We start from the raw sequence: 69837 nt of genomic DNA on the forward strand, positions 1-69837 counted from the left end.
GATATTCTCTGATACACCCAAATTACCCAGCAGTAACTGATGATTACTCAGACGTATCCATAAATAAATATATACATAGATTATCCAGCAGTTGATGATGTTTACTAATAAACCTAAAATGAAACTAATATATAGTCATGATCTAATCTATTAAAAATGATCCAGAAGCAGCTGTTAAAAAGAAATCTGCAAGGCATAAATAATAACTTTCCTCACTTTCCTTGCTTGCTAACTAAAATTAGCTACATACCTTTCTAACTATATAATTCCCATTAGTGTCATCAAGCTAAATCAGACTAACAAAGGGGATTATTTCAGAGCACCTAATTTTTTTTTCTTTTTCAGTTTTGGTGAAATACAACTACTTGTCAGATGTTGGCTAAGGCGTTAGCTAGTTAGCTTAACACGTTACTCAGAAAATATTGACATTTATTGAGTTCTCAGGCAGAATTTTAAGAGTGTCCGGCAGATGGCAGCAGAATCCAAACATCCAACAACTGGCTCATAATTAGCTAGTAATTACATACTGTATGTGATTTCTCAAAAAATTGCCCCCTCCTATGTTCTGCTTCTCTCAACACGAGCCTGAGGCATTTGTCATTTAAATGATTGACATATTAAAGCATTACTTTTTAGAATTAAAACTTCCTCAATGTGCCATACACAGTTTTTTGTTTTAACTCGGTACACTGGAAAGTACAGTATGTAATTGCCTTGAGGTTAACAACAGGGTTAACTACTGTATCACACACACACACACCCACACACACACACACAAACACACAGACACTCCACCCTCCATATGAGTCACAAAAAAGAAATGTAATGCATCAGGGTAACTACATCTTAATAGCAGCATGTTACCTGATTGAAAAAAACAACTGAACTTAAGTGGCACATGATTTACATTCATACCCCGAGGTATAAAACATATTTTTAGATATCAGCAAGGTGCAGTAATAAGTCCAACACCACTGTCACTGTGACAATAAATGTATGTTTTGGTCTGGAAGTATGCTCAAAAATATGAAATGACATTTAAGCTCAATATTAAATTTTCTTGAAGTCATCCATCCATTTTCTGTAGTGGACACCTTGGATATTATCTATATACATATATGATATATATACATATATGATAAATATATATATATATATCGATAAACCCGATAAAGATATATATATATATATATATATATATATATATATATACATATATATAATTTGTATGGATATAGCTAGGAATAGCTAGTTTAACATGAATCACAAGCAATCAAGCTTATCCTTTAAACCGTGGACACACTTTGTTGTGTCAGGGAAGTGATTTGAATTAAGAAAAAAAGCATTATTTTATTAATTTGGCAAAACAAATTTAATTTACAGGAATTTAATTTACAATTTCGTGACTTTGATTTAGTATCGTTTGGCTTCATTGAGATTTGTGAAGTCACACTGTCAGCCTGTGATGGAAATAAAATGTTAAATGCAAAGTAACAATGTGTATTAGTTTATTAGTATTGGTGTTTTTATTTTAAGTTGTATTTTCTCGTGTTACATTTGACATCAAAGAGCTTACAGTAAGTTTATTTTTTCAACTCCTGATTTCTTTTGGGTTTAAATCTTATGTTTAAAGGCAGCGGTATAGATGTCATAAAAACTGTCTAATAATTGAGAAAAATTGGTCAACCTCAGAGGCATAAACTACACACAGGTAATTTGTGTTCTTTAAATGCTGCCCCTGGATATCCCACATATGCAGTTGTGCAACTCATTTCTGACTATGTTTAAAGTTCCTCAGATAAATTCTGACATAGCTGTTGGAATTTTGTCAAATGTAATAGGCAGACTATTAAGGCAGACTTGACCTAAGGGAATAATGGTTGGAAAGAAGAGGTGCAAGAACAGAGCCCTGAGGGGGGAATGAGTCACTAATACCTACCACATTCCCATGTACAGTACATGCTCCACTAAACACCTCATTCACACTCATGTCTCAGTCTTATATACTGTATATCTGTAACATGCAGCAAATTTAATGTTAGGATGTGTTTGCTGATATTATTAGAGTCAAATCATTTAGTTTTAATAAACTACACATAACATGGTGCGTTAAAAAGTTGACGTTAATAAGACAAAAAAAAGCTGTTTAGATAAACCTCACAGTACTTTCATCATACATAGTGCTGTTTATTGTGTACAATGGAAAATGAATGATTAATAAAGCCAGTACTATCCTGTGTCAGGTGATGACTCCTTTTGTCGTCCAAGGAATTTTTTTGTGAATTTCCATGTCACTGTCACCTGTGGTTTGTTTTAAAATGTGTTATTTTAAGCCATTTTAACAATAAGGACTCAACAACTCACAAGAATAGACATATACATAACTCTACATGTATAGATTTCTGTACAGATTAACTGTATGAGAAATATTACAGATTACTTGGCAGGTTTAAATATGTGTGTTGTGGTAAACAGTTGTGTAACAAAAAATGTTGTGCAATATGGGAATTCAAAATCAGTAGATTTTGCACATCATCTACAACGTTTCCTGACATTGCTGTCGACTTATTCAATGTAGATGTCATTGTCAGGAATCAGTGGGCAAAAATGACTTCCTGTATCTTCTTCTGTTTGATCAGTTACATAGTTTAGTCTCAGTTCCATTCCGGTGAATCTCTTTGAACTTTTTCTTTTAAGTTAAAGAAATGAGAAATGTTACATACTTAAAAATGTAACATTTTCTTTTCCTGTTTAACCCTAACCTAATAAATAGCCTAACCTAGCCTTAACCGAATAAACGTGACCCAGATTATGAAGTGAGTTGTACCAAAGTATACACTTTGTATAGAAGTCCAGCTTTTATTTCCTGATATTTGCATCTAGACTTGTTAAGAAAAACATTGAACATTGCACCTTTTGTTCGAACCCAACTGTTTTCAAAAGATCAAAACATAACTGACAAGTGTCTCTCATTGCCCAATTATGTTGTTTTAGATTATTTATTTAATCAATCCTAGAAAATGTATTCTTGGTTTCTGCTCTGGGTTTCACCTGTGAATGCTAGATTTGTTGTTAAAATCAATAAACCAACATGAAGACCAGAAAGCTGCTAATGGGAGAAAAGCAAGCCACTCTATTGTCTCATATTCATCTTCTTGATCTCCTTTCTGTTAAACTTTATTAAATTGCTATACCAAGGAAGCATTGAAACACTACATCATACATTTATATGTGTTTTTGTGTGGGTGTGTTGTGTTGTGTGGTGCGATGTTACATGTCTCCTTAGTATTCTTCTTTATCTTTAACAAAGAACATAAAAAAAAACATTAGATTAAATATAATGTTAAATATCTCCTGATGTTTTAATATTATAAACAATGCACCTGTACACTACCTCACAGAGCTCTTGTTATATGATTCTACCTGATTAGGATTTGTCAGCAAAACAAATAGTAAACAAATTCATAGTAAATGATTTAAAGGAGTGGAAATGATATATAAAATGTCGGCGGTGTATATATAGTATTTTGCCCTTAAACTGCGGCTCTACAGCTTAGTTGATCATAATGGATGAGTCATAGGATATGAAAGAAGATATGTGCATGTTTTGCCATGTCATTCTGACAAAACCAGCTAAACATGCCTCATAAGTCAACACAGCTTAATAAAGGTTTCATGTGGAAAAACCCAGTGTTTCTCATCGGATTAGCAAGAAATGTACTCTTAGAAAACAGGTTTGAAATTCTGTGTGCTTGAAATATTTTTGTAAGCATTTTAGGAGCTTAGAAAACTAACACAAAAGGTGTATGTGTAGGTGTTAAATCCACTGACATTAAATTTGTTGGTTTTAAAGAGAACATAAAACAAGGTAATGTGATTCTTTGAATCAGTGAAACATAAGAATTGAATAGTAACCCATGCGACCTGTTTAATTTCCTTTTACTTTAAAACAATGAGTTTTCCAATGATGATGATGATGAAAAAGAAGAAGAAGAAGAAGATGATGATGATGGTGATGATGATGATGATGATGATGATGATGATGATGATACGTGCCTTTTATTCTTTGGGAGTGGGTTTCTTTTCCCCCCTTTTTTTTTTTTTTTTTTTGGTAGGGAGTCCCACTGTATTTTTCTTTTTTTTTTTCTTTTAGGTAAGAATAGTTACTTAACTATTAGACCCGTTTGTTTATTATTTTGGCTATTATTATGTTTTTTCTCTCAGTCATGTTAGGCAATATTATTTCTTCAAACATCTTAATTAAATAATTAACAAAAATCTTGTTAATTATTCATTATATGATAAACAGCTAGAGATGTTCACTCCATGAGGATTCGGGCATTTAAAGAGAAGATGCCAACTCCATGTGGTTTTTGAAGACAACAACCTCTTAATCAATACACAATTGTCAGACTGTATACGACTGTACAAAGGAATCATTTATAAAAAACAAACTCCGGTGATGATAACAATTTATAATCACACCCTCCAGTGTCACCAAAATAAGGATGAGGTTCCCTTTTGAGTCTTTTTTCTTCCTCACCACCTTCGCCTCTACAGGTTTCTTCCTCTTCTTTCTAAGGGAGTTTTTCCTCACCAGAGTCCCCTCAGTAACCTCAGGCTTGTTCAGTGGATATAAATACAAACACATTTAAATATAAGCCTAATATTTATCTTGACATTTTGTATAATATTAATCTTTGCATAATAATTATGTTCTGTAAAGCTGTTTTGAGACAATGACCATTATTAAAAGCGCTATTCAAATAAAATTGAATTGAATTGAATTAAAGAAAGAAAAGAAACTACTTAGACATATAATTAACATAATTACAACACATGATCTGGAAATAATAACAATGAGCACAATACTGTGTCAGTTAAATATATGTATGTATTTATAGGTGGGGAAGTAGTACAGTGTACAGGCTTAGTGTCCCTGGTTTGATCCCGTTAGTATGTTGATCCAGTAACATACTGTATGTTTTTGTTAATTGTCCTCCTCATGCTTTTGCAGGCTTCTTAGTTTCCTCACACCTCAGACTTTCCAGTAGCTGAACTGCCATGTGCCCAAATTTCCTGTAATGGTTTCTATAGATATGAATATGTCTGTGATGATGATAATGATGATTTATAGTGTTAAAAGGCATCTCATATTTATTCTCAGATATAAAAATAAATTAAAATGTCACGGTATGCAAAAGCAAACAAACAAGAAGAAGGCATTAAACAGAGCACAGCTTTCATCTTGGAATGGTACAGGACTGTATTTATACTCTCACTCACTCACTCATTTTCTACCGCTTATCCGAGCTACCTCAGGTCACGGGGAGCCTGTGCCTATCTCAGGCGTCATTGGGCATCAAGGCAGGATACACCCTGGACAGAGTGCCAACCCATCACAGGGCACACACACTCTCATTCACTCACGCAATCACACACTACGGACAATTTTCCAGAGATGCCAATCAACCTACCATGCATGTCTTTGGACCGGGGGAGGAAACCGGAGTACCCGGAGGAAACCCCCAAGGCACGGGGAGAACATGCAAACTCCACACACACACAAGGCGGAGGCGGGAATCGAACCCCCAACCCTGGAGGTGTGAGGCGAATGTGCTAACCACTAAGCCACCATGCCTCGCTCTGTATTTATACAGTATATATTATTTTCTGTTTTCTACATAAGAATTTTCTGCATCAACATCTAATCAATAATTGCAACGTAGACCCACACACACGACCAGCAAAACCACCACCACCACACCTATGTTCTTCCGATTATATGTCATAGCTCTTCAGGGTTGCCTGGCCAATTATAACAATATTTCTAATGATTTTCTTGTTTTGGAGTTTAAACTCCAACACATTTAACCACAAGAGAATCAACCTTTTGCATGCTATACGTACATGTCCAAACACACCCTTTTTGGATGGAATGTTATGTCAAACTGACAAGATTTAACTTCTTCAGAGCGTCTCGACGAGTCTAATACAATAAGCAAAGTGTTATTGGCTGTAAGGATATTACAGTTTGGAGGAAGAAGGCTTTGATTCAGTGATGTATAATCACGTCACTCTGGTCACGCTGGAGTTTGAGTTTCCATTTAAAGACCCCAGTGGAGAAAGAAAACATTTCTCTGTGTCTCCTGTAAAACCTGTCAGTGCTGCCCTACCAGTCCATCTGCAGTTAAGGAAAATTCTCAGATAGTTTCATGATGTTGTATTATCACATGGCCGGTAGGGTGTGCATGTACATTTTGTTCTCCTTGAGCTTCCTTTAAAAAAAGAAAAAAGTGCCATTAAATAAACCTAATTATTATTCTTATTATTCTTATTCTTCTTATTATTATTATTATCTAATGTTTTTTTTTGCATTAGATCGGCCAAGCAAGACTTCATTATTGCAGCTGAACTTTCATGTTTTAAAAATAAAAGATTTAAATCTATCTGTTGTCTGTAAGTCTACAAACCAAATGTTTTACCTTGTTGGATTTTTATTCAATATTGGTGAAAAGATAGAAATGACAGTAAATGTGTCTGAAACTCTTTTTTTTCTCAACTCATTTGAACAATGTTATTCTACTTTTAAATTCTTTGCATTTCATTTAGTAAAAATGAAGAATAATTATGCAATGTATGGATATAACATGACAGCAACCAGTGCAAGCCATCATTATTGCTGTTCATTAAATAAAATTAAGTCAAATTAGTCATTGGAATAGATGAGTTTCTTTAACAGATCAGAGTGCATTAACTGCACTGTTTTATATGTAACATACATAATAATAAAAAAAATCCACACGTTGATTTGCAGGAATTTGTAAATGGCCCCTTTTAAAAAAAATAAATAAATAAAAATTCATCAAAAAAGAGCTCTTTTACGTGAAAACTATTTCCGAAACGTTACCAAAGTCACCACTCAACATATATGTATCACATTCATAGATACAATCTTAGAGTTAGGAGCTAGGAATGAAGAGCAGCTTGTTTTAAAAGAATCCTGGTCAGAAGTCATCTGAGACTTACAGTAAGGTTGCTTTGTCATGAAAGAATGAAGTATGTGTTTTAATCCAGATTATCTTCCTTAATTATCTGTGTTTGTGTTTTTCAGTCTGACAGCCAGATTGTTGTAGATGTTTTTCAATTTACATCATTTCAATCTATAATAAATTCAGAAATGATGCTTATGCTTATACTTATAAGTTGCTCCAAAGCAATTCCACTTCACTATATACAACTGTAGAAAGAAAATGATTTATAAGCTCACTCTGGAGTCATCCAGATAAGGATGAGGTTCCCTTTTGATTCTGGTTTCTTCCTCAGCACCTTCGCCTCTGGCTGAACTGATAAATATAAATTTAAATATAAAACTTGTTTATTTGTTTTCTGAATTTTTATATTCCTGTAAAGATGTTCTTTGTTAAAAGCGATATACAAATATTGTATGTATAAACAACCAATTTATGGATAAATAGACTTTATCCCTCAGGCTTTTATTTATAAGGTTGGGTGAGCAGTCAGGTGGCAGACTGTGTGTGTGTGTGTGTGTGTGTGTGTGTGTGTGTGTGGGGGTGGGTGTGTGTGTGTTGACTGAGCGTGAAAGAGAGTTTTGACAGAAACAATATGAGAGGTGTGGCTTATGAGCTAGTCAGAAAGACAGGTACAGATGGTACAAATGTACTGATGGAATGATTTACAAAGTAATTGGCTTGAGAGTATCTGTCAGTGATGATGTTCAAAACGTTGTGTGTGCTGTTTCTAGTCCTTGCCAAAGGTAAGTTCCTTACTGCTTTTGCATTAACTTCCTCCATACTCTGCAGTTCTTGACTTCTCTGAGAACTGAGACCAAAACTAACCCAGCCTGTTTAAGTGCTTTTATTTTGAATCTGTGCTGAATCCTGTACTGATTTCTACCTATTGGTGTTCTTAAACTCTGCATTAATTTGTACACATAGAATACACATGCAGAACTGTACAAAGATGTCAAAACTGGGTAAAAGATGTGAGTTTAGTAAAAATGAGTATATAATATAATATAATATAATATAATACACAAATCCAACACATAACACATACTATAGTCCTGGCGCTCTACTCTCTACTTATTGCTTAGTTCATTACAAACTACCAAATGATTCCCATTCACTCCTGCTTTGTATATTTAGTCCTGAGTTAATAAACCGTATTGTAAATGGTTAGCAAATATAGACATAAGGATATATGTATGGATATGACATTGGAGCTTTACTGACAATAGAAGCCAGTGTGTATGGTAATATTGAAAGGTTAAAAAAAACTAAGATAGGTGATTAAAACAGGACCAAGAAAAAGAAAAAATATCTATATACTGCAAAAGAATGATTATGTTAAAGTTAAAGGGATTACAAAAATTATTTCTGAGTTTAAATATGCTGAAATTATTACCTTTATTTACTTTTTTGTTTGGGTTACATTGGTGGACATTTTAACCTAGCATTATGAATGGTACGTTTATTATCGAGATGTACTATTTTTAATTTAGCAAGTTAAATATAATGCCTATACTGTATATGCCTATAGATGCCTATAGGCCCTAAATTGTTCTGGTTTACATTTCAGGAATAGAAAGTTTCATGGCTCCAGACAAAACATGTCTGGTTACAGAAATGGGGTTTATATCGATTTCCCCTTCCCTTTTAAATTCAATTCAATTCTATTTCAATTCAAGTTTATTTGTATAGCGCTTTTTACAGTTGACATTGTCTCAAAGTGGCTTTACAGAAAATAAACATAGAACAAAGGTTAATATAAAGAATAATATAAAGATTACTCACTCACTCTCTCTCATTTTCTACCGCTTATCCGAACTACCTCGGGTCACGGGGAGCCTGTGCCTATCTCAGGCGTCATCGGGCATCAAGGCAGGATACACCCTGGACGGAGTGCCAACCCATCGCAGGGCGCACACACTCTCATTCACTCACACAATCACACACTACGGACAATTTTCCAGAGATGCCAATCAACCTACCATGCATGTCTTTGGACCAAGGGGAGGAAACCGGAGTACCCGGAGGAAACCCCCGAGGCACGGGGAGAACATGCAAACTCCACACACACAAGGCGGAGGCGGGTGTGAGGCGAACGTGCTAACCACTAAGCCACCGTGCCCCCCCAATATAAAGATTAATAGAATACAAAATTCAAGATTAATATTAGATAGATTTAAATGGGTATGTATTTATCCCCAATAACCAAGTCTGAGGTGACTCAGTCAGCAGTGGCAAGGAAAAACTCCCTAGAATGGAAGGAAGGAACCAAAAGGTGAACCCATCCTCATATGGGTGACATTGAAAGCCATCTTTAAAATTAGAATGATTTACCAGGCAAGTTTTCTAACTGTAATACACATGGAATACTTCACATCAAATATATTTCTTCAAAATTACATCCATATGCTTTCATTTACTTCATAAACTTCCTTATAATCATCCAGCAAAGATGATAAAAACAGAACAGTAAAAACATAAAAAAAAAAATATTATATTTTCACTCAGATATAGAAGAAACTGTCAGTAAAAAACAACACTTTACTCTAATAAGCATTATACGAATATTTAAAATATTGATACGGTAACAGCCAATAGATAGTGACATTTGGAACATCCATTAAATGATAATGTCCTGTAAGTGATCTTTATTATTAAGGATCATTTACATTGTCTAGACATTACAGACTCAAATGTATGTACTCTCCGATCATTTTAGCCTAGAACTTTTAATCACAGTTCCACAACACCCACAACACCCAGGCTACAGCAGTTGCTGAGGATGAATTAATTAGAGAAAAAAAAATAATTAAAAAATTATGTTGCTGAGCGTGAGTGCAGTCTTTTTACATTGCTGGCATGGGTGGAGGCAAGTTACAGTATATATTAGACACAGCCACACATTTGACACACTGAGCTCAAACAAATAAATAAAACAGAGTCTTAAGGAAACAAGATAAACTGGAAGCCTGCTAGGAACAATACTAGAAAGAGAAGAGGAAAAATAGAAAATATCAAAAGATTACACACTGTTTTGTTGGAAACTATATTTAGAGCAGCGTGAATGTCATAAGCATAATGTACTTCAGGGATAACGTAATATATTACATGTTTACTTTACATCATCAAAGAAGGACTGGGCAAACACATGAGTTGAACACCCTGTTTGTCTTTGTTACATTTTCTTTCTTAAAGAAGATAAATATAAGCATTCAAAAGAGTTCTGTGGCTTGTGCCTCTTGATGAACTTTAAGCCTACAATAGACTTTCAAGTAAAACTGCTTTAGAAAGCTAAGCCTAGCTTAGCCTAGCTGACACGTTACACTTCACAACGTATTCTTGAGGAATCTTTTTACTTAAATAAATCGGATTCCCTGCACTTTAGTAGTCAAGTCTGGTGTGCGTCCATTACTCATTTTAAACATTTTAAACATTTTAATTTGTTAGGAACAAATACCAGGGATGCATCATTGCTAATTCTTCTCTGCATTTAAATACGATAATTAGACCAAAGAGATTAATTTAGACCAGTACTAAGCAAACCTTTGCTACTTTTGACATGCTATTTAGTAGAGCTAACAGTACATTTTTGCCTAACTAATGATTAATGTAATTTTCCTTTGTTTTCCAGGCTGCCGTTCACAGCTGAATGGTAAGTTTTTATATGAAATCTTGAGAATACTAGCGTAGTATCATCGCTAACAAAAGGCAGCATCATTGCAAAGAAATATACAGAATGAAATCGATCTATTCGTAAAATAAAGATATTATAAGTCTAATCAATGTAGCAGAAACATTGTTTTTCTGTTTTTATCAGTCTGTGGCATAGCTTCTCTGAACACCAGGATCGTAGGAGGACAGAATGCTGTTCAGGGGTCTTGGCCTTGGCAAGTCAGCTTGCAGGTGTCCAGCCATTTCTGTGGTGGATCCCTTATCAATAATGGCTGGGTCCTTTCGGCAGCTCACTGCTTTAACAGGTGTAATTGAGGATAAAAAAAGCACACGCGGCTTTGGCATATAGTATAATAGTGATGAGGTGATAATGACTTTAATGGTTATCTACTTTTTCCAGTATAAGTTACACCAGCGTGACTGTGAAACTCGGGATGTATGCTCTGGCTGGAAGCAACCCAAACAGTGTGTCAAGATCCATCGCTGCGGCCTACATACATCCCAACTACAGCGATTCTACTAGTGACAATGACCTCTCCCTTCTGCAGCTGTCTTCTCCTGTAACTTTCACAACTTATATCACTCCAGTCTGCCTGGCTGCAGCAGGGAGCACTTTATTCACTAACCTGCAGACATGGATCACTGGCTGGGGAAATATCAACACTGGAGGTGAGAAATTTTATTTTTGCTGTTATCACTTTACAGAAATCTAGTGGAGTTGTAAATGTACAAAAAATGTTTAGCTTGTCCAGAACTTTTTTTTAACTCAAATTTCAATTCTTAAAATTATCAGAGAGTCTAGGTTAAGTGATTGAGGAATGAAGACGTTTTAATGCGGTTCATGTGTTTCTGCAGTCAGTTTACCCTCTCCTGGGATACTACAGGAAGTTCAAGTCCCAATTATTGGAAACAGGCAGTGTAACTGTTTATATAGAGTTGGATCTATCACTGACAACATGGTGTGTGCTGGGTTACTGCAAGGGGGCAAGGACTCATGTCAGGTATTATCATAAAGTTTTACTTCTTGTATTCTGACCATTTCCATATGAAGGTTTGTTAATTAGAAGACATAAATGAATGCCTGCCTGCACTGCACAGGGTGACTCCGGAGGTCCGTTGGTCATCAAACAGGGCTCTCAGTGGGTCCAGGCTGGCATTGTGAGCTTTGGTAATCAATGCGCTTTACCAAAATTTCCGGGTGTGTATACGAGAGTTTCTCAGTATCAGGGTTGGATCAATCAAATAATCACCACCAATGAGCCTGGCTTTCTGACATTTACATCCAGTGGCACTAACAGTGATCTCCAGGTGTCCTGCACTGGCCTGCCACCTGTTACCACGACAGCTCCCACAACAGTAGCACGTATGTTTATCTGCATTTAGTCTAAACTGTTCCTGATGAGGTTACTAGAAGCATATCAGCATATGGCATTGTGCTAAAATAAGCATTTTTTATCTCCTTTCTCTTCAGCTGTGGTATGTGGAAGTGCTAATCTCAATAATATTCCCAGCACAAACAGTCCTTTGGCATCAGCCGGTGCATGGCCATGGATGGCCAGCCTGCAGCTTAACGGTAGTCATGTTTGTGGCGGAACGCTGATAGCCCAGCAGTTTGTCATGAGCTCAGCTGATTGCTTCTCTAGGTAAAAAATAAATAAATAAAAGAATAACTGAGTTGCTGATCACTTTTATCCAGATATTAAATCACATATGTACCTTTCTGCCAGGTCGAGCCAACCCTCTGACTGGACCGTGAAACTGGGTCGGCTCAATCAGAATGGCTCCAACCCCAACGAAGTAAATGTCTCCGTGGCTAATATCACATTCAGCAATGGTAGCAGCAATAACATCGCAGTGCTCATGTTGTCTACCACACCTACCCTTTCCAACTTCATCCAGCCTATATGTGTGGACCTAGGGAACAGCAACTTTAGCATTGGCACTCAGTGCTGGGCAGCTGGCTGGGGCTCAGGAGGAGGAGGTACAGGTTTTTATTGAGTGTGTAAAATAAAACAGTGTATCATTCCATATCAAAACAGTTAATGCCAGCATTTTATAAGCTCTTACTGATCCTTTCCACCTCTTCTTTGTTATCTGTCTTCTATAGTTCAACAAACACTTCAGCAGTTCAACACGACTATAGTGAGCTGTGGAAATACATCTTCATCAAACAGCATCTGCATCAACGCCATACAGTTAGAACAGGTCTCTGAGTCTTTTTACTTACATTTCATTTCCACAGTTAGCCAACGCACAATAAGGAAAACTGATTGACATGTGGTCTTTGTTTCTCTATTTCTCTTCATTAGACTCATACCGGAGGTCCTCTAATGTGCAGGAGTGGGCAATCTTGGGTGCAGATTGCAGTTTTAACCCTCACCAACAATAACTTGAACAGCACCACTAATTCTACCACCAGCTCCAACAGCACCACTAATTCTACCACCAGCTCCAACAGCACCACCAATTCTACCACCAGCTCCAACAGCACCACTAATTCTACCACCAGCTCCAACAGCACCACCAATTCTACCACCAGCTCCAACAGCACCACCAATTCTACCACCAGCTCCAACAGCACCACCAATTCTACCACCAGCTCCAACAGCACCACAAATTCTACCACCAGCTCCAACAGCACCACTAATTCTACCAACAGCTCCAACAGCACTACTGGCTCCACAAAATCATTGTCACCACGTGCCTCAGGAATACAAACCTTCACTAAGCTATCCTCTTTTTCATCTTTCTTGAACGCTATAGTGAAATCCTTCCCTCCATCCTCGGTATCCAGCAACTTACCAGGCAACTTACCTTCTGGCTCTAAATCTCTGCCATGTCTTCCAATTACCTCAGTCCTTCTACTGTCCCTTATTGCACTCATCCAAACCTTTGGTTTGGAATAAGTGTCTCTAATAAGCTAATATACACGAAATTAAAAAATGGCACCATTTATAAGGAGAAAAGTACATGATATCTCTATTGATTCATCTTTCACGTTTACAATTTATTTGTTGTTGTTGTTGCACTTTTTACCTGACTAGGAGGTTACCATACAGATCTGGAATACAGATAGCTCATGATCTTGGGTAAATATCCCATTCTTTATAACTTTCTTGTTATACACAAGCATTTTGATTATGTAGACTAAATTCTATTTAAAACAAAGCAGCATGTCAACCTACAAGAAAACAAAACTAGTTTTATGGTTATGATTTGTTGAATAGTAAGGAGTTGAAGACTAGATAATAAATCAAAACTAGTTCTATTCCATATACACATGAGCGTAGGCCTCTGTGTGCTCGTGTGTATATGGAAAAGAACAGATAATACTCTACTCCAAGCATGTTTAGCTTTCCTACACATTGTGTAGGGCAAAATGCTAGTTTACTATTTTACATTATTTTGCTAAATTCTGTTGGACAGTTAAAGTTGTGCATTGCTTTAGATTAAAATGCCAGACAATGCTGTACAGTGTTGGAGAGAATTCAATACAATTGGGAAATTTCAGATCTTTCTATCACCAAACTGCCTAAAGTCTAATTTTTAACCCTTAGATGATCAGCTGTATGTCACTTTGAAATAAGTAATCAGGTAAATGTATCAGATTATATTTTTATTTAAAATTTATTTTCTGTATGTTACTGGAAACATAAAGTGATGTCAAATAAAGTACAGTAAAGATACAGTACAATATAGTAAATATGTATTACAATTATTTAATGTGAAATTTATAGTGCTGCAAGTACAGGCCAGTAAATTACTGTACATGTTTATTTATTTATTTTTTTAATGATCTGTCAGTGGAATAGACCATAATGAGTAGTCGGGTATAAACTGGCAGGGATTAAACTGAGGGAAATCTCGGTCAAAAAACAAATAAATAAATCAGTGAAGTAAAAGAAAAAACTAGGCAGCATAGTTAAAGTATTTAAAGTTTAGTTGATCAAAATCTTTTTTTACTTTAATATTTCATACAATTAGGAGACATATACTCATCTAAATGAGATAAGCACAGGCTCCCCATGACCCGAGGTAGTTCGCATCAGCGGGAGAAAATGAGTAAGTGAGTGAGTGAGTGAGTGAGTGAGTGAGAGAGTGAGTGAGAAAAGAAAAGAAAGCTTCAGCTTCAGAGTTGATGAATAGTAGAGTTGAAGATTAAAAATTTCAGAAACTTTATCTCTAATGGGAAAAGAGACAGAGATAGTATCAAAATTTAAAGTTCCAAAAGTTCCCTAATGTGATATATCAATAGTGCAGAATCAATAGCAAGCTGCGTTATAAGATTTTAAGTCAGGGTTGTTGTTGTTTTTTTTTTTAGTAATTCCTGAGCTTTACTCATATTCTGCAAGCATTATTGTTTCATTTATTATTTTGTACAAGTTGAGTACATGTTGAATGTAACTATGAAACTGTAACAATTTTGCTACTATAGGTTTAATAGTTTTGCTCTTACTTTGGAATGTTTCCTATAATACATGGTACATACATGCTTTTCCAAAAAAAAAAAGGTTTGGTGGGTTTTGTGTCATTTTATAAGTTTCCTTTAAAGTTTTATTTATTTTTTTACAGAAGGAAAAATCAGTGCACAGAAAGGATTTTTGTATTGTAATGTACAGAAATTGAGCATGAGGATAAATAAAAAATGCCCTTCAGGCACTGTTATTAATTACTGTTTATTTACATGTCTTATGAGTCATTATTTCATGCCACCACTTGTCAGTCCTTCATACAGTATGTGCGATTCTTTCTCCTTTCTTCAGCTGAGTCAGGATGGGTCAACATGAATCACACTTGTGGTTTTATAAATAGACTTTTAATCATAATCTTAACAATGGAATAATTGTGCTGTTTTATAAAGCACTTTGTGTCAACATCACACAGGCTTTATCGTAATACAACACATGCGATGATGATAAACTAGCTTTTTTCTGTTAGGGTTCGCCACTGCGAATCATTAGTTTCCACCTAACTCTATCCTTGGCATCCTCTACTCTCACACCAATTACCTTCATGTCCTCTTTTAACACATCCATATATCTCCTCTATAGCCTTCCTCTTAACCTCTTACCATGGCAGATCCATCTCCAACACCCTTCTAACAATATAACTATCTCCCTATTCTGTACATGTACAAACCATCTCAATCTAGCCTCTCTGACCTTGTCCCCAAAACAGCCAACCTGAGCTGTCCCACTGATGTGCTCGTTCCTAATCCTGTCCATCCTCATTTCTCCTAAAGAGAACCTCAACATCCTCATCTCTGCTACATCCATCTCTGCCTTATGTCTTTTCCTCACTGCTACAGTCTTTAACCCATATAGCAGAGCTGGACTCACAACTGTTCTGTACACCTTTCCTTTAATTCTTGCTGACACTCTACTGTCACACGACACCCCTGACACTTTTCTCCTCCCACTACAACCCGCCTGCACTCACCTCATTACCTCTTTTCCTCACTCCCCATCACACTAGATGGTTGGCCACAAATACTTAAACTCCTGCACCTTCTTGACCTCAGGCCCTTGTAACCTTACTGTACTTTTTCTTCTTTCAGAACACCTGCTTCCTACTCTCACTTCAAATCACAATGTCATCCTCAAACATCATTGTCCATAGCGATTCCCATTTGACTTCATCTGTCAACCTGTCTATCACCATAGCAAACAAGAATGGACTCATAGCCCCACCTGGCACATTTCCCTGCAGTCATACCCCTTTCATACAGATCCTGAACTACACTGACGTACTTCTCTGCCACTCCTGACATCGTCATACAGTACCATAGCTCCTCTCTCGTCACCCTGTCATACGCTTTCTCTAAATCCACAAAGATGCACTGCAGCTCCTTTTGACCATATCTGTAGTTCTCCATTAACATTCTCAGAGAAAAATTGCATCGGTATTGCTCTTTCTGAGAATGAAGCCATACTGCTGCTCACAAATGTCCACTTCATTTCTTAGCCTAGCTTCCACTGCTTTTTCCCATAGCTTCATTGTGTGGCTCAACAACTTTATGCCTCTGTAGTTGCTACAACTCTGCATTCGTCAGGCATCTTTTCACTTTCTAAAATCCTGTTAAACAATCTAGATAGAAACTCCACTGCTGTCACTCTTATACACTTTCATACCTCCACAGGTATGTCACCTGTACATCCTTCCTCTCTCTATCTCTCTGTCTTGCTAAGCCCTTCTCGCCTCCCATCATGTCTAACCTGGCATTACACTCATTGTATGCTTTCTGTTTGGCCTTTGCCACGTCCCTCTTCACTCTGCGCTGTGATTCCTTGTAATCCTGTCTACTTTCTTCAGTCCTTTCTATGTCCCACTTCTTTTTAGCTAGCCTCTTCCTCTGAATGCTGTCCTGAACTTCCTCAATCCACCACCATGTTTCCTTATCTTCTTTTCTACTTCCAGATGACACACATAGCAGCCATTTTCCTGTCTTGCTGATCACTTCTGCTGTAGTTTCCCAGCCATCTGGAAGCTCTTTCTGACCACCCAAAGCCTTTCTCAGCTTCTGTCTAAATTGACATTATTCCTTTTTCAACTTCCACCACCTGGTTTTCTTTTCTTTCTTTCCTCTCCTTTTCTTCCTCACCACAAGAGACATCCTACACATCACCATTCAATGCTCTCTGGCTACACTCTCTCCTACCACCACTTTGCAGTCACTAATCTCTCTCAGATTGCCTTGTCTACATAGAATGTATTCTACCTGCATACTCCTACCTCCACTCTTATAAGTACCTCTATGTTCCTTGCTCTTCTGGAAATAAGTGTTAACTACAGCCATTTCCATCTGCTTAGCAAAGTCCACCACCATCTTTCCTTCAAGGTTTCTTTCTTTAACACCAAACCTGCCCATCACTTGCTCATTTCCTCTGTTTCCCTCACCAGCATGCCCATGGAACTCCAATCACTACTCTCTCCCATCTGGGAATACTTTCCATCACCTCATCTAACTCACTCCAGAATCTCTCCTTCTCTTCTATCTCACAGCCTACCTGTGGAGCATAACCACTGACCACATTCAATATCACCCCTTCAATTTCTAACTTCAAACTGAATGCCTTTTCTGGCACTCTTTCCAACTCTAAAGAACTACTTATTCAGGAAACACTTCAACTAGCACTTCTTTCCCTGTCTTTTGCATTTAAAAAAAAAAAAAACTTTGACACTTTTTCATTGTAACTCTGAACAAATGTTTTAAACTCATGTTATCTTAAGTATGTAACCTAGAGAGCCAGCATTAATGTATTCAATGCTAGAGGTTTAAGCCCTTATGTACGTCGCTCTGGATAAGGGCGTCTGCCAAATGCTGTAAATGTAAATGTAAATGTAAATGTAAAACATTCCTCACAAACTCATCCTTCAGGATCACTTCTACCCCATTTCTCTTCCTATCCACACCATAATAAAACAGTTTGTACCCCCTCCAATAATACATACTTTTCTCCCCTTCCACCTGGCCTCCTGCACAAACAATTTATCTACCTTCCTTCTCTCTATCATGCCCACCAGCTCTCTACCTTTCCCTGTCACTGTACCAATGTTAAGAGTCCCTATTCTCAGGCCTATACTCCTGCTTATCCTTCTCTCTCTGCCTATGAACCCTTCTACCTCCTCTCCTTCCTCCTCTCCAACCTGTAGGTCGACAGTGACGGAGGCTATAGTTGTTAACCAGGGCCTCGACAAATCCGGTATGGAATTCACAGTGAAGACTCGCATGTTTAATTTTGTTTTTCCCCGGATGCCCTTTCTGACACAACCCTCTATATTTAACCAGGCTTGGGACCAGCAAAGAAATCACTGGCTTGAAACCCCTGTGGCTAGATTTACAAATATTATAGATACAAACCTGTAAATTCAGGCCATGTTTAACATGTTTTGTTAGATATTTTTCAGTATGCTTACAAATTGCATATTAAACCTAATGATAAATATAATTAGATATTTCCATAAATAATTTAATTAACTTTTTACATTTTTTTGAAAGCTTTTATAACGAATATATATAGATATATATATAGAAATATATACAGAAATAAGTGAAAAGAACATTTACAAGGAACCAGACTCAAACTTACACTCCTTATCCTCATAACTACTTCTTTTCAGTTTCACTGTATTTGCTGAACAGTTTTTAGTATATAACTAATAGTATATAACTAGGTTATGGTTTAAGATTTTTGTGTCCTGATTGGTTTGGATTCATATCTGGTTGTTGGTTGTTGGTGTGTTTTGCTGTGTTCAAACTTATTGATTATAATACATGTCTCCCTGAGATAGACTGCTGTCCCATCCTGCTGGCCGATGTTCCCAGGATATTTTCTAAATCCACATCGAAACTAACCAAGATAAAACATTTAAAGCAGATAAAGCTGATAAATAATAAATTAATTGAGGTTAATCAGAAATAGGAACCAACTCATTTGTGTTGTGAAACTAATTAAACCATCATCAACAAAAGTCTAATTTAAACAAAGCTTAAGCAATACAAAAGTACACTGAATTAACTGACAAGCTCAGCAAAGGTATATATCAGTAAATATATCTTTCAACATTGAATAAAAGAGAAGTTTTTTTTTCATAGTTATTTTATGGTTAATTTCAAGTCAAGTCTAATTTGTAATTTGTACTGTATATAATGATACTGTATACAGCATGTACATTGAAATGCTTACAGAATATAAAATATTCGTTATTTTGTTCAATGATTCATCTTTAATAAATGTTTTAACTGTGTCAGGATTGCAGAGCATAATCTGGGAACGTGCCACACAAGAGCTGAAAAAATATTAAAAATAGAAAAATTAGTACAATAAGAATAAGAATATGAACAAAAGACAAAGAACTAAACACATAATTCGGCAAAGGGAGAGTGAAAATTGTTGTTTTGCACTGTGCTGAAGTGGGAAAACTAAACTGACCACATGGCAATATGTCAAAAATTCTGTGACTCTGTGACCCTGTGAATAAGCTGTAATTTTTACTGATAGAGGTTTAAAGAATTATGTGATTTTATCAGGTTTTTCAAAGCTTTCCCTATAGTAGTGAGAAGCTCCACCATCGAGCACTACAGCAGGTGTCAGTGTTGCACCATCAAGCTGATTTTCCGGTCAGTATTAAAACAAGGAAGAAGAAACGAAAACTATAGTTACCTAGTTGCCAGGACAACGTTGTTACGTTTAGTTACGTTTAGCTAAAATTGTGTTTATGGAACGCTAAATTTATTTATTGTATCGTTTTTTCCACGATTTACAACGCCGAGATGATGTACTTAAAGCGATGAATATAAAGACGGAGGAATACACGAGTACATGTGATAATGACGGTGTGTATGAACATTAGCATCGTTAGCAACGTTAGCTTTTGTATCTTTCTGAATGTTCATTTATATTTGACCGTATAATAAATAAATAAAGTGTGATAGCTCTCTTACTAGGAACCTGAATAAGAAGGAAGTTTTCCTTTCAGTCGTTTAGCTAGTTAAGCTAAGATAAATAGCGTTTATGCTAGCAGACAAATTTAATGTTTATCGTTAACGCTAAAGAAAATCTTTAGACCTTGCCTTGTTTTAGGTTAAAGGAAAAATAACATTAGATAACATGCTGTAAAAGAATTATTAATGCTGTATAATAATTATCCTTTAATATACATGCTGTATAATAACTATCAATGATAGAAATCAGCAATGAGGTTGATTATTTTACTGTAAAATCTGACAACCTTAAAGACATTTTATTTTCGAGATAAAAAATGTTCTTCTTCGACATTTCTTTTATAGAAAATAAAATCTCCTTTATGTATATATATATATTTTATATAATATAATATATTATATTAGTTTAATATATTAGTAATATATATATATGTGTGTGTGTGTGTGTGTGTGTGTGTGTGTGTATACGTATATGTATATATGTGGCTTGACCATAAGCTGCCATTAGTCAGAGCTCTTATTTTAGAAAATGAATCAACACGTTCTGACCAATCACAATCGAGAATTCAACGGAGTTACGGTGTAAAGCATAATTAACTTGAAAATTGTTTATTCCTTAGACTGTCCCCTTGTGGGCTCTCTCCCTTCCACTCCCTGCCATAATCCTGGTCTCCGTTGGACTCTATATGCTGTTTCTTGCCGGGGTCTTATGGTGCCATCACTGTCTCAAGGTTTGGCAGGACTGAGACATTGTGCTTTTCATCAATTGGCTATGTGGCTGTATTTAGTTACTCATTAGTTAAAGGTTCTTTATTTGACATATACATTTTAAATATACGTGATGTAGTGAAATATTTTTAATGGTTTTTTTTTTTGTCCAACAAAACAAAAACAAACTAATCAGTACCTCCTAAACCTCTAGGATTTTACGATTTTGCAATCACATACATTAACACAAAACCAGGCAAACTCTGATAACAGACAGTAACACAAAAAAGCACAAAAACTGCAAGGTACATTGCAGATTATTCTTTTGTATCAAGTATTCAAGTAAAATCAAGTATTTCTTGCTGCAACAATCACAAAAGAATAGACACATAATGGTGTCTCTTATATACACATAAAGGTGTAAATAAATGGAATGTGAATTAAATAGTTTCTATACAGAAGCTACACCAACTGCATAAAACTTTGATTGATAATGACTGATCTTCTTTCACAGACCCAGTGTGATCCTCAGTGTACAGACTGTTGCCCGAGCATGTCTCCTTTTGAGTACTGTCACATGTGTGCTCAGTCATGTGACTGCCGCCCGCCATCTCTCCACATGTGCCTTGACCAATCCTGTCCTTCTTCTAATGTAAGAACTACCACATTTTTGAGATAGTGAATTGTGAACAGTCAAAACAATCTGCACTTCATATTGCATTGTAACCCAGTAAAAATATTTTTAATGTCACATATCAGATAATTCACATTTACTCTTACACTGGGGGAAAACACTTGATAAAAACAATCTGATATGATGTAATGCTTGGTGGTGTTCATTACTGCCCTATCGAAGAGGCGACAAGGGAATAGCTAACGTCATTGAAGGTAACATGAGGAATTAACAAAGAGAAGAGAGTGTAGTTCATACAGGCAGTTCAGTTCAGCAGCACTGTTCGCAAGTAAGACTTTACTTGCAATTCAAAGTGCAAGTCGCCCAGTGTTTAAAGTGCAGGACTACTGAACAGAAGGTTCTAAGTTCAAATCCCAGTACCACCAATTTGCCATTGATGGGCTCCTGAGCAAGGCCCTCAACTGAGATAAATGTAGGTTGCTCTAGATAAGGGCATCTACCAAATAATTCTAAATGTACTCAGTCTGAAAAGGTTTTATTGTCTGCAGCCTCATTATAACTCTCAAAGGTGATGTCTAACATTTTACATTTAGATTTTGTTTGTTGTTAATATCATAACACTCTGTTTTAATGTCCTGACTTGAAGGCGTATGCTTGATCCAAAATTAATTTCTGTTGCTGTATGGTGCTCTGTTCATATTCTGATCTTGTGTGTTACAGTGTGCCATGTGGGACTGCACATGCAACCCTCAGCCACCTCAGTGTGACTCCATCAACTGCTTATGCTGTGAGATCAAGTTCAAATAGAGACAGATTTGTAACACCATGTGAGTCCAGAACATCCAAAAGGTTTCCATATAAGAGTCTAGAGCTGCGAGTGTGCTCACGTGTTCAGAAGTGCATTTAATTTTTTTAATTTTTCTCCATATTAATTTCACATTTAGTTAAACACATTTCTTGAATGCCTTTATGTTTTATGTTTACTGTTTACTTCCGCTGCTAACGTGCAAAGTACATGCTTTCTGAAGATCATAAACCTAGCAAAGCCATTTTTCAATGTTTACCAATAGCTAATAAATGTGATCTGTTACTAAATTTCCAACTGTTTATACCAGCATTAAATAAAAACTGGCATCATGGTCTTTCTTTTCTGTAATCTTTTAAAAATTTGTCCATGTGATTGAGAAATAATAAGCACGTATTGTGTTTGCTATAATTATAATGCACATACTGTGTACTGTGCAATATATAATATCAGTTTTATAGAACTGTTTTTAATAGATATTTAGTTTATTTTTGTATTTGTGTAGAAAAATGCTGTATAGACTTCAAATAAGAAAATAAATTTTCATTTGTGGAAATGTGTAGATTTGTGTTCTTTCTTACTGTGACAATTCCGTTAGAGATTGATTTACATTTACAGCATTTAGCAGACGCCCTTATCCAGAGCGACTTACATTTTATCTCATTTTTATACAACTTAGCAATTGAGGGTTAAGGGCCTTGCTCAGGGGCCCAGCAGTGGCACGTAAGAATCGAACGCACAACCTTCCGATTGGTAAGCCAACACCTAGGCTACCACATGCCCCACCACACTGATGGCATCAATGTACACGGATTGTATAATGCGGAACACTTTCCCTTTTATTCTGCATTAATAGGGAAGTATTTTTGTGTTGCACTTATCGTTTGCCCTACCTATAATCACGCCTCCTGCGCAATGATTGGTTAACGGTTCATAAAGTCCAGTCTGATTGGTGCAGTTTTCTATGAGTACGAGGTTTTATCCAATCAAAGTATAGGAGGCGGGCATTGTCAGAATATCGGTGTTGTCAAAACATGAAACGTTGATATGGCTGAAAACCTGAAACTTTTTTATGGAACTGAAAGAAAGAGGTTTGTTTTCGTTGTGGGTTTGCTGACAACTCAAAACTGAGTTTTATCTCATTTAAACCCACCTGCGAAGTTAAAGATTGTGTGATTTTGTCTTCACCATGGATCAGAGAGACAGTGTTAATGCTGATCCTGATGTATTGACTGGATCACAAGGTACGTAGCTAAACAAATTTTGTGCAAACTTCACTTAGTTTGTCTTATTGTTTATTATGCGTTTTGTCTTTAGGTCGCTGTCAGCGATTGAGGAATCAAAGCGGGTTTTGGTGAGTCCTATCAGCCAGTACACAATATAATACACTACAGAAATACTATATTAGATATGGTATGTTTATATATTAGTTATAGTTCACTACATACTATCTTAAATATCCATAAAATATACTACTGCCTGTATATTAAACTGCTGACCCTAATATTAATACACTACAGATCCGAATAGCATGTCATATGACCATATGCTACTAGACTACAGACCAATATAATATAATTCAGATATAAATAATGTACCACAGACCCACATAACACACTACAGACTCAGATAATAATGGACTGCAGGCTTCCATAGGGTCTGAACCCTGTAGGATTTAATTATCATGCCAGATATTCTGTAGTACTGTTTCAGTCATAGCTGAGAAAAATGATCAGAATCAGAATCAGATCAGAAAGAGCTTTATTGCCAGGCATGTTTTCATATGCGAGGAATTTGTTATAGTGACAAGCTCCACAGTATAGCAGAATGACATATACAATATAGACAAATTGTATGCACAAATGTACAAGTGTGAAATGTTTAATTGAAATATACATAGTATATGTTTTAAGTAAATAGTGTGTGAGATTAGTGTGTGTTCCGTGTATTTTAAGTTTTCATCAGATGGATTGCCTGAGGGAAGAAACTGTTCATATGTCTGGTCGTTCTGGTGCTCAAGGCTCTGTTGCAATAATAATAATAATACACAATATGATGAGCGTTATGTTGTTTCGTTGACATAATCGTTGACTTGTCTGACACACGTGTCTGTCATCATCAGAGACGGGTGACCTCGGTTTACATGATTGATTACATCTGTATGTAAACCCATATCTGCAACAAACATTTAATGGTCGATAAAATATCCAGCATTTCTGGGCTCAGTGCAAATGTGGTATCTTGTGGTTTTCTTTCCTGTATCTTGCTTTTTACTTCTGGCCCTTCACCGCTTCTCTTTTCCGAGGTAATCAGTGGACTATTTATGCCACAATCATGATTGGAGCATATTACCAATATGATATCATTATGAAAATCTAATACCTGGAATAAGTTAACCCTCTTTATTCTTACTACACTTCATGAAACAATTCAAGGGTTAATACATATGTAATGCAATGTATAATTAATATTATATATTTATAAATATTTATCAATGTATAATTAATATCATGTACTTTTCATAGTTGGACATAGTTAGACAGAAGCTTCAAGGTTCACTGTCCCTTTTTTTTTTAATGATTATTAATCTAGGTTGCTTGGTTTGTGCAATAACTTTGCCTATGTGGTGATGCTGAGTGCCGCCCATGACATCTTAAAACAACAGGAGTCTCAGAATGTGACGGTGCCTGTAAGTGTTGATTTCTTTATTAATTTATTTTTATGTTTGTTGTCTATACATGACTCGAGCTGTCATGAATTTTAATGTGTTAAGTTAGAGGTTAATCTAATTCGTAAGATTACATTTGAAAGTACTTCCAGCTGAAGAAAATTACATCATTTGTCCCTCTATGTATTTTATATTCTCCAAGACTCCAGGACTCTTACATTCACACAGTGGAAACAACAGCAGCAGCAGCAGCCGCTATGACTGCAACCCTGTGTCTACTGCAGTAAGTCTTTAACACTCATATTCCTGCACTTTCGTTTCTCTCAATCCGGTAGGAAACTTTAAGCAAACAATTTTATGTAAGATTAATGTGACTTTTGTTTTTGGTTTGGTTCTGGTACTTCTACTTGTCTGTGACTGGTACAACAGAAAACAGTTTATTTTTTGGCACCAGTCCTCTGCAAAATTTCACCTCTATTGTGTTATTGTTTTATAGCTTCATATTACAATGAATTAATATGAATTTATTTCTGTTTTCAGGCAGTCCTTCTGGCTGACATCTTACCCACTCTACTGATCAAACTAACAGCACCATTTCTCATACACAAAATGCCTTATGGGTAATTCCCCCCCCTCTTGCTGGCCATTGGTATGCAATGGCTTTTGTTACTGGCTTTGTTTTGTTTGCTTGATAACCTTTCATTACATTGTAATTGACCTTTTGGGCACCTAGGAACTCTTTAAAAAAAATACAAACTACTCTACTGCATTAAGAATTTAGTGATTAATAAATGAATTAATGTTTCTAGTATAAAGGAGCAGTTTACTACAAATGAATGCAAGACAGAAGGCTTTGCATGCTATCACAAGGTTGTGTGGTATCTGCTTCACATTATTGCTGTGTCTTGATCTCCATGTACTTTGATTGGCAGTTTCCGTATTCTGGCGTGTGTCGCCACAGCAATGATTAGCTTCTTGGTGGTGTCATTTTCTTCAACCGTGTGGATGAGCATATTAGGTAATGTGTGTGTTTCTATATGTGAGTGTGTGTTTCTCTTATTTCGTCACTGTGCTGACCGTTGTGTTACTGGTTTTGTCTGTAGGTGTGATCTTTGCCAGTGTGAGTTCAGGACTAGGCGAGCTCTCCTTCCTTTCCCTCACAGTGTATTTCAGCAGGTAAGACTTGTTTAACATGGGTAACAAGTTAAGAAGCCTTTATTATAATTTTTAACCATATACAGCTGGTAGAGTACACTGTAATAATGAAACGATGTTCCTCCAGGACCATGCTGCTATATATAAAAAAAGTAAATAACAATAAATCAACAATAAATCCAAAAATTTCAAATAACTAAATAAAATAAAAAACTGTAGGATTTTGCTGTGTATGTGTGTATATGTATGGAAATAGTTCCCCTAGGTCACTGTAAACTCTGGGTGAACCTAATCCTACATAATTTCTGACTTAACATTCTTATTTGCATATTTGTTTGTGTGCCACGCTTTAAATAAAGGTATGTCTCTCACCTTTGCATCAGTGTGAATAACAGGCTTGACACTTGGCTATCACTGTAACTGAGCCCTGCATTATAGCATGATTAAGTCATTTTAGAATCGATTCTGAATCATGAAGGAGTCATTTTTTGAATCCGTTCTTCATGCTTTGATAGAACCTCTTCAAACTCATCTGATTCAGCTTCGTGTGTCAGCTATGCAGCATTAGTGTTAATGGCACAAGAATTTTAAAGGAAAAGTTGTTATGATGTATTAGGAGTTGCTTTATCTTTAAAATGAAAGGTGAATGAAGGAAAGCTTTTGTCAGATACACATGGATATTTAGTCTAGATGCTTGTGGTGTAGATTAGAGGTGGATGAAACTCTATTGGAAAAACGAGTCGGATATTCGATTCATTGAACAGACTGTACAAAGGAGTCGACTCCTTTGAACAGACTGTTCAAAGGAGTCGACTCACTCAATTGAATCCTAAACTTCAAAGATTTTACAGTGGTGCTGATGAAATGTGATGGTGTATATTTAACTGATCAGCAATGAAACAACCCTGAGTTATTTCCTTATTTCTCCGCATTTCCTGTTTGTATGTGTTCATATTAATTCCTAAATGGTTAGCTTGTGTATTGTGCATGTATGTGTTTTAAATATTTTTCTGTCTGTCTGTCAGTAATGTGCTGAGTGGATGGGGATCAGGTACAGGAGGAGCAGGAGTCACCGGCGCTGTTCTTTATTCTGCTTTCACTCAGGCTGGGCTTTCACCTCGGGTTACTCTGCTCATAATGCTGATCATCCCTGCCGTTATGATGATCAGGTCAGAGCTGCTTTTTCAACATTCTCTGAAGGCTGATTTAGCATCACCACCAGCATATTAATGTACATTAAGCATCAGTTATCAGGTTCCTGCTTCTTCACATTCTTCACTTTCTTTTCAGTTACTTTTTCCTGCTAGATTTCCCTCCTCCATTTACACACTGGAGGTCCGGGTCTGGTTTGTCCTCTGAGGGAGATTTTCAGGAACAGAGACCCTTAATAGTGGATGATAACAACGAAGACTGTGTTCCAGATGAGAAAGGGAGGAGAGGTGAGATGTACTACATTTGTTTGCTGGAATAACGTTTGTGTGTATAAGTTTGTTGTTTGTGTAATGTGACTTCAAATCATTTAGATAACAGGAATGCTTTCTACCTCCTGACAGAGGACCAACACACCAGACCCCTGACCTTCTCAGACAAACTACACATCCTAAAAGTGAGCCGTGTGTGTGTATATCCGCAGATATGTGTGTATGCATGTGTGTGTGGATGCACATGAGCTGCATATGGGTGTGTTTGCATGCACACCTGTGTGTGCACACATGGCAGATATTACTTCTTATGTTTGCCTGTGTCTCCATTAGCATTTGTAATCATTTGTATTTGCATTTGTATTTGTATGTAATGTGATTAATGTAATGTGTAATGTGATGTAATGTGTTTAATCTATCAAATTACTTCTCAGATGTTTGGTGCCAGATATTTCTGTGTATCTCCAGCTCAATCAAATGGAGTCAAATGGACACTTCACCAAAAAAAGAGTGGTAACACCTACAGACTATTAACTGTGTGTGTGTGTGTTTTACCATTTCAGGGTCTGCTAAAATTCACTGTTCCTCTATGCGTGGTCTACTTTGCAGAATATTTCATTAACCAGGGACTAGTAAGTGTAACACATGAGGGTTAGAAATTCAACTATATTTCCCTTTTAGTTCCATTAGAAGGCTTGATATTAAGAGAGAAATATTATTTTCTCCTTTCTCTGTTCTCTTTTTCACTCTGCAGCTGGAGTTGCTCTACTTCCCTGATTCCAGTTTGTCTCATGCAGAGCAATATCGTTGGTAGGATTCAGTCCAAACGTCTGAATGAAACAGAAACACCAAAAAACAACCCAGAATATTTTTTTATTTATTAATTCTTTTTGTATGACTGATCAGTGTGTTTGTTTCAGGTATCAGACTCTGTACCAGATTGGCGTGTTCATATCCCGCACCTCACTCTACTGCTTTAAGTTCAGGAGAGTCTGGGTGCTTTCTCTGCTGCAGGTGTGTAAAAAGATTGTAAATATATTTTCTCATACAACAAAGGAATATAAGGGTAAAAGACATTAAGGGCAAACACAAGAGAAGAAGCACAGAAGATTAATAGAGACTGCAAACATTTCGACTCCTAGGTCCAGAAAGCATACAGAGTTTTAGCATTGAGCATGATCTCTGGTGTGGATTTCTTTTTCCTTTGGCAACCAGTATTTCTTTAGTGTTGTAGATGAATCCCTGGAATATTTTTTTACAGGATCTGTATAAACCCTGATAGATCCACATAATTCCATACAGACACCAGGCGTTGGTTAGGTTCGTTTCACATAAAAGTAGAATTGAATGAATAAATAAATATGGAAAGTAACATTTAACTTTTTATTGAATTTAGATGAGGAGTCTTAGATGAGAGACACAGTTAAGCCTGAAATCAAATTATGGGTCACTTTTATCGACCTAGATTAGATCAATCAAAATGTACTCTAAAAATGAAAACACAACAGGATATTCCTAGAACATTCAAGGGAAAAAGAGAATTTCATTTGAAGTGTGTTAAGTGTTTCGTGACAGGACCAAAGAGCATCCCAGGATGAATTTCCTTTAAAAGTCTAAAAGGTGCTTTCACACCTAGTAGCTCATGGTGCAACATGGAAGTCAATGCATTTGGGTCGTTAGCATCTTGGTTTGGTTTAGTGTCACTCTGCATGTGATTCATTCTCTGAAAACAGACTAATTTATTGATGAGAAACACAGTGATGGAAAAAGAGTTAAACTTTTACCAAGTACATGTAGAAATCCCAGAATTCACCCAAGCTTGGAAAACATAAAGACAGAGCTTCATAGATTAAAAGATAATTCTATATGTAAATTGAATACACTTAAAAACTAACCTCTTCTTTGTCTTTCAGTGTGTGAACGCAGTTGTGCTGCTTATTTCGGTGTATTACCAGTTCTGGCCAAGTGTTTGGGTTGTATTTGCAGTAGTTCTGTATGAAGGTTTGCTTGGAGGAGCCGCCTACGTTAACGTCTTCTACTTAATCAGAGTTGAGGTGCGTTCACTTTAATGGTTTTTAGCTTGCATACAGCAAATCACTGTGTACTGACTGTTTTGTGTTTCAGACTGGGGAGCATGAGAGGGAATTTGCGATGGCTGCAGCGAGTGTAGGAGACAGTATTGGCATCGCTCTCTCTGTAGCACCGGCCATCCCAATCCACAACTACTTCTGTTCTCTGTGAGGAAGACAGACGTTAGTGGTCTTAATGTTGTGGACAACTGTGAGGAGCAGCAGTCTTCTTCCTGTAGTCGTATAAGTTGTAAGAACACAAGTCAACAAGCAATAACTACAGGTGTTTGTCAACTTGTAACTCGCATATGTCGTCCCCACGTTTTAACATGGTGGTATATTTCAAAAAATGGACGTAAATGTGTTTTCCTAGAACATTCCTGCCTAGCGTGAACAGACTGCATAACACTGTAGTGTTGGCAGGTCACTCTTGCCACAGACAGACCCGATACAAACCTTTGTTTGTTTTATTTTAATCAGAATTGCTGCTTATGCTACCTTACAGGGAACGCGGTGAGGAACGTATTAATCACATTTTCACGTAGGAAGGCTTACAGAGGCCAATGATTCTTTAGCAGAGATGGGGGACTCAAGTCATATGACTTGACTCGAGTCAGACTTAAGTCGCAAATTTGAGACTTGAGACTTGCTTGACAAATATTAAAAAAAGACTCGACTTGACTTTGACTTGACATTCATGACTTGAGACTTACTTGTGACTTGCACATGTGTGACTTACTCCCACCTCTTTTCTTTAGTGTCACTGTGATTGACTTGGAAGAAAACCAATAATCTCCCGGTGAAACAGCAAACGATTTTCTGTTGCCTTTGCGTTTTTATCACCTTGTTAAAATATATTGTAGTGCGTTTTGCAATAATATCCACTTGAAATGTCAATGTATAGAGCCTGAAAAAGGAATATTTTATTTTTTTGCTCTTTTTAAGTTGCTTTTTAAGCAGGTCTGGCAACCACATCAAACTGAAATTCATATATAATAAATTTCAAAAACAATTGAGTGTAAATCTAGGCACAAATGCTTCAGACAGAAGCATCAATTGGTTCATATAAGTAAACCGACATACGAAATATGTCCCAAATTTTTTTTATTTTCCTTTAGCCTTTCCTGACTTAGAAGTGCAGTAATTATGACTGTGATTTAAACATTCCTATTTCACTATATATACTGAATATTATTTATTGTGAAATTACGTGTGCTTGTGAGACAGTTCCACATTAACCTGTTTCTGTCTCGGGTCATGCCGACTGTGAGCCTGTTTAATTATTAATAATAATGACTTCCTGAATGCTGTTCTAAATTAAAGTGATTAAATATATAGACTTGGGAAATGATTTCTCAGCTTGACAGGTGACAAGCCAAATAAAACAGTCATTAAAAAAAAAAAAAGATAGTTACTAGGTCTTATAGTGAGAATAATAAGCCTTATTAAATGTACTTATACAATTAATCTTTTAGAAAGTTTCAACAAATAAGAGCAGTCTAAACATAAATACATGAATAGGAAAGAGGTTAAAATGGTCACAAAGATGCGTATTCAAAGTGCAATTATATGCATGACACCAGATGTGAGAGAGATGAATGTGTGTGCATTACAGAATAGGAATCTTGTAGCAGATGTTTTGTGAATAAAGTTTAAATTTTGCTTTTAAAAAAAAAATCTTTCCGTTTTGGGACACTCTGTAGTCCTTGCTCAATGTTTCTATAATTATTATTTGGAAAAGAAATTTTATATTAAAAATTATGTATTTATTTCTCTTCTGCACTCATGTAACATGTACTGTACAGTTCATCAGTGGAAATATAAAAGAGCCACAAGACCTAATTAAAACAAATTAATGAAACAGAGCAAAGTAGTTTATTAGTTAGTAAAGATAAAGGGATAAAACAGAGACTATGATTTTAAGTAATAGAGAGACTTCAAGGTGTATTTATTATAAGTGTCACAATACAGTGGTTACTTGTAGTCTTCTTTTATTCAATCCTAAATGTCTTTAAAATTTACCTTCATTTCCCAACCTCTAAAATGTCTTTAGGTTGCACACATACAGTTTAGAATACGTACTAGACGACATGACCATCTGATCCTTCCATGTACATGCAAGTGGTTACTGGGGTGTGTTCTGGCTTTTTTCCCCACAGCAAGTATATACTGTAAAATAAACTCAGACTGAAACTGCTGTCAGAGTCAGTTGTACTGATGATGATGATCTTTAGAGAAACAGGTTTAAGTACTTAATTTTAGACTGTATGGTCTACAAAAGAACACAATCAAAAGCCAGGCCACAGTCTGCAACTTCTGTCTCAATGTAGACATTCGGTTATTTATGACTAATGTCACACGATACAAGGGTAACATTATTGTGCACAAATGTTATTTCTTTTGACAGTATCTTCACAGGCACTAGTCATTTCCCTATTTTACCAGTGGGCTTGTTTTTCCTCCGCTACTGACTGGAGGAATTGTGAGTGACTGGCATACAGGGGCTGTGTAGAATCGACGTCGCACCAGCTCACCTGTCCCGCATCGTCGCCTGCTTGCAGAGGCAGCTCGCTTACACTGTCACCTGAGTCACAAGGAGAAACAAGAGTTTAGAAATTATTTAAAGCTGTTATATCACATGTTGTTTTCTTTAGGGGTTAGGTTAACTCTCAGTGAACAATCTCAGTATACAGACCAAAATGGTCAGTGATGTTAACTAGCTAACATTTAATATTATAAAATTGAGCTCATTAGTTTACATCTTTCAGAATCTCAAATCAAAAAAAAAATTAAGATTTAATACCAACCCTGAATAATCTTTTTCACAAAATGGATGTTTATATATAGGCCACAAGACACAATAACCGACAAATGAAGCAGTTCAAAATTTTACACATGCTTGAGTTTTAAGACTGTGTTGCTACCTGAACGATCAGAGACTGTTTTTATGTTTTGTGGGAGCTGTTCACAAGTGTCTTGTTAGTCTTAAGCAGTTAAACTTCCCACAGTTCCTCAGAAAAATCCTCCAGCTTATTTGCATTCCCTGCATCTGCATATACACTATATACTTTTACAAAAGCTGCAAATATTCACTGAGGTTCAACACCATACACTGTGTCGGGGGTGTAAACTTTTGAACAGACTGGTTGGTGGAACTTTTTAAGCTTCTGAAGCTACATAACTTGTATATAAAAATGTATATGTGGAATTTATACATTTCTGTAAAGCCATACAAATAAAAATATATTTAAATTTCCAGTCAAACAGCCGTTAAGTTCAATATTAAATAAAATATTTACAAACTTTATACTGTTGAGGACCTTTGCATGACGTAAATGATATGAAATGAAACAATAAATGATGGGAAAATGTATTTAACAGAAACAGATATCAAACCCAGGTTTTACATACTGTACAGTCACCTTATGACCTTAAATTTATTATGTATAACGTGGATTATTTCATTTGTGTGGTCGGTTACCCATTTCGTCATGAAAATTAACTGCAACTGTTTCCATCCAGGAATTGTCTGTGTTTCTCGGGTCATCCACATAACCTTTGTAAACCTAAAGAAGTAAAAGCATGACTGTATCAAGGTGCAAGAGAATTATTTCTTCTGTAGTTTTACTTTATTACAGAGATCATTTCTGAACCTGAAAACTAGGTGTGCTGAAGAGTTTTGAGATCCGTGCATGGAGGTCTTTGCGCTCTTGTGGAGAAGCTTGAAGAGAATTCAAAGCTTCCTCTGTGAATTCTCGCTGCAGAGTCAGAGACACCATCTCTCCTGGGTCCACCATACCCTAAACACATAGGTACAGATTAGAAAACACCAGAATGCATATGGAACTCATAAATGTATGTAATGTATACACACTGACCCCAGGGATGGCCCATTCTCCACAGTCATTTCTCTTGATGGACACAAACTGCAACACAGGTCGTTTAGTGACATCATGAGACACGCGCTTGCCTGCAGAATCCCGCTTCCACCTGGGACGGAGAAGAAGAGGGATGGTTACAGATGATCCTATGCATGAAAAACAAAAGACCAAATGCTATCTAATGCTATGTTCAGACATAAAACGACCAAAGTTCATTGCGGAGCGTTGGTGATTAGATGTGGACGTGGAAAAGTTGAAATATTTTTACGTTTATTCAAATATGGAGCAGTACTTTGCTTCTCCTTCATCTAGTATGATATATAATGCATATACACATTGCTGAATTTTATATATGATACTATATATGAGCCTCAAATATCCCTTCAAAAGGTTTCATTTTAGTGGCAAGAAAACAGATTTGAAATGCTTTGTGCTCCACCCACCAATAACCGTATCACTATGGCAACCAGTAGTAAGAATCGTTGTATGCGTGACATAGCTTAACTATCTCATCACAGAAAAAGTCACAATCGCAAAAATCGTGTATGTTGCGCGTTCATCGTAAAAACAATATCCAAGGTATCCAGGCATCTTATGCAATAATTCTAGTTTAACACTCACATGCTCCATTTTGCTGGATTTTCTTAATGCTATATACAAATTCTAAAATTCTTTACTGTTCACATACATGATCATAGACAGTATGACGTGCTGTAAAAGCTTTTTTTAACTGAAAAATATGGAAAGTATAATACATTAATACAGATAGAACTGACATGAATATGTTTATATGAATACACTATGACTATAAATAAAGTGCAAATGCCTGCAATTATGTGCCATTTTTATATTAAAATCTGTATCATTGTACAAGCTGTTCTTTTGCATGCGGTCCAAACCCTTGCAGGAGGAAATGGTGGGAAGAAAATCAATAAGCCCAAAAGAGCATGTGGAGTTAGTGTGATAATGGAGTAATAATACTTTTAACTTCCTAAAAGCATTCAGAGTGCTTATTGATCTCAGGACAGATCAATATTTATGCTTTGATAATCCATTCAGTCAATATAAGATATTTCTCTCTATAGACTGTAGAAAATACACTTGGCTCATCAGCAATGCTGTTAATTAGCTTTTAAAAATGAAACATTCCTGAATGCTTTGGTTTTGGTAATGCTTTGGTTATTCTGAGTGCAGACGTAATTGCAAAAATCTTGTGATGAGCCACTAATGTGACATTTCTCCCAAACTGCATGTGGTGCTACAGTCAGGGGGAGAAAACAGTACTAAACTATCTTTAAGTCACTGGAGGGTTACCATTAAAGGAAGATCACATACTGTATGTAGTGAATCTTACTGCTTGAGTATATGTTCTAGTGCTCTAGCTACTGCAAGACAAACATGGATCTTCATTAAAATAAATAAATAAAAATAATCCAAGTGATGTGAAAAGCAGAGTGATAAAGTGGTGGCTCACAATCTTAAAAATACTACTTTAAACTCATTTCAAACTATGCCAGTTCAAAAAGATTTATTTTACTAATAATAAATAAATAAATAAATAAATAAATAAATAAAAAAAACTTCTTTCTTTAATCTAATCAGAATTTAGAGATATTTATAGGGAATTTGTAGTAAACAAACAAAAATATAAATGTTTAATTAAATCATTTTCTTCAAAATAAAAAAAATACATTTTATCTAATTAATCTGTTTTTCATTTCCACAAATGGAAGTTTAATTTTTTCCAAAAGTAAAAGGCTTGAAAAGGCTTAAAAGGCCCAATAGTTCTAAAAAATACATCACTCTAATTTTCCAAAAAGTGTACGTTCTTACTGCAGTATGATTTTAAACTGCACAAGTGTGTAGCTGAAATTAATGTTTATTTAAAGAATAGCAGTGTACTGAAAATACATCTCATGCAGGGACACCGTACCTGGTAACTATAGGATCTGCAGCATGGTTAGGACCCCACCTGCCAAGAAGGCCCCGACCAGTCAGACCAGTTCTTCCCCTAGGGTTACTGAAAGAGGTTAAAATGGAAACTGTGTGTGAAATGCCTGTGACGGAAAGTGAGTTTGTGTAAATGCACAGGATAATGACTTAGTGCTTGTCTTACAGTGGATGACCATCCTGTATGCTATAATCTCCCTCATGGCTCCGCCTATCCACAGACCCATCAAGCACGTTAAACCGGGGACAGAAAGAACTGAACAAGAAATAGAGCCATTAGTGGCTGAAATGCCAATTGCATTACCATAGGTACAGCACACTTAGTCAAGCTAGAAATGTACAGTAAAGACAAGAACACACCCAATGTCTGGATCAGCCCAGGCAGGGTTCTGCAGCACAGGAGGTGCGGTGTAGTTTACCGGACTGTAATCTGGCCACACAGTCGCCCAGCTCACTTTATCGTCTGGAACAGGGAAGCGATGTTTGTCTGAGCCAGGGTACACTGTACATCGGGCCTTGATATGTGTTGCAGATGACATTGAGACAGAACTTAAAGTACACACACTTGATACTCTGGTGTTGATGGATTTACTGTGCACAGACAGAGACACAAAACAGTCGAGATTAGAGCAAGCAAAGAATGAATGAAATCCATTGATCCACATCTAAGTGAAAGATTCGTACGTTCTGTACAGAAAGTTTAGCCTAAAAAATAATGTTCTTTTATACCACAGTTCTGTTAAGATTGGTCAGGAAGTGGTAATTATTGTTCTTTAACAGGAACTCTGTAAATTATTTCAGCTGCAATGTGTAGGAACCATATGCACCAATAACGCCACAGCTTTCTGAAAGGAGACCTTTCTTTGTCTTGAATGGAAGAAGTCTCTATTGTACATCTTTTTTTGATAAGATCATTTTCAAAGATTTGGGATTTCTTGATAACAAGACAAGCTTTGTTTTGCTTTGTTTGGTTAAGAGAAAAACTCAAAGCTGCTGCATAGTGATAAGAGGAAATAACTTGTTTAGTGAACAGTGAAAACAGATTAAAATGACATGCTATTCATTCAATAATTAGTAAAAGAAAATCATAATTGTTGATAGGTAAATTGCTGTATTAGCCTCCTAACCACATTAGACCTGTCTGTCATTGGTTATTTACCTATAGACAGTATAAATCAATATAGGTTTTAATTTCTAGAATTCTAAGAAGTAAACAACATTCATTTCAATAAACGTACCAGAATCCACGAACAGTGAACGGTAATGTCACAAGTGTAAGAGCGATATGCACCGAGCCTGTCCAGTTTCTTAACACTTGTTTCATTACAGAAAAAAACCGGCAGTATCCAGGAAGTGAACATTAGAGATTAAATCATTGACTGTTTATTCACACTGCGCATGCGCACCATTTATTACGCCCGACCGCGCCTCATGATCGGTACTGCGCATGCGTGTCATTTTTTTTTTTACGCTATTAGCGTATGTTTGTAAACAAACCGACTCCAGCAGAACGTCTACGGAGCAGAGGTTACTTTCTACTGAAATATGTACCTGTTTTTGTTTCGTCAACAAACCACTATTTTCACGTCTGTCGTATTTGTTAATTTATGTGATTTTACAGAAACGCAAACCTAATTTTTATCAGAAAACGTCATATTGGAACTGGGCGTTATCTAACTTACTCGGTGGCGACACCTACCGGTGAAGAGATATTGTGCAAATAGTCAAGTCAAGTCAAAAAGATTTTATGGTCATGCTGTTGCAGTATGAGACAACGTTTCTCCAGGACCAGGGTGCTATATAGAACAAAGACAGAGATATAAGGACTTAGTAAGTTAGTCCTAGATACATAAAGTACATCTGTGCAACCTGGTGCCGGCAGTGCAGGACAAGACAAACAAGACAGAAAGACAGTGCAAACAAATAATACAAGACAAAACACAAAAGACAATAAACAGAAACAGCGCCGACCAGTGTAAATACTTTATGTTCAAACAATACTGCGTGTGCAAAAAAACTGGAACGAACACATTAGTATTGTAGCAGCAATTACCTGAAATATTGTAAAGGATTGTGCAAAACAGCAAAAGACTGAAATGTGAGACAGCATGTGCAAAGAGCAAAAAATCATTCTGCAAATAGCATGTAAACAGTTTGATGGATATATATTGGAAGTGTGTGTATTTGTTGTAGGTCTGTGCAGTCCATACACTTGGCACCCCTTGCTCAAGGACCCAACATTGATGTCTCAGCAGCTTGTGGGCTGATCAGTAACCCAAAGCCTTAACCACATCATGTTCATCTTCCAGCCTTTTGTGAACTTTGTGGTTATTGATTCATCACATTTGTTTCAGAAATTAAGTAAAAGTACAAGTTTTTGTGATACTTTAGCCAGAATTCAGAATATATTTGTTATTATGGCTTGACTAATGCAGAAATCTAGACAATTACAAAGGATTTCAAAACTTTATATGTGAATAGTGAGAACACTGGTGAGCTTGATGGACTCAGTACCAATGACACACATTCAAACTCCTTTTTATTGCATCTTTTTAATCAACATTTCCAACATTTCCAACATAAATAGAGACAGAGATGCCCGGGTATTAGGCAAAAAAAAACAAACATTTATACACATACAAAGAAACCCATACATACATAAATATTATGATGTGTTGTACCTCAGAATACTTATGAACATCATTACAATCAAAGATATAAAGTCCAGACCTGATGGAAAGCTTTAGTAGATGAGTGAGTGACACATTTTATAAATTCTAAAGGTTTTATTTCTCTAACAATCTTATGCCATCCCTTCAAAGAAGGGGATTTTTTTGCTGATCCAGCTTAACAGTATATTTTTCCTAGCAGCAAAGGCTAGGATATCAAATAACCGTCTAGTGGATTTTTTTTTTTAGCAAACAGCTCATTGGAAGACCTAAAACCAAAGATCCAAACATCCTCCTCATATATCGTACAACTTTTGACCAATGAGTCTGGATAACAGAACAATTCTAAATGCAATGAGTATATTCTACCACTTCCACTTTACATTTAAGGCATAAAGAAGAGTTATTCGGATCAAATTTACTTTGGAGGAATGGTGTAATGTGTCATCTATGCACAATCCTCAGCTGAATAACTCTGACCCTGTTACAGACAGAGATCCTGTTTGCCTGACGCCAGACAAAATCCCAATCCTTTTCAGTTATGATCAGATGAAACTCCCTTTCCCATAGTCTTCTAAGCTCTTGTGTGTTTGCTGCTTCATATAAGCAAAGTACTTTATAAAACTAGGAAATGCATCTGTTTATGCATCAGAGACTTTAGGAGGATCTCCTCAATAGGTGACATGGAGCGGTTAATGTTCAAATTAGTTTTGAAGGTATAATCTCTAATTTGGAGAAATCCAGATTTGGAGAAATGAACAGATCATTTGGTCTGCTTAAAAGCACACCAGATTTTAAATCCAGGATCTGAGAGACTTGCCTTAAACTCTGGGTTGTTATAAATGGTTGCTCTAGCCCTCCCCTCTATCCTACGTATAATGGTCCAAGCCTTTCACGTGTTAAGCACAATTGTGTTGTCGCATAATGCCTTAACATCTTTAGGACTTTTAACAAAAAGCTAATTTTGTAAAGCACAATTATTGTGAGCCCTCAAAATAAAGCCAAACGGATTTTGGATCTTCTCTGAATCTGCAATAAATCTGAGCTGAGAGCCCAATTGGTATTTTCTGCTGTATTTTCTAAGCCTCCCAAAGAGCAAGAGAGCTGCAACATTGCAAATTTTAGTCTAAGTTAGCCAGCTATTAAATTCTCTTGTTTAGCCATAAGATTGGTGTCATTTTAATGGATAAAGTAGCCTGAACATTATACACATTTTAACTGCAGCAATTCTACCAAGCCAGGAAAGTGGGAGATCCGACCATCATCAGGAATGATATGTTCATATCTTCTGGCTCTATTTAGGACATTCTGGACTAACTGGAGCTTGTTTATGCTCCTACTGCAGTATCCAAAAAAGTAAAGCATAACAATAATCCAACCGAGAGGTAACGAATGCATGAACTAGTGTTTCTGCATCACGTAGTGACATCATATTTTTTATATTAGCAATATTTCTGAGATGAAAGAAGGCTGCCCTACTGATATTATCTACATAAACTACATCCACATCTGACCAGAGTCAATAATCACACCATGGTCTTTTACTGCTGCACACGATGAAATAGAAAGACTATCTAAAATTACTCTGTGATCAGAAAGCTTACTTCAGGCTTTATGTGGTCCTAGTATGAGCACCTGTGTTTTGTTAGACTTACGGAGGAGTAAGTTTGTAAGCATCCAGTGTCTAATGTCTTTTACACATTCTTCACTTTTAATAAACTGGGGTCTTTCATCTGAATTATCCAAAACATATAGCTGCGTGTCATCAGAAAAACAGTGGAAGCTAATACCATGTTTACAAATCATTGCATCGAGGGGTAGCATATATAAAGAGGAACGCAGTGGGCCTAAAACAGAACCTTGTGGGACACCAAAGATAGCCTTAGTATACTTCGAAAAGTCACCATTTAGATCTATGTACTTGTATCAGTCAAACAAGACCTGAGCTAGGGGAGGGCTGTCCGCTTAACACCAGAAACATATTCTAGTAGAATAGTATGGTAAATGGTGTCAAAAGCTGCACTAAGATCAAGTAACACCAGTAAGGAGACACAAACCTGATCAGAGATCATTTACCACTATACCACTATTAGTATTAACTATATTAATATCAAGCAGCATGGTGGGATCTGCTGGGATCTCTGGTTTCTGTGTGTGTGTCTTTATGTGTGTGTGTATGTACGTGTGTGTTTATGTACGTGTGTGTATGTATGTGTGTGTGTATGTGTGTGTCATGATGGACTAGTATACCATCCAGGGTGTATTCACGGGGTAGTTTGAAGTTATTTGTTGATAAGTCTTATATTCGCAGAACAAAAGAACATTAATATATCAGGATATCAGGTCATGATTGGTGTAGACAACACATAATGACGATTATCATAATAAATAACAAATCACTACTCTTGAGCGAGCACCCTGCCAAGCCTTTACACCGGTGCCATGTACAGTTCGTGCCGCGCACGCGCATTGTAGCAAATGCGGCCAGAAGATTGTTTTCAAGAGGCGCCTCCGCGCATTTGCGTTTTCAAGCTTGCGCGCACGCGCTACCCGATGTAGTACGGGAGGAAAAATCCGCTTTCACTTAGGCCACACACGCGCACACACATTTACGCACTTCTGTAGACTTCATCGAAGCAAGCAGGGCGCTTTAACGACTCCTGTTTGACTGTCAGTTCAAGTGCGACGTTGTGATCGTTCACGGAAATAAACGACGTTGTCGATAAACTGAAATCAGTTGAAGGCCCCCAACAGGACTGAGCGCCGGAACCGAGCGGGACTTGTGGAGCGGAACGATGGAGGCTTCGGGCAACAGTGCAACGGTGGCAGGAGCCGCGGACTCGAACAGTAGCGCCGCCAATGCTGGAGGAACAGCCGCGCCCGGTGGAGCCACTGGAGCCGCGGGACCCAAACCTGGCCTGGAGTCGGTGAAAGGACAAAATTTTGACGTGGGCCCACGTTACACCGACCTCCACTACATCGGGGAGGGTGCCTACGGGATGGTCTGGTAAGAGGGTATTATAATGTTATTTATTTTTTTAACAACACAACAGATAGCCGAGCTGAGTATGCTAACCAGTTCGGCTAGCTAACATACCTAGCTAGCGTGCTAACATTTTATATGGAAAAAATATGGTGGTGTTTTTTTTTGTATTATTATTATTATTATTATTATTATTATTATTTTGAAGGGCCTAATGGAAAAAATGCTACTTCATTCTTTGAAGCAAAGCAAAGCGACATTTTATGCTAAAAAAAAAAAAAAGTCGTTTGTTTACAATGCAGCAGAATTTGGGCGGCTCAACAAGTTCGCCTCGTAGCACATAAAGCTAACACAGTCCAGAACCGACCGGAACATCCAAAGCAAATCAAAAAACAAGTGTATGGTCCATTTAAATGTTGGTACAGTTTACGACAACGTACTAAAGTACAGCACGTCTAGCTATTTATTCTGTAGACGTAATTAGATGTAAACTAAAGCGTATCTAGCCAATCGTTAACGAGACTTTTACATCGTTTCACGAATAAGACGTCTGCCTGCATTAAACTAGCAGATGACAGTTGTTTTAGTTCTAAGAATTTGTTTTGCTGATCAAGATTAGCGTATATTCAGCTAGATAGCTAACAAAAGTAAAGATACAGGAAGCTAAAACTGCATGCTAATACGTTAGCATTTAGCTCCTTGACATGTCATTATGTCGAAGCTGTAACATAGGCGTGGTTTTAATGGTTATTGATGCTGTTTTTATTTTAAAACTTACCACTTACTATTAACTAAAAGCTTGGGCATTTACCTTATTACATCACTACGATGTTAAGTAGATGTGCTAAATTGTTTCTCTAAGTTTATATATTTATCTTTGTGTTTGTAGCTAGCTGATAAATTATTATCTTGTGTTTGTTATTTTATCATGATAAAAACCCAGCTAACTTTGAGTTCTCGGTTATCTGGATCATGTGAGCATAATGTCTGAGAATTTAGTCCCTACGTATGTAAATAATCTAAGATTTTGCTTTTAAGATCATTTCCTTCTAAGTGTAATGTTGTCTAACATTTTTGGTTGTTATACTGTACGTAATGCATTGTTAATAAATCTGCTGATTTTGGAATGACGTGCAATTCGAAATTAATTAATTTTCCAAATAAAGTAAAATGCATAACATCTTATTATTGTTGTTTAATAATATATAAACTGTTAAATGGGAAGATTAAACTAGTTGTAGTTTTGTAGTGTATACTGGATGTAGTTGGATTTCAAAATCTAAACATCATGATGCATTTTTTTTTTCTTGCAGCCAACCATTTTCTTTTCTTTTTTTTCTTTTTAATAGTTTAGCCACCAAAATTGATTGAGCAAACTAACTCTTTCTTCACTTCCTCACCCATGCATTTAGCTCTGCTTTAGACAATGTGAACAAGTGCAGAGTGGCCATTAAGAAGATCAGCCCGTTCGAGCACCAGACGTATTGCCAGCGCACGCTGAGGGAGATCAAGATCCTGCTGCGCTTCCGCCACGAGAACATCATCGGCATCAACGACATCCTGAGAGCGCGCCGCATTGACTACATGCGTGATGTGTATCCTTTACCCGAGCAGAGCGTTCGGCCACGCCTGAAGAGTCAGGCTGCACTGCGATGAGGAGTCAGGTTTCCAACCATTGTCCTAAAGAGTAGTGAGGCCCGAGGGTTGTGCTTTAGAGATTTGCCTGATAGATTTATGCCGCATTTCACTGTGGTCCAAAATGAAATGTAATTGCTTTGCGATTTATCATCCTAGATCATTTGCATTCATGTCCAAACATCAACTAGCACTTTTAACACTCATTTAAAATAGTAATTGGCATGTGCGCCTGTCTCCGCTCTGGGATTATCCCTGAGAGCTGCTGTAAAGTCGATTAATTCCTTGACTGCCTGCAGCTACATTGTGCAGGACCTGATGGAGACAGACATGTACAAGTTGCTGAAGACCCAGCAGCTCAGCAACGATCACATCTGCTACTTTCTGTACCAGATCCTGCGTGGGCTGAAGTACATTCACTCTGCAAATGTTCTCCACAGAGACCTGAAGCCCTCCAACCTGCTCATCAACACCACCTGTGACCTCAAGGTCAGATTCAGTCTGTGAAGAGTATTTTCTTTACTTTTTTAATATTCTGTTCTTAAATTCTTTGCATAGATGTCATTGATGTCTGGTTAGAGGACAAACTCTCTGTGGTCTTTGTAAATTGGTGGGGGGATCAGAACAAGAACAAATCTCTGTCCGTCATTTCAGAACGCTCTCTCTCTTGCATGAGCATTCATATGTTCAAGCCTAGGCATGTTTTTGTGGTTGGTGCTCTAAAGCACTAAAATTGTCTCTATGGTAACCTTATTGGCTTACTACAATATTAAAATTGACATGGTATTATGTAACATGAACACTATTGTAAAGCACTTATTACTTTTTGGCTTCAGCCAAAATACTGGAGCGGCCACAACCACAAGAGATAAACTAGAACCCGTAATCAGGTAGTTGCACAGAGGATAAGGCTTTGATTTACTGAAGGTAGTTTGTCAGCAATTCCCCAATCCCAGCATTAAGCAAGACATGTCAGGTGTGGACAACCACAAATATATTTAGGTAGACCACTGGAGAGTAAAAGCTCCAGTCTTTTCATTGTATAAAATGAAAAGGTCCAAGTGCATTAATACAGACTAAGAAAAAAAACAGATTGTCATTGACCAGTTAATCTGCCTGGTGTCTATAGTCTCTCTCAATATGTTTAACCATAAGGTTGCTCTGTGTACTAAGTAGAACAGTTATATAACAGCTTGCTAGTTTTCTTGATGTTTCCAAATAACTTCTTGTTCTCGATTACAAAAATGTCACCTAAAAAATTTGCTCGTCCCAGAAACCCGGAAATAGGTTTGTCCACACTTCCATGTCATGTTATACAATTATCACACACATTTTCCAACATGCCATAGACACTTGTATCGAGATGTTTGTTGTTATTTTTTGTATTTGGCCACGTTTTATGTTACAGCCTTGATTTCCTGGGCCAGATTTAGTGCATGCAAGATTGTGTTTCTCAGATAGCCAGTGAGTCTGATTTTGTATTGTATTATTTTTTTCTGCATTCTCAGATCTGTGACTTTGGGTTGGCACGGATAGCTGACCCAGAGCATGACCACACTGGGTTCCTCACAGAGTACGTGGCCACTCGCTGGTACCGTGCTCCAGAGATCATGCTCAATTCCAAGGTAACTGTAACTCTATGCATATGATTAGGCTCCTGTACACATCTCCATGTATATATGTAGGAATATGAGAGAGTGAATTTTGTTAATTCTCTCTCTCTCTCTCTCTCTCTCTCTCTCTCTCTCTCTCCCTCTCTCCCTCTCCCTCTCTCTGTGTGTGTGTCTTTGTCTCTGTCTCCCCCTCGCCCTTTTCTTCTGTGTGTCAGGGCTACACAAAGTCCATTGATATCTGGTCAGTAGGTTGCATCCTGGCCGAGATGTTGTCCAATCGGCCCATTTTCCCAGGAAAGCACTATCTGGACCAACTCAATCACATACTTGGTAAGACGTCAAATTTTAAAACTAAAATATGGATGCAGCAACAAGACAACAGTCCAAAACCTGAGGGAAATCAATAGAGCACTAATTTTAACAATCAGATCAGTTAAATTTTGTGCAGTTGACATTGCAACTGTACAGAAACCCAGTTGTAGATTTATTTCATAAAATTGTTTGAACTCGAACTCGTTTTTCAGTATTAATATTGAAATGCATTGTAATTTAGCTATTTAGTTGATTGTGAAACCCAAATACACTAAATGTCTACATTTTACATTTAGCAGGCACCCTTGTCCAGATGTCTCACATTTTATCTCATTTTTATACAACTGAGCATTATAGCATTATACAACCTGAGGGTTAAGGGCCTTGCTCAGGGGCCCAGCAGTGGCAGCTTGGTGGACGTAGGACTCGAACTCACAACCTTCCGATTGGTAGCACAACACCTTAACCACTAGGCTACCACATCCCTGACTGCTAGGGATGTGGCAGTTTGACTGTAATTTAGCAGTTTACAGTCTAACTGCTGTAAATTAAATTTGGAGATATTTTGCATTGGGGTATGCAAACTTTTGCACCCAACCGTATACAGCACCTAATCACTTGACTGAAACGATTGCAGCTGCTTTTGGTTTGCTCGGTTTTGCTTATGAAGTTGTGGTCGGGGTCGAAAACTGACACATTTTCCATCTAACGCAGTCAAGACATCCTTATGTCCAGGTTTTGCACTGTTAGCTTCATACCAGGGTTACAAGCCTAATGCAGCTATCAAGTAACACAAGGTATTGACTGCATGTTACCATTGTGCAAACTACAGGCTGAAGTTCACACATTCTCAAACCACATAGTTGTTAGATAACCTCAGACAGGCTTGTGGTTTCTGACACATTATGAAGGGAACCAACATTGTAGGGGCTGGCATTATAGTCCTAGAAATGCTCAATTCAGCATGTAATTTAAGTTCAACACTTTTAGATTTTTTAACATTTGTAATCAAAGTTTGTGCAGCGCCAATTTCGCTATAAACATGAAACATTAAAACCACATTCCATGAAGAGTGCAGGTGTAAAAATGATGGGCTTTGTATAAATGTATGTGTGGTTTTCCTAGGTATCCTGGGCTCTCCTTCTCAGGAAGATCTAAACTGTATAATCAACATGAAAGCCAGGAGCTACTTGCAGTCTCTCCCACCAAAGCCCAAAGTTCCATGGAGCAAGCTCTTTCCCAAGGCGGATAGCAAAGGTATACACATGTACACGCATGCACCTACGGAGAATAGACAATATTCAGTAGTCGAGTCCAAATCCAGATCTATAAATAATTTATATTGGTAGTATTTTTTTTTTTTTTTTTTTTTTTTTTTTTTTAATTTTATTAAAGTTAATGACTTGATTAATGACTTGTCTAAACTTGAGTTTCATGCTTGAAAGCTGTGTTTTTGCTTTGTGTCAAGGTAAGGCCATCCTTAAAAATATTCTTGTTTGCCGTAACCCGACCGACCCTGTCAATTTAGGACTGACTCAATTTTTTATTTTTTTTTTTTTTGCTTAAAGTCCGACCGACTTGCCGGTTGTAAATTTGCGTTAAGACCGACCAATTTTTTTTTTACTCTTCAAACAACTAATACAAAAGCAATAAAATAATATTAATTATATTTTAGTAAGTATTGTAAATATATAAATTGCCTAGGCCTACATACAAATGAAGGCTATGTTCTTTCTTTTAAATAAAAACCCGTGACGTCATCTATGTTGACACTATTGGTTACCGTTTGTCACCCTATGGCCTGTGCGTTCGCTTCGTCTCATACACTCATTCACTGTCAGTCAACGGTTCGCGCTGGGTAATGATGACTGCGGCTGCAGTAAACAAAATGTTCGCGGTCACCGTTCAAACAAATTTGTTTGTGGTCTAAATAGCCTGCATCAAAATGAGGTTTGCAATGATGCGCCCGAAGGCACGGGTTGAAGACCCAGTCAGTGGCGTCACGATATGCTAATTTGTTTAATTTCATACCTACGTAATCACCATCACCAAAATTGTACCTTTTTTTTTTTTTTTTTTACATTGATACTTGAAAAAAAAAAAAAAAATAGACCTACCTACCGACCCTTTTTTTTTTTTTTTTTTTTTTTTTTTTTTTTTTTTTTTTTTTTTTTTGGCAATACTGTTACTGCAAACCAAAATATTTTTAAGGATGGCCTAAATCGAGACTGTTTTGAGATTGTTAATGAAAAAGCAATCTATTCTTGTATGTTTGACAAGGAACTGATCAAAAAAGGCATACAACTAAAATAGGACACTTTTCATTATAAAGATCGTATGAAGTTGATTAGAGCAACCGTTTGCATGCTTTGCTATTCAGTCTGATCTGCATAGCTGCAGTAGGAGTGTGTGCGCAACAGATTTTGTTTTAAAATCCTTGAAGAATTTTGATTTGTGGCACTGTGTGGTGTTATTCTGGAAGTAGCTATCAGAAGACGGGTAAGCTGAGGCCAAGAAGGGATACACATGGTCAGTGAAAATATTAAAATATGTGACATACAAATGAAGATTGTTTGGCATTAACATGCCTAGAGTTTGCCAAGAAAACATTCCCCACACTATTATACTACCTCCACCAGCCGGGAGTGTTGACACAAGACAGGTTGGGTCCAAGGATACATGCGTCTGGTGCCATATTCAAAACCCTTCCATCTGTGTGCCTCAGCAGAAATGGAGATTCATCAGATTGGGCTATTTTTTTCCCCAGTCTTTAGTTGTCTTGTTTTGTTGAGCCAGAGCTCACTGCAGCCTCAGCTTTCTGTTCTTGCCTGACAGAAGTGGATGTTTTTTCTATATTGCACCATTCTGAGTGAACTCACAGATAAGCAGTTCAGAAATACTCAAACCAGCCTACCTGGCACCAACAGCCATGCCACGGTTGTAATCACTGAAATCACATTTTTTCACCAAAACAGATGCTAGAAAATAGCATGAATGTATCTGTATATAGGTTCTTATGTTGTATTAGGTTCTTGATGATGATATATTTTACTATTCTTGTGATTATTTTCACTGTTTACTAGTTTAAAATTCAGTGATTGTAAAATGTTTGTATTTTGATGAGCAGGGAGAGTAAGAACTGAGCTGTATTGCTTATCATTAGCGCGATTCTGTTGCATAAGGTGCATGGTGCAACATGTACAAACGGGTCTTCTATAAAGGATGGCATTCAGTTATGCTGGTAGTATCATGGCAACACTCTACATTTCTTTTTTTTTCTCTCTACTGAATCAGTGTTGTCTTTAAGAGTGCTTACAATATGTTTGGCATTAATACAGCATTATAATTACGTCAGCATGATTCAGTGGCACTCACACTAATGTAAGAGAGAGCTTTAATATTCAAGGTAGAGCTGTACTAAAAGCCTGAAAGCCTTAGACATCTGTGCACTGTGCGTGTGTGGGCATTCAGGCGTCTGTGTGTATGCATGTGTGTAATATGTCACACACACTGATCAGCCATAACAGTTAAACTACCTGGCTACTAAAATGTAGGTTCTCCTTGTGCCACCAAAACAGCTCTGACCCATCGAGGCATGAACTTCAAATCCTCTAAGACCTTTAAAGGTGTGCTGTGGTATCTGGTACCAAGACATTAGCAGCAGATTCTTCAAGTTCTCTAAGTTGTGAGGTTTGCCTTCCAGACTTGATTTTTCAGCACGTCCCACAGATGCTTGATCTCATTGACATCTGGGAAATTTGAAGGCCTTATCTGTGACCTCAAATCATTTCTAAAGAAGTATTACAGGGTGGCATGGAGTGATATCCTGCTGAAAGAAACCACGTATACTGATGCCATGAAGGTGTGCTTGGTCTGCAACAGTGATTGGTAGGTGATACGTGTTAAAGTAACATCCACGTGAAAGCCAGGACTTTAAGGTTCTACAGCAGATCGTCGCCCAGATCATCACACTGCCTCTGCCGGTTTGCCTTCTTTGTGACACACGTACACTCGGCCATCCGCATTATGTAAAAGCTTAATCAGAACTCCTTCTTCTATTCCATATATCTCACACACACACACGTGTGTGTTAAGGCCTTTGGGAAGTTTGAATGGTAATCAAGATTAACATTTCAGGTCTTAAAGAGTGGTCCTTTTGTTCGTTATCTGGTTGGCTTGTGTGTGGGTGTGTGTAGGAGTGTGAGCTGGATGTAGCTGCAAAAGAATGGTGAATATACTGTGCAAAATATCTAAAAGCTCTGAACATTGCACAATGTTTAATGGCATGTCATTTTGTGCTTTTTGGTTTATTTATTTTACTGGAAGATAACCAAACATTTCCAATTACACATATTAACTTTATTTGATGATGTATTTTAAGAAATTGATGGATTTATAGCAGTGTAGTGAATGTTTAACACTGTGAGTACAGATAGCAAACCCCCCACCCCACACCCTGGGGGCTGCCAGACAATCAGATGAGGCCTGCAGGCAAAAACAATTGTGGTTTGTTGAATGTGGCAGCCAGTGACAATAGGGAAGATATTCCATTTAAAGTTGAATGTGTGTGGGTTTAATTTGTATAGTAATTTCCCTTTACACAATAAAACTTCATCAGACGATTTTTAATTAGGCTTCTTCCTGAAATTCCACTGTTTTTGTTTATATCGACAAACACAACATTGTAAGCATGTGTGTGTTCATAATCTGTGTGTATGGTAAAAACTTTTCATTGTTGTTTGTCTTCTGTTTAGCTCTGGATTTGTTGGACCGTATGTTGACTTTTAACCCCATCAAGCGTATAACTGTGGAAGAAGCACTGGCACACCCTTACCTGGAGCAGTACTATGACCCCACTGATGAGGTACTCTCGATCTCGCCTCTGCAGCACGTACCCCACATCTCTCACTCTTTCTACTTACTGTAAAGCATAAAAGCTGCATTTGTTCTGTAAAAGCTATGATCCAACGACTGCTGCCTTTCATCCCACGCCTAAGCTGCACATAAAATGAATTAGGAATGCATCAATCTGTGTAGTGTAATGGTGTCCTTTTGTAATGTTTAGTGCCCTCTGCTGCATGAAAGGAGAGGTACAATTCCAGTGAAAGTTAGCAAGCCTCCCTTTCTTAGGCAACACAGTCCCAAACTCTTAATTTTTAAGGAGAAGAAGCAGAGTTTAACAAATATGCTGAAAGAGGAGGCAGAGCAAAATTTCTGACTCTGGAAGAAATTTAATTGGAATGATGAAACACAGATGCCAGTCAAATACATTGCATGGTTTTAATGAGAATATTTCTGTCTAAATTTCTTTGTATGATGTATATGTCTACAAACATGTTTCTAAATGTGTCTATAAACAATTTTGTAAAATTACAAACTGCACCATTAAAGCATCAGAGATAATATACAGGTTTTATTTGACTAGGAACACTTTTTTATGTCTGTGTGTAGCCGGTGACTGAGGAGCCCTTCACCTTTAACATGGAGCTAGATGACCTTCCTAAAGAGAAGCTGAAGGAGCTCATCTTTGAGGAGACGGCACGGTTCCAGGCCAACTACCAAGGCTCCTGAGGGAAACGAGGTAAAGATGAAGTAAAAACATTTCAGCTAGCCGTCCATTTACTGGTGTGGATTTAAATGTATTGATTCATAACCAGGCTGGTCAAAGTAAGCATAGAGTATTGATGTAGAAATATGTCGCAGTACACTTTTCTGACATATTTTGGTAATTATAGTGTCTCTTTCTACTTTTTTCAAATTCTTTTTATTTATTTATTTATTTATTTTTATTTAGGTTGTTTCATGTGTCTTTGCTATTTCACTGTTCTCTCCTTATGAATTTAAACAAATAAACAAACATCAGCAGCGTTGCTTTTTAAAAAAGTAGACACATTTTGACCCCAGCTGCTTTGCAACAAATAATTGCCGGTTTCAGATTTTCTAGAAAACTATAAGGAGCTGAAATCTGTGTGTGTAGGTCGGTGGGCCAAGAATGACACTACCGCTGTGTTTATACATGAGCTGTAAAAAAAAAAAAAAAAAACGCACACAACCACGTCCCTGTGCTGAACAAATGTGAACACTTTCATACGGCTGCTGATGCCAGCCTGCAGCTGTGAGATTGTTGCCATGGTGATAGCATCAGATGTTGCACTTGTATTGCAAGCTGCTAGAAAGCTAGGGCAAAGTCACACTGTCATCGTGCCAAACAAATAAGAACCACCTTGAATTTATTGAATGAAGAATTTTTTTAAATATATAGTTGGTCAAGTATTTGTTGATTTATAGTATTTTGTCAATTTATATTACCACTGCTGGCTAGGTAACATTGAAATATAGGGATGGATGTGTAGCTGAGACTTGAGGGAGCTTTGGAGAACTCAAGGTTGAGGTTTATTTATAGATTGCTGATTATAATGATTAGGACTGTTTCTCTAAATATGTTCTTCCAGTTTTTTCACTGCTGATTGAACATCCTGTTGTTGTTTTGTTTGTTTGGGGGTTTTTTGCCACGGTTGCTGCCATTGGCCCAAATTTCCATTACTGCTCTATTTGTCCAATTAGCATTGTTCCATCTTGACGTAAACAAAAAATTCCTCCTAATAAGACTGCTGAGTCTGTGTATGTTTTCAACTAATTTTTTGTTCTCTCTCTCTCTCTCTCTCTCTCTCTCTCTCTCTCTCTCTCTCTCTCTCTCTCTCTCTCTCTCTCTCTCTCTCTCTCTCTCTTTTAGTACCCAAGGAGAGGTATCAAGCCACGCTTAGGCTAAGAACAAGATAACTCCAAACAAGCTACAAAAGTTGTACACACGTTATCCAAAAAAAAAAAAAAAAAAAACTAAAAAAAGGAGAAAAAAAATTGTACATGGAAAACTTGAGCATTTCTTTTCTTTCTCTTTCGCCTGGAGGCTGTGTTTGGGTTTCTAACCTGCTATGTAAACGCCATTGAACGGGGGGCAGCTATATCCACCGTGTCACTCCATGCTGCACACAGCCCACTATACCTTCACCCTTCCTGCTTTTCTTTTCTCACACTTCTGCTCTTTCTCGCACTCTCTCCCCCTCTCATCTCGCCACATTCGGCCTGTTAACGTTTTGGTGTTTATGCCGTTCAAACAGAGAAAGCGTAGAGAGGGAGAGGAAGAGCGAGCATATCGTTACTGTGGGCTCCGCCTGGGTGTATACGTGTATGCATATGTAATTTGGACTTTTTTTTTAAATTTTTTTTTTGCATTCTCTCTGAGTATTATATGTCTGAGATCTGTTTGTACACTGTAATTTGAACGTTATGATCCTTTGCAAAATGTGTTTTGTATGTGGAGAGTTTATATTTGAGTATTTGTTAGAATTTAATTTTTTTCTTTCTTTTTAAATCAAAACACACGAGAAGCCTGGTTAGTTTTCCTTGCTCTAGATAGTCAGTCATTGCTGGCAATTACAAAAAAAAAAGGAAAATACACAGGATGAAGATGTATAGAACGGAATCTTGTGTTATTTTACTGTACCATATCTGCTTCCATTGGTGTTTCCCTCCCCATCAGTGCTCTTGGAAAATGAAGCCATCAGTATCATCCAACTCTATCATCCCAGCATACTTTTTTTCCTCTTTTTCTGTTTAACTTTTTGCAGCAGCAAGAATGAACCAATTAAGAGAAAACACTCTATACATTGAATGTTCATTTCCTCGACGTTCCTCAGTGTGTAGATTTTCTGCAAGTTATTTTCTTAGTGTTGGTCGTCAATCCCTTCCTTTTTTTTCTTCCTCCAGCTAAACATATTTTATCTCCGATTTTAACCGCTGATCCCTTATCATTTTTCTCCAGCACCTGCAGCATTCGTTCACATTCGTTCTCCTCACGTTGCCAGTTGAGGAGGCATAGCCAAGCCGATCGCTTTCGGAGCCATAGCACACACTCCTTCCCCCCTGGTGATGTCACAATTTTTTCGAAAAGGGCTTTTTTCCACGGGGCTTGCTGACCTCAACGCCTCTCTTGCCTGTGATTGGCTGACCTTGTGATAATGTAGTCTGTGACTGGCTGAATTTGCATGCACCAAATCACAGGTAGTGTTTCCTATTTTCCTGCTCGTTTGAAGAAGTGTTATTGCATTGTTTTGTTTCCTGCAACTGACTTAAACGCCTGTAACAAACGCAGATATACGCTTTTTGTCTGGTCACCAACGAGGAAAGCTAGCTCTTGAGAGATGGAACAGAGAGAGATTTTAAACAGCGGGGTACGTTTTACTTTGAATAAAAGCCGAGCTCCATTCCTACACAATGTTAATGTTTGTATATTTTTTGTGTAGGTACAGCGAAAGCACACCCTGCAGTACATTTCATACATCGGCTGAATGACGTTTTTCAATCTGTGCACCTGCACTTTGTGTCTCACGACCAAATGCTTTGTTTTATTTCTTCTACATATCTAATGTTGTTTTTTTTGTTTTTTTTTTTTTGCTCTGTCCTCTTTTGTCTTCTCTTTATAGAAACATTTTTGATCGATGGAGATGTGACATAACCTCTGTAGTACTCACTCCATTTGGGTCCCGCTTTTTATTCCCCCCTCTTGCTTTGTTGGTGCATTGTGGGACAGAAAGGCACAGATGGTCGGGCTGCATCCCCATGTCTGTGTCTGCATGTCTGTCTGCTTCATTATTTATTTTCTTTTTCCCCTCTGCGTCCTCTCACTGCAAGTGACTCTGCGCCGCTCACTGAGCCAAGGGGAACAAATCGTTACCAAGGAAATACTTATGCCGCGTTGTTGATGTATTGCTTATTTACAAAAATGGGACCATAGGGACTGAACAATCGCACAACACACGTACAGATATCCATCTCTCACACAAACAGTATATTATTTGAGACCTACAAATTAATAGATTTAATAATGTCCTTTTAATGGCTGTTCTTATAATTATTGATGTTATATTGATAAATATTTTTTAAGAATGAAAAGGGATGTAAAACTTTTTTTTTTCCTTTCATTTCTCTCTTCATGTGTGAATTAATCAGGTGTTGTTGTCACTCTATCGGAAAACTATCCCCCTCCCAATCTTTTAAGGAATTATTTTAAAAGATGATTTAAAGCTATGAGTAGATTGTCAAGAGTTATGAACCATGGATGGTTTTAGTGTATGTACATGCTTATGGGTATTATGAATTAAACAATTAACAAAGAAACAGACTTATATACATAAATAAAATTCCTGATGTAATTTGGTGTGTTGCAGGTTTTTTTTCTTGTGAATGTTTTCGTCTCTGGTGCAGAATACATCAGTCTCGATCCATTTTCCTGCTTGTCCTATAACTCAGTTGATTTGTTTTTGGATGCTTTTGAAGATGTTCTTCATCTTTTACTCATCACAGCATAATGATAAGAGTTTAAAGCATTTATTTGATATTGGGTGGAAAAAACTGTTCACATGGAGCTCTATAGTAACAGACTGAGGAAAAATCAAGGGGTTTAAATACTTTTTGCAATACCATTTTTGTTATACAATAATTTTGTTTTTCTATAAAAATGATCTCTGCGGCCAGACTTGAGGATTAAAAGTAACTAAATAAGAATTCTAAACAAGTCTAGATATGTCCCCTTGTTTCTGGAATTCAGCCACATACTGACGTTTGATGGGTTTTCCCAGTTCACTGTCACTAGACATATTTTCTGGCCAGATTTTTAGTCTTACTTATGCTTTAGGTGATGCCAGTTACATAGATTTATGTGTGGGGTAAAAAAAAAAAACCTCAAGAACCATTGAGATTTTCATACCCAGATACTACAAGCCTTATCAATTCCAAGGAGCTACACACTTGCTTGGTAAGTTTCAGGGCTAAACATTTTCAGTGTTAAGTCGGATTGTTTGTCCTGTTTTTACTCAAGTGCTTGGCATGTCCCGACAGCTGCTGCTAGCTTTGCTGAGAATCAGGATTCCAGAGTCATGCTCGCATGGCCCTGCCCAGGCCAAGCTCTGGTATATCTATAACAAAACTCGCCAATCTCAGCCAGTATTTCGGTGCTCTAAACATTTCTAAGCAAGGCAGAGTTACTTTTAGCAGTATTTTGAGCTGATTAAGAAGCCTGTCTGAGGTTCTCAGTGTCCTTCGGTTGTTCATCCATTTCAACCGCTTTTTCAGCTTCCATAGCGTGCTCTGGGCGAGATGATCATCACGTAAAAGGGTTGTAAATCTGTAAAAAAAATATATTTTACACGACAGAAGCACCAAGAAATACAAACTATGTTACATCAACATGGATGTTCCATAAAGTTCCTCATATTTATATCACAGTTCCTATCATCAAAAAGGCCCAGCAGAGGATGCACTTTCTACGCCAACTAAGGAAGTATGGTCTGCCACAGGAGCTGTTGATGCTGTTCTACACTGCAGACATTGAATCTGTCCTGTGTACATCCATCACCATCTGGTTTGGACAGAAACAGACTGCAACACACAGTAAATTCTATATTCATATTTAATACTCATTCTGTCTATATTGTATCTCATCGTCTGCATTGTCTTGTATAGTTTGTGTAGTATAGTATAGTGTTATTTATGTCTGTACTTTTGAGTCACAAACTGCTGGAACCAAATTCCTTGTGTGTGTCAACACACTTGGCCAATAAATCTGATTCTGATTCTGATTTGTGATTAGCTATCCCAGGTCGTTGAACCACACTATGAAATCTAGCGAAAGAGCAAAACCGAAGCACATTTTTAGATTTAAAAGATCTCCTGTCCATCAGCAATGTCTTTCATTTATTCTTTCATTTATTGTCCTTGGAAAAAAAATGTTCAGACTCACAGAAATGAGCTCAGGATTGAACATAGGTGGCGCAGCACTTTCCCACAACTACCCTCACTAACCAGGTCACCCTACCACCATGTTCTACCGTGATCTTTTTAGTGTTTACTGTATATAAATATTACTAAAGCAGGTGAACCAGGTGACATTTTCACATCACTATTGTACATGAAATTGTTTAGATTATGAGAGAAAGCCATAGTTTAATTACTTAAATTTTATTTTGAAATTTCTGTAGGTGGTTCATTAAAAGACTTTAGGTGTTTCAAATGTTAAAAAAAAGAAGAAGAAACAACATAATTATCAATGCAATCCTGTGCTTGTAGGTAGCTACGAATAATCAGAGACCTGCTTTTACACTACTTCTATCTAGTGTGACTGCTGAAGATCCTGATCAGTTGGCAGCTTTTAAAACTTCTCAAGGTACAGCTTATCGCTACCTATAAATTACACTGCTGAAAGCTATTCATTGTGTGTAAAACAGAAAGAAAGAAAAAAGCTAGCTATATGCAGTGTATATCACATAGAAGATCTCAGGTTGGATAAAAGAGTGAGTTTCTCATTAATGTTAAATCTTTGTAAAATGGTGCGAGTCATTTATTGAGTCATGTAATAAAAATATACATAAGTAAATGTTTTGTTTAATAGCTAAGTTAGGTAGTGTTTCTTAGCTTGCTATGTAGCAAAACATGTTTGTTAGCTAAGATTAAATTTCCTCAGCTAACTATTCATAGATAATTAGAGCTAACTATAGATAATTTGATCTAACAATTCATAGATAAATCTGTCTTTCTTTCTTTCTTTCTTTCTTTCTTTCTTTCTTTCTTTGTATAGAAAAGCCTGTCAGCTTTTCTGTACAAATCCACACAATAGAAAACATCTGCTGACTAACACGGATTTTCACTTTAGATATGTTGACTTGTGTGTCTGGTGTGTGTTTAGCCACTAGTGAGGAACAAAAATGTGCTCAATATGTGAACTTTTTTTTCTAAATTAAGTGTGTGTGTATGTGTGTGCAACGTGTGAGGGAGAGAGAGATAGATAGATATCCAGCCTTTGACAAATATACATTATACTTCAGGAATAACTGTTCATATACATATGCCACCATTTGATAAACAAGAACAACCTTTGAACCAACCCAACAGCTCAGAAGCGAGTTCAGTCACACCCTCAGTTTTATTTGAACCTCACACATGCAAATCAAGATTTCATATAAACCTTCAGACACAAGCAGTGAAACCTGAAAGATGAAAACATTCTTTTACACACACACACACACAATTACAGACAAAGCAGGAGAACAGAAGGAGAGAAAGTGCTGCTGGCTGTCACTGACTAACCACAATGATACACTAATCAGAGACACCCCTCCACAGAGAGCAGGACTAAAGAAAAGAACTGTTGCACCATTTAGGTTTTATGGTCTATGTCGAAGGAGTGACTGAGGTTTTACTTTTTTCAGGCTTCTAGTCCGGTTTGACTAGTTCTGGATTTAACAAGAAGGAGGGGATATATAGAGGGGAAAAGGAAGGTGTACAGAAAGACAGCAAATAGGTCAGCAGTGAAAGAGATTAGGGAAAGTCTTTGGGATCAGTGTTTAATCCATCTCTCTCTCTCTCACTTTATCTGTGAAGATAAAACATCAAGAGGACACCAACAAAAAGGAAAAATCAGAATCAGGTAATCTGAGAATACCTTCTTAATGCCAAATAAAACCTTGGTTTTCTTTGACAGCTGAATTCTTTTCCTGCAGTGACTTGTCACCACTCTCTGAATTCCTTGGGGTTACCAGCCTGTGGAAAGTATGTCCAGTTTCATGTATTACCTCCTCCCAGCAGTAGGGGGGTACACCATAGCATCACTCTACCTGCTGAAGAATCCACACATCCTGCACAAGAAGAAGCAGACAGCCTTCCATTGCACACACATCTCACACAGAGGAGGTAAGTTGTCTCACCTTCCCAATCCATTCCTGTGTACAAATCACTTATCCCCGTGTCCAGTTAACAACTGAGAAGTTAATGATTTCACTTGTTCATGTGAATGATGTAAATCATTTTCCCTACACTATATTCATACAGGTCTCAAAAGGCGAAAGGTGTGCCTTCACATTTAATCGTATTTAATTACACGATTATATTTATATTCTCTATTCTTTTCTATTCTTCAAAAATTATTTATATTCCTGGATATTCAACCCGTATAACTTACCCTTCAAAGATGACATTCTGTTCATGTTAAGACATGGAAATTAATAATTGTCTCTGAGAAACACAATATTGTTTATACTCCTTCAGTTTAACTGACCAATCAGTGAAGCTTAGGATATAAACATACTGTAATAAGTACAACCTACAAAAAAAAAAAGATCTCATGCATTATATCATTACATTTTCTGGTGAAAGTCCCATATGGTGTTTGTTTGTTCATTCTGTCTCATTCAAGTCTCACATGGGTTCATTTTGTCTGAAGTTTCACCTGGTTTAACTTTATCCTCACCTAGCAATACAGAATGCAACAGATCTGCTCAGGGTCACTAATCAATCCAGAACCTGCTGCAGAAGAATTGTAAAGTTCCTCAATCCCTGTAGCCAGATTCATTTAAAGCTGATCTAGCACTCTGTTTCTTAATTTCAATCCTGACCCCATGTACAGTACCGCAAGTTTTCCAATTTACTTTGGTTCTATTTGCATATTGCTTGTAGCAAGAGTCATTAAGGAATCATCAAACTGTTCATGTTAGCTGGGTCAGAGGATGTTAGGAGACAGAATGCAATCCATGGGAGTGCCAGAGTTAAGACTTGAAAAACCGCTCCCCTGAGAAATATGTTTACTCTGTGATTTGCTCATGATACCTGTGTTTGCACAATCCAGGTATGTAGGTCATACTGTAACTGTGTTACTCTCTTATCGGGAATAATTGATGATGTAACTGCTGTACAATTCACTGAATTACCCCTACTGTTCATTGCATCTACTCTTTTTATAGATCTGTATATGCAATATATATAAATTAATTTTATTAATTGCTATGAATTTTTAATATTTGGCATCTCGGATTTTTCCAGGTTCTGGCGAGAGAATCGAAAGCACCATGGAGGCTTTCACACAGTGAGTAATCACTGATCTTAGATCAGGCCACATGAACCTCCTTCTAATAGCAAGAGTCAATAATATAGATGGATGGATGGATAGATAGATACTCACTCACTCACTCACTCACTTAACATGTGCAAATGAGGTAATTTTTTTATATGAAATATTGAATGTAAAATGTCCAGTGACATTCCTAAACCCTGTATTCTAATAACACTACATTATCCAGTTCCTCCTGTTTATCACTCCTGATGTCTTTCAAACTCCTCCTCCCTCAGTGCAGTGGATGTAGGCACAGAGATGCTCGAGCTGGACTGCCACCTTACTCAAGATGGTCACGTGATAGTGTCACATGATGAGAATCTCCTGCGGCAGACTGGGCTTGATGCTAACATCTCCGATCTGAACTTAGAGGTCAGAGGTTCAAACGATTTTGAATAGTCAAAAGAGTTCACATGAAAGAAGAAAGATTACTCTTGACTAAGTGTATACAGTAGGTGCATAACCAAGTGCTGATAATCTTTGCTCATGAGGAGAATACATACAGTGCTTTGCATAATTATTCACTTTCTTTGAACTTTTCCACATTTTGTACAGGACTTCATTTGGATTTATTGTTGTGAATCTTTACAAAGCTTTATACAAAGATTTCATTCTAATCTTAATTTCTAAATCACATCTCCGAATGTGAGAAAACTAAAGTTATATTTACATATAGTAAATATCGCATAACTTACGTTTTGCTTCTGTAAACAAATAGTTGCAGACAATGAATTTAACTATGATTTTTTTTCTTTGTACAATGTTTGCTTTGTACGTCCAGAATTCAATTTCAGCCTATTTTCTGTGAGTGCGGAGTTTACATGTTCTCCTCATGTTCTCCTCAATCTAAAGACACGAGTTTTGGGCTCTAAATTGTCTGTAGTGTGTAAAACGGTGTGTGACGATGTTGCTCCAGGTTTCTTGGAATAGGCTCCACTCTCCTTGTGACCCTGTCTAAAGAAAATTGATTATCAGAAGGATGGACTAAAAAGCGGGCAATATTTTTCCAGAGAAATATTTGTCCACAAAAACTAGAACTCCTGTCATGTGAATATGTTCACATGTAACATCAAACAAAAAGTTGCCAAAAACCATAGTTGTATTTTATATAATTTTTTATATGGTTTTTTGAAGTAAATTTTTATTTTGCTGTAGGTTTTCTTTTCATTTTATACTTTTTGTTGTTATTATTAATCATAAATAGCTTTTAGTTTTAGAAGTGCTTGTTCGCAGGAATTCTTTCTCAAACTGTCAAACTCTAAATGATCTCATGTGATTTAGATATAGAAGGCTTGCAAATAGGAATACAGAGTAACAAAGTAAAATCTATGTAACTTGGAGGAATACAGATCATCATTCACTTCAAAAGTGTACAACATAACAGAAGACAGGCATTTTTTCTGTCTATGTGATGATCCACCTTTGAGTGGCAGAATATTGCCTATAAAATACTCTAGCTACTTGTAACAATAGAAATAAACTTTTTTCATGATTGCTGGTCTTATTTTTAATTATTGTTCTTCAGGAGATACCACTGTATAAGGAACAACTCGAGGTTACGTTTTACACAGGTGGGTTTCCAAACACGCACACACACACACATAATTGTAATTCATTTGTAACACACAACACTGTTTGCACAGGTCGCTACAGCACTGGCTCTGACAGAAAGTTTGTCCTGTTAGAAGAAGTCTTCCGCAAGTTTCCCAAGATGCCCGTGAACATCGAGGTGAAAGAGCTCAACATAGACCTAATTGAAAAGGTGGGATGTCCTATTAATGTCCAATTTTAATTTTTGCCCAAAAAATTTGTTTAGTTGTGAATCTCTTTTTCTGAGTCGCAGCTTGTGTTTTCCATGTTTACGCTACACAACATCTCAATCTGAATATGTCCTCTCGCTCATCTTTGTGTTTTTTTTCTGTCAGATATCCGCTCTTGTTAAGACGTATGACCGAGAAGACATCACAGTATGGGCATCTGTGGAGACAAGTATTATGAAGGAATGTCGTAAAGTGGTGTGTGTAATGCATTCATGATACAGTAACACTGTTGTGCCACAGACTTCGTAAAATGGACGATGAACAAATGATATCATTCAGCATTCAAAAATGAGTACAAATGAAAAGGTCTATCGGTATATCATAACAACCAAGCTTTTAGACAAAAGTAATGGCATAATGCCTTTTAAAAAGATGTTTGGAAATTTATAAAGACCTGTGTCTTTACAAAAATGCTAGCTTCTGCAAACTTACCTCTAAATTCACTGACAGTCACTTTAAATGAAATTTTTTATTTACTTCCCTGATTTTATTACCTGTGTCCTGAATCTCATCATCTCATTTTCTGTGTTGTTTAGAATTCCACGATGCCTTACATGTTCACAGAGACGCGTGGTATGCAGCTGCTCCTGCTTTACTATACTGGCCTTTTGCCCTTCATCGCGTTGGGAGAAAGCTTCCTGCAGTACTACCTGCCTCAAATCATCAACAGGTATGTGTGCTTTATTACTCAAGATCATTTTTCTACTCTTATGAACTTATTAGCTATTGTATAATTAGTGTATATTATGTATTTTTAAATGTGTACAAAGTGTCTGTAGACTGCACAATTTCTCTGGCCATGTCAGGCATTACAGTACTAGATTAGGGTCATTTATTCATTTGTATTTTCCTTTTCAGGACTTACATCCCAGAGCCTGGCATTCTCAGGAACAGATGGGCCATCTGTCTCATTGAAAAGTATTTACAAATGAAACACTTTCTAATTAGTGCAAACTACAAAAATAGTACTTAATCCACACGAAGTCAAAAAAAAAAAAAAAAAAAAAAAACACTTTTGTATTCATGCAAGGTTTATTTATTTATTTATTTATTTATTGTTATAGGTTGACTTTGAGGAAAGCTTTGTTTCAGCATCTTAAAGACCGAGGAATTCAGGTGTAGAAAGCCGTCCAATTATTTTTTTATTTTGTATCTTTCATTATGGTTTCCAATAAGTTCTAGTTTAGCAATTGTATCTTTGCTTGTCTTTTTCTCTTTCTTTTTTTGTGTCATTCAGATCCATCTGTTTGTTTGCAATGAAGAACGGGATATCGAGGCTGCTTTTGCGGCAGGAGCAACCGGAGTCATGACTGATTATCCCACTCTCTTAGCAGACTACCTAAGGAGTCATAGACAGGCCAAAAAAATAAGTTGAATGGGAATCACAATAATACACAGCAGTGATAATTATATTAAATAATTACCAATGTATTTGTAAAAAATGATTAAAATATATAATGTTAGATCTACACTATTGATTTTAATTCTCTCATTTATATAATAGATCCACTGACTTCCCTGTTTTCTAGATTGTACAGCCATTATAATTTCTGTTGGTTTTGCTACAGATTGCAGATTTTATCACCTTTGTGAGAACATCGGGGTCTGGGGAATATTAGAGTCCAGTGAAATAAAACAAATCACACAACAAAACTATTCTCAAGAACAGTTTGTCATTCCTGGATTTTGCAATTCTCTCAGGAATACATTGTTCAAATCACATGTCGACACAGAGATTTCTAATAAACTCAGCAAGCTGCTGTGCAGAGAAGTGCTCAGTTATGTCTTACTTGTGAAAGAGTAAAACGCTGGCTTGAAGGGCAGCAAAGGATTTAAATGATTATATATTTTCCTGAAATGATAATCAGGGGCACTGATCCTAATCATGTTATGTTACATCTGATACATTTTATGTAATAACGTTTAACTGTATCATCACTTCCAGATAAATTAGAGATTAATTATAGATTAATATCACAATGGGGGGCACGGTGGCTTAGTGGTTAGCACGTTCGCCTCACACCTCCAGGGTCGGGGTTCGATTCCCGCCTCCACCTTGTGTGTGTGGAGTTTGCATGTTCTCCCCGTGCCTCGGGGGTTTCCTCCGGGTACTCCGGTTTCCTCCCCCGGTCCAAAGACATGCATGGTAGGTTGATTGGCAACTCTGGAAAATTGTCCGTAGTGTGTGATTGCGTGAGTGAATGAGAGTGTGTGTGTGCCCTGCGATGGGTTGGCACTCCGTCCAGGGTGTATCCTGCCTTGATGCCCGATGACGCCTGAGATAGGCACAGGCTCCCTGTGACCCGAGGTAGTTCGGATAAGCGGTAGAAGATGAATGAATGAATAATATCACAATGCTGTTGAATATGGTGTTAATGCTTTCTTTCCTTAACAGCAGTTCTGTCAGTAACTCTGTCAGTAATTCAAATGACCCGGTTACATTAACGCATTCTATGTTATTGTTTCTATAGTTATGATTCTTTATTATAGATAATTGTATGGCAGAAGATGGGGGTAAGTCACACATGTGCAAGTCACAAGTAAATCTCAAGTCTTAACCTTCAAGTCTCAAGCAAGTCCAAGTCATTTTTTGTGAGAGTCAAGTCAAGTCACTGCTTTATGTCAAGCAAGTCAAGTCAAGTCGTAGCTTGAGTCAAGCAAGTCACTGGCAAGTCATACATATGTTTGATGATTTAACTAAATGTATATATTAAACAAAGTTAAATCTACAGTATTTATGGACTATGAGAGTTTTATTTGCAACAAAAATGATTATATGCATTTATTTTTAAAAGGTGTCCACATACAGGTGAGTTGTAAATACAATAAAAATCTAAAAATGAATAAAAATCAAAACTACAAAGAATAAGATGTAAATGTAACTGAAATAAGGCCAACAGAAAAGCATGAAAAGTTTCAATATGCCTCAAACATGGCAGAAGACCATGGAAAAGTATGGACATGAACACATCCTTAAATTAGATCCTTCCTTTTTAACAACAGAATAACAACAATCAATCACGTCAACCAAAAAACGTAAATTATTGAATCCCACAAGATTCAATAAAAAGATTGGGGAGAGAGAGAGATGATTGGAGTGAGTATAATTTATTAATTAAAGGGATAGTTCACCTAAAAATGAAAATTCTGTCATCTTTTTCTCACCCTCATGATGTTACAATACAATAGATATTTTGAGGACTGTTTGTAACCAAACCATTCATAAGCCCCATTCACTTCCATAGTGGGAAAAAAGAATACTATGGAAGTGAATGGGGCTCATGAATGGTTTGGTTACAAACATTCCTTAAAATATCTTCCTCCGTGTTCATCTAAACAAAGAAATTTATATAGGTTTGTAACATCATGAGGGTGAGAAAATTATAAGATTTTTTTTATTTTTGGGTGAACTGTCCCTTTAAATTGAATGTGTGTGCGTGTGCATGCGAGACAAGAATATGGCTGTGCTTGCAACTCTGAAGTTTTTTTTTTTTATATTTATATTTATGTTTTTTATATATATGTGCATCCCCATAAACGATCCATACGCTTTTCACTCAAAGTCTAACACTGAAGACCAATTATAAGTGCTATTGCAAAAAAGCTGACATTTCCACATAAACAGTGACCAACCATTTACACTACATTGCGCTTGAAAAAAATTTAATTTGTTAGAACTTTGTCATTCAATTGTGAGCGATGTGGTCGCATACTGCTGTTCTTCTCTTCTCATCTTGCACAAAATCCCGGTACCCGAACTTATGTATTTTTGGTGTGGCGCCTTCCATGTTTCGTCACGTCTGTTAAGGTTTATTAGTTTATCCCTCTGCTTGCCTTCTGCGTCACGTGGTTAGATTACGCTCTTGCGTGCGTTTAAAAACAGATTTAAAAACAAAATAGACAAAAAAGATAAAACAAAAACAAAAAACAAGTTATTTCGAGTCATTTAACTCAAGTCCGAGTCAAGTCTCAAGACATGAATGTCAAGTGAAAGTCAAGTCGAGTCTTTTTTTAATATTTGTCAAGCAAGTCTTTGTCAAAAATTTGCGACTTAAGTCCGACTCGAGTCAAGTCATATGACTCGAGTCCCCCATCTCTGCAATGTAGTTGCTATAACGTAAGTGATAATAATAGCTGACTCGTCTCCATAACATTAAATGTAACGTTACATGGATAAGATGGTCATTTGTTGAAACACTATTTTTTTTTTTAAAATGTTTTAATTCTATGAAATGAATTCATATCGGTGTGATAGTTTGCTGTTTATCTTGCTGTTTATCATGTTAGTTTGCTGTTTATAGTTTGCTGTTTATCATGTTTTGACGTCTCGGAGGCGTGACGTCACACGCAGGGTGAATTCGCTAACTCAATTCTGATCGAGAAGGCGTTACGCAATTCACTTTATTCTGATCGAGAAGGCGTTACGCAATTCACTTTATTCTGATCGAGAAGGCGTGACGCAATTCACTTTATTCTGATCGAGAAGGCGTGACGCAATTCACTTTATTCTGATCGAGAAGGCGTGACGCAATTCACTTTATTCTGATCGAGAAGGCGTGACGCAATTCACTTTATTCTGATCGAGAAGGCGTGACGTAATTCACTTTATTCTGAAGGCGTGACGTCACACAGAAGGCTGCAGTTCATTGGTTAACATCGTTTACTGACTTCGCTCTCTTTGTTCTGATTGGTCAAAGGTTGTCCACTTTTACCCCTCGTTACCTAGGTGAAAAAATTTTAGTCGGCGCGGTAAACAAACAAACAAACAAACAAATATCCAGAGCAAATATTTTGGTTTCGTAATTGTTGTTGTTCAGAGTTTTAAGGAGGCTTGAAGGCGCACAGTAAAGGAGAAAAGAGGAGGGACTTCAGCTGACTGGGTGCTTTTGTATTTTATTATTTTTGTGGGATTTAAACCTCAGCCATCGCAAGTTATTCATATTTAGGTGAGTCTGTTTTAATGTTTATGTAGCTGCTTGTTTATAGACCCTGACTGTCTCGTGCACGTTCTGTTTGTTTGTTTTTGTTTATTTCCGCTTTATTACTATCTTGCTTTTGCACTGCACAACTATTCACAGATATCCACCTCGGTATTAATGTAAAGGGTCTGACATGCAAGTGTAATGTGTTTTTATTGTATCCTGTTTGCATTGCAGTCTGTCTGTTTATAGGTGCAATGTTGAGGCCTGTGACGTTTTACAGATTTTACTGCATATGGAAGGAGTCTCCAGTGCCAGTGTATTGTAACAGTAAATATGTTTATAATTACAGGAGACTTTGTTCTCTCCTGTAACATAAGCTACACTGTTAAATAGTTGAAGGAACGACTGTTTAATAAATTATATGGCCAATTTTTGTGGACTTCTGACCATCATAAACGTTCTTCAAACGGTTGGCACAAAGTTGTAAGCAAACAAAAAATCATTATAGTATGTCTTTGTAGGCTGTAGCATTACATGTTTGCTTTCCTGTGCACAAAGCGAGCTCCATGAAAACAGTCTGTCATGAAGTCTGTCATGAATCATGAAAACTTTTGTGTTGGATGAACTGAATTCACCCCAGACATTCATATCTGATCTTACTGATGTTCTTGGGGCTGAATGAACACAAATCCTTACAAACCACACTCCAACATCCTGCTGAAGACTTCCCAGAAGAGGTTTACTAACAAAGGGGAACTAAATCTGTAATGGGATGTTCAGCAAGTATATACTGAGTGTAATTATGAGGTGTCCAGACACTTTTGGCCAAACAGTGTAGTTGCTATAACGTAAGTGATAATAATAGCTGACTCGTCTCCATAACATTAAATGTAACTGTGGCTTTTTAAATGAATTGTTATTCATTCCTAGATTTATATCTGTTATTTTTCAGTTGTGGCTGACTATCAAACTAGACAATAAAAGAAAGTTTAATGTTTTTCTTTTGCTGTATTTATTTATTCCTCACACACAGAGGATTTAACCTGAACCAGGCTTAACTCCTAGCATTTCTCTCTCTCTCTCTCCCTCTCTCTCTCTGTGTGTGTGTGTGTGGCCTGCTAGTGAGCAATGGACATGCGACAGATCTTTAAAAGAAAAAAACATTCAGGTGAGAGACTAGGGACAGTCCATAATAACCTCTGTCTTGTTTTTTTTTTGTTCTTCTGAAAAGTGTTAGGCAAGTTAAAGTAACAGATAATGCAAACCAGCTGTTGTTGTATCAAATTACTTATCTAGGCAATGGGCCCCTGCTTTTATTTTTTTTATTTATTTCAAACCCACAATGGAGAATACAGCTTCTCTTGTGAAAGGAATTTGTCATTTAAAAAAGTTTAGAAGCCCAATAATAATAATAATAATAATAATAATAATAATAATAATAATAATAATAATAATAATAACAATAATAATATTGTTATTATTATTATTATTATTATTATTATTAAGACATTTAAAATGACACGCCTCTGTGTGTCTTTTGATCATATCCTTAGAATCTGTAAATGGTCTTCATAACATTTTTGTGACATGATAAACTGACCTCAACTCTCCTGCCTACAATATATTTGTGTATGATTGTCAGTGCCAAGGGAAAGAGAGGGAGATGGAGAAGAAGAAAAGGAAAGGGAGAGCATGCCGGAAGAACAAGGTGAGGAAACAACAACAATAAATTGACATATAATGAATAGTGGCAAGTAAAACAGTAACTACTCATTCTCCTATAAGCTGGTGTTCTGAAAAGGTCTTAAAAAAAGCACCCCTAAAGCTCTGACCCTAGAATCGCCTCTGGATATGTTGTTGAAACACTATTTATTTATTTATTTATTTATTTATTTATTTATTTATTTATTTATTTATATTTTTAAATGTTTTATTCTAAGAAATGAATTTATATCGGTGTGATAGTTTGCTGTTTAATTTGCTTTAACATCGCACCCTTCAGGGTTTCTTTGCTTGGTTTAACGTGTTGATCGCAAACTTTGAAACCAGACCATGTTTTGACGTCTCGGAGGCGTGACATCACACGCAAGGCTGCAGTTCATTGGTTAACGCTGTTCACTGAATTCGCTCTATTAATTCTGATTGGTCAGAGGCGGCTCACTTTTACGCCACGTGACCTAGGTGAAATTATTTAAGGCGTCGCGGTAAACAAACAAAAAAACCCAAACAAACAAACAAACACAGGTCAAGAGCAAACGTTTTGTTTTGTCGCCGTTCGTGAGCTCGTGAACGTTTATCGTGTTGTTATTGTTGGGGCTCAGAGTCGGGGTTTTAAGGAGGTTTGAAGGCGGACAGTAAAGGAGGAAAGAGGAGGGACTCTGCAGTAACACGCTTGTCTGCTTGTTTAGGGAAAAAAAAAACACGAGTGACGTTAAGATTTTCATAACAACGTCGACTTCTGATGTCTTTGAGCTGACTGGGTGCGTTTTTATGTTGTTATTATTGTGGGATTTATACCTCAGCCATCGCAAGTTATTCATATTTAGGTGAGTCTGCTTTAATGTTTATGTAGCTGTTTGTTTATAGACCCTGACGGTCTCGTGCACGTTCTGTTTGTTTGTTTTTGTTTATTTCCGTTTATTTATCACTATCTTGCTTTTGCACCGCACGACTATTCATAGATATCCATGTTAAGGATCTGAAATGCAAGTGTAATGTGTTTTTATTGTAGCCTGTTTGCATTGCAGTCTGTCTGTTTATAGCTGCAATGTTGAGGCCTGTGACGTTTTACAGATTTTACTGCATGTTATATTTTATAACAATAATAATCTTACATGTGATATTAAAGCATGCTACAGATATTCTATAATGCTTAGCACAGCTACAGTGAAGGCTACCAGGCCAAGTAGGTCAGACTGTGTGTGTGTGTGTGTGTGTGTGTGTGTCCTGATGATCATTAAACCCGGAAGTGTAGCTCAAATTAGTTTCTCACCCTGCTGATAAATAAACAAACACACACCAGATTTTAAAGGTCACAAAATTAACGTCTCGTATCATTTCAAACAATTGAATTTTTGTAGATGTAGACAAAATTCTACACTGACAAATTCATATGTTTGTTTCCTCTTTGTTTAAATGTGTACAGTAAATTTCTGGTTGTTTGGTAAAGCTGTTAAGTTTTTTGGGTTGTGTCCAGGCAAGCAGGTGGATAGGTATAAGAATATAAATAAAATTATCATGATGATAATAGTAATAATAATAATAATAATAATCATAATAGTATGTCATGTCTTGCACTGTGACCAAACCACTGCACTGCATGTGAATGTTGTTCTGGTTGGTTATCTCATATTTCTGGAATTTGATCGCTTGACTATTCCTTTTTTTTGCAGCCATGGTGAAAGAGACTAAAGCCAAAACTTTTCAGGCGTACCTCGACTCCTGTCACCGCCGGTACAGCTGTGTTCACTGTCGTGCTCACCTAGCCAATCACGATGAGCTCATCTCCAAGGTGAGCTGATATAAAGTAAAATGAAAATGCGATTATTATAATATAGAAAAATAACCTTGTTTATCAAGCACAAGATTGAGAAGCTTTCTCGGGTTTTTTTAGTCTTTCCAAGGGAGCCAGGGCCGTGCCTACCTGTTCAACTCAGTGTGAGTATCTGACTGTATGTAAAGCAAATTTATTATGTTGTGTCCTCTTGGTTGGTGTCTTATTCAGTGCCGCTTGATTTCAGGGTGAACGTAGGCTGTGGTCCGGCTGAGGAGAGGGTGCTGCTGACTGGACTTCATGCTGTGGCTGATATTTACTGTGAGAACTGTCACACCACTTTGGGCTGGAAATATGTAAGCGCACCCTCCTGTCTTGCACCACAGTGCTGTCGATTCGTTGTTTCTGATTGTTCAGAAGGTGTTTAGTTTTCTAAAACATCAACAGTTTTCTTTGCCTCCAGTGTTTGAACAAGTCACTTTACACCGAAATTTACGATTCAGAAGTGCCCAACATGATAGATTTAGATGTGTATTGTTTGCATTGATGAAACCTGTTAGTTATGCATTTATCATGAGCGCAAAGACGTTACCTGATTATACCCGATAATGTCGTGTGATTCAAAAACTACAATTTTTAGTTATGTACATCATGTAAAATGCCCAATATCTTTTGAGTAAATTTAGGAAATTATTTGGTGTGTTTTGGCTGTCAGTGTTGCTCTCAAATTTTATTTCTCACATAGACATCCACAGTACAGGAACATGCATTAAAAAAATAAGTAAATTATACAGCATTTCTAAAATTATTCAGATGTTTGACTGACTCATGAAATTTTTTACCAGCAGTTACGTGCTTATTATCTAAATGTAAACATGCTAACATATTCTCTTGAACTCAGAGGCTGTGCGAGTTCTCTGAGCTTCAACCGTGTGTAAAGTGCTTTAACTCTGACGTGATTATTTGTGTCTCTACAGGAGCAGGCGTTCGAGTTGAGTCAGAAGTATAAGGA

At 37.0% G+C, this 69837-nt stretch overlaps 7 protein-coding genes across 12 annotated transcripts in view; 6 read left to right on the top strand and 1 right to left on the bottom strand.

Annotated features, from left to right (window-relative positions):
• The first annotated feature begins 7639 nt into the window (after positions 1–7639).
• On the top strand, positions 7640–15382 carry zgc:100868 (uncharacterized protein LOC554458 homolog). 2 transcript variants are annotated; one of them, XM_060892481.1, is made up of 10 exons: positions 7640–7777; positions 10663–10683; positions 10849–11008; positions 11104–11372; positions 11559–11704; positions 11802–12066; positions 12175–12346; positions 12431–12690; positions 12811–12908; positions 13013–15382. In XM_060892481.1, the coding sequence occupies exons 1-10, from the start codon at positions 7732–7734 to the stop codon at positions 13607–13609; spliced, it is 2034 nt and encodes a 677-aa protein (XP_060748464.1). In that variant the 5' UTR covers positions 7640–7731; the 3' UTR covers positions 13610–15382. The 2 variants fall into 2 exon arrangements, with proteins under 2 accessions (XP_060748464.1, XP_060748465.1); XM_060892482.1 differs by having other exon boundaries at positions 12431–12684.
• A 4468-nt stretch (positions 15383–19850) lies between these two features.
• On the top strand, positions 19851–22687 carry si:ch211-198p11.6 (uncharacterized). Its single transcript, XM_060892454.1, has 4 exons — positions 19851–20040; positions 20769–20879; positions 21371–21508; positions 22211–22687. The coding sequence occupies exons 1-4, from the start codon at positions 20035–20037 to the stop codon at positions 22295–22297; spliced, it is 342 nt and encodes a 113-aa protein (XP_060748437.1). The 5' UTR covers positions 19851–20034; the 3' UTR covers positions 22298–22687.
• Positions 22688–23302: 615 nt separating this feature from the next.
• Positions 23303–30945, top strand: cln3 (CLN3 lysosomal/endosomal transmembrane protein, battenin). 2 transcript variants are annotated; one of them, XM_060892243.1, is made up of 15 exons: positions 23303–23539; positions 23613–23649; positions 24888–24984; positions 25166–25246; positions 25504–25583; positions 25896–25981; positions 26067–26139; positions 27144–27287; positions 27409–27557; positions 27642–27724; positions 28103–28171; positions 28294–28349; positions 28460–28553; positions 29453–29593; positions 29664–30945. In XM_060892243.1, exons 1-15 carry the CDS (start codon positions 23485–23487, stop codon positions 29778–29780), a joined length of 1362 nt encoding a protein of 453 aa, XP_060748226.1. In that variant the 5' UTR covers positions 23303–23484; the 3' UTR covers positions 29781–30945. The 2 variants fall into 2 exon arrangements, with proteins under 2 accessions (XP_060748226.1, XP_060748227.1); XM_060892244.1 differs by having other exon boundaries at positions 27672–27724.
• A 519-nt stretch (positions 30946–31464) lies between these two features.
• On the bottom strand, positions 31465–36813 carry nudt9 (nudix (nucleoside diphosphate linked moiety X)-type motif 9). 2 transcript variants are annotated; one of them, XM_060892246.1, is made up of 8 exons: positions 36678–36813; positions 35800–36030; positions 35606–35695; positions 35423–35509; positions 33487–33598; positions 33262–33408; positions 33093–33174; positions 31465–32195 (listed from the first exon to the last, which is right to left on the bottom strand). In XM_060892246.1, the coding sequence occupies exons 1-8, from the start codon at positions 36761–36763 to the stop codon at positions 32047–32049; spliced, it is 984 nt and encodes a 327-aa protein (XP_060748229.1). In that variant the 5' UTR covers positions 36764–36813; the 3' UTR covers positions 31465–32046. The 2 variants fall into 2 exon arrangements, with proteins under 2 accessions (XP_060748229.1, XP_060748228.1); XM_060892245.1 differs by having other exon boundaries at positions 31465–32192; positions 33090–33174.
• A 3818-nt stretch (positions 36814–40631) lies between these two features.
• mapk3 (mitogen-activated protein kinase 3) lies at positions 40632–53863 on the top strand. The gene is made up of 9 exons (XM_060892844.1): positions 40632–41115; positions 42504–42686; positions 43026–43215; positions 44235–44351; positions 44555–44669; positions 45777–45908; positions 49406–49515; positions 50103–50232; positions 51385–53863. Exons 1-8 carry the CDS (start codon positions 40904–40906, stop codon positions 50220–50222), a joined length of 1179 nt encoding a protein of 392 aa, XP_060748827.1. The 5' UTR covers positions 40632–40903; the 3' UTR covers positions 50223–50232; positions 51385–53863.
• A 1058-nt stretch (positions 53864–54921) lies between these two features.
• On the top strand, positions 54922–62063 carry gdpd3a (glycerophosphodiester phosphodiesterase domain containing 3a). Of its 2 annotated transcripts, XM_060892845.1 has the most exons (13): positions 54922–55100; positions 55776–55872; positions 57087–57132; positions 57206–57395; positions 58521–58563; positions 58827–58962; positions 60116–60161; positions 60234–60352; positions 60516–60605; positions 60947–61080; positions 61269–61328; positions 61475–61526; positions 61648–62063. In XM_060892845.1, the coding sequence occupies exons 4-13, from the start codon at positions 57257–57259 to the stop codon at positions 61783–61785; spliced, it is 957 nt and encodes a 318-aa protein (XP_060748828.1). In that variant the 5' UTR covers positions 54922–55100; positions 55776–55872; positions 57087–57132; positions 57206–57256; the 3' UTR covers positions 61786–62063. The 2 variants fall into 2 exon arrangements, with proteins under 2 accessions (XP_060748828.1, XP_060748829.1); XM_060892846.1 differs by lacking the exons at positions 54922–55100; positions 55776–55872 and adding an exon at positions 55981–55999.
• A 5466-nt stretch (positions 62064–67529) lies between these two features.
• Positions 67530–69837, top strand: part of ypel3 (yippee-like 3) — a 3634-nt gene continuing 1326 nt past the window's right edge. Inside the window, exons 1-5 of one of the 2 annotated variants that reach the window (XM_060892674.1) lie at positions 67530–67812; positions 68725–68843; positions 68946–68989; positions 69073–69181; positions 69803–69837. The exon at positions 69803–69837 is cut by the window's right edge and continues 1326 nt beyond it. In XM_060892674.1, coding sequence (XP_060748657.1) covers positions 68727–68843; positions 68946–68989; positions 69073–69181; positions 69803–69837 — 305 coding nt within the window. In that variant the 5' untranslated portion in view covers positions 67530–67812; positions 68725–68726. Of the gene's footprint in view, positions 67879–68724; positions 68844–68945; positions 68990–69072; positions 69182–69802 lie in introns of both variants that reach the window. The other variant, XM_060892673.1, reaches the window with a different exon arrangement.

This window comes from Tachysurus vachellii, chromosome 18 (assembly GCF_030014155.1).
Source record: "Tachysurus vachellii isolate PV-2020 chromosome 18, HZAU_Pvac_v1, whole genome shotgun sequence".
Classification (NCBI taxonomy): Eukaryota; Metazoa; Chordata; class Actinopteri; order Siluriformes; family Bagridae; genus Tachysurus; species Tachysurus vachellii.

Bases quoted from the DNA above. Each gene is read 5' to 3' on its own strand.
- cln3 (XM_060892243.1), top strand. From the start codon at position 23,485: ATGGATCAGAGAGACAGTGTTAATGCTGATCCTGATGTATTGACTGGA. The intron at 28,350-28,459 runs GTAGGATTCAGT...TGTTTGTTTCAG, and splicing joins CATGCAGAGCAATATCGTTG to GTATCAGACTCTGTACCAGA. The intron at 28,554-29,452 runs GTGTGTAAAAAG...TTTGTCTTTCAG, and splicing joins GGGTGCTTTCTCTGCTGCAG to TGTGTGAACGCAGTTGTGCT.
- gdpd3a (XM_060892845.1), top strand. From the start codon at position 57,257: ATGTCCAGTTTCATGTATTACCTCCTCCCAGCAGTAGGGGGGTACACC. The intron at 60,606-60,946 runs GTGTGTGTAATG...TGTGTTGTTTAG, and splicing joins TGAAGGAATGTCGTAAAGTG to AATTCCACGATGCCTTACAT. The intron at 61,329-61,474 runs GTATTTACAAAT...TTATTGTTATAG, and splicing joins GCCATCTGTCTCATTGAAAA to GTTGACTTTGAGGAAAGCTT.
- si:ch211-198p11.6 (XM_060892454.1), top strand. The intron at 20,880-21,370 runs GTTTGGCAGGAC...CTTCTTTCACAG, and splicing joins GGTGCCATCACTGTCTCAAG to ACCCAGTGTGATCCTCAGTG. The intron at 21,509-22,210 runs GTAAGAACTACC...TGTGTGTTACAG, and splicing joins AATCCTGTCCTTCTTCTAAT to TGTGCCATGTGGGACTGCAC.
- nudt9 (XM_060892246.1), bottom strand. From the start codon at position 36,763: ATGAAACAAGTGTTAAGAAACTGGACAGGCTCGGTGCATATCGCTCTT. The intron at 35,510-35,605 runs GTAAGACAAGCA...AACCTCTTTCAG, and splicing joins ATACAGGATGGTCATCCACT to TAACCCTAGGGGAAGAACTG. The intron at 33,175-33,261 runs GTTCAGAAATGA...TTACTTCTTTAG, and splicing joins TCAGCACACCTAGTTTTCAG to GTTTACAAAGGTTATGTGGA.
- zgc:100868 (XM_060892481.1), top strand. From the start codon at position 7,732: ATGATGTTCAAAACGTTGTGTGTGCTGTTTCTAGTCCTTGCCAAAG. The intron at 12,691-12,810 runs GTTTTTATTGAG...TGTCTTCTATAG, and splicing joins CTCAGGAGGAGGAGGTACAG to TTCAACAAACACTTCAGCAG. The intron at 12,909-13,012 runs GTCTCTGAGTCT...TCTCTTCATTAG, and splicing joins ACGCCATACAGTTAGAACAG to ACTCATACCGGAGGTCCTCT.
- mapk3 (XM_060892844.1), top strand. From the start codon at position 40,904: ATGGAGGCTTCGGGCAACAGTGCAACGGTGGCAGGAGCCGCGGACTCG. The intron at 43,216-44,234 runs GTCAGATTCAGT...CTGCATTCTCAG, and splicing joins ACACCACCTGTGACCTCAAG to ATCTGTGACTTTGGGTTGGC. The intron at 44,352-44,554 runs GTAACTGTAACT...TCTGTGTGTCAG, and splicing joins AGATCATGCTCAATTCCAAG to GGCTACACAAAGTCCATTGA.